The sequence below is a fragment of the Sipha flava genome, unplaced genomic scaffold, assembly GCF_003268045.1.
Source record: "Sipha flava isolate LNK unplaced genomic scaffold, YSA_version1 69_pilon_pilon, whole genome shotgun sequence".
NCBI lineage: Eukaryota > Metazoa > Arthropoda > Insecta > Hemiptera > Aphididae > Sipha > Sipha flava.
In genome coordinates, this window is record NW_020273609.1 from 2,108,820 (window position 1) to 2,180,908 (window position 72,089).

Consider the following 72,089-nt stretch of genomic DNA (forward strand, 5'->3'; position numbering starts at 1 on the left):
TACTTCATTGATTCATGTCGTTATCGCTATCGAGAGCAATCGCTCTTTTTATACGTTAAAATCGATTGTTTTACGAATAAATTCAGTTTTCTATGATAAACGCTAATCGGCTTATCGATAGTGAAAAACAGGAAATTAGGTTAGCGTGGTTGAACGTCATACAAACTATTGATGATCGACATGCATGCATCAAGTATGTAAATATGATTTTATTAATGATGGTCATTAGCATGTGTCTGGTAGGAATATTTAATGTGTATTTAATAATAATATTACAATTAGCACTATATACGAGAAATAACAGAAGATTTTCAAATCTTTATCAAAACTGTTAAAAAGTTAGAACATTATTCATACATATCCCACACTTAAGCTTTAAAGAAATAGTAAATATGTATATAATATATTTCTAGTATATACAGCTAAATCAGAGCAGAACAAAACAGGTTTTCCTGTCTACGTATATTCTTCTGTCCGATAGTCGAGACATTCTGGTTAGTTGAAATATTTGGTTACTACGGAAAATAATACCAAAATTAACACAAATAACTGCTTTATCTTCTTCTTTCATTCAGAGTTTTTTCACTTTTCTTACCAAACATTACACGATTATCCTCCGAAATGATAAACGAACATTGTACGCGGAAAACTCGTATTTATAAACATTTGTACATATAGTACAACATAGTATGCATTAGACATATAGTACAGACATTTGTACATATTATTTAATTTACTAACAAAAAAAAATATCCGAAAGAAAATAAATTATTCTATTTGATCTTAATTATTTTTTAGAAAAGGGTTTATGAATTTAAATTCACGCAGCGCTTACTGGCCTAAAAAATTTAACCAGATATCTATAAGGGATAACAAAAGTTAAGGAAAATCTAAAAGGCGCGAGGATCGAAAGTTACCTCCAGTTCGAAATAGTAACGTTTTATTAATTTTTATTTTATTATTAAATTTGATTTCAGGTCACGTATTTTTTCTACACTGGCCATTTACAATATTGATTATGTAACTAACATTAATGTTACCAGGGAAGTATATTGCAATTTAATCATAACTGTGGAACAAATGAACTCGATGTCACTTCGCATTGCATGCTCTTAACAGTACTGTGTACTATTGTCCTGGTTCGTGTCAACTTATCAATCAGACAGTGTACGGATCGAAACGAAATGGGATGAATGACAAGGTAAACGGATCCCCAAACGATTATATCAATTACACGTAGTCTGATAATATGCCGCGAACGATGTGGAATAAACTACTAGAATAACATGATACATCGACAATACTTGGGAACAAAGATTTTGTTACAATTATATTGTTAATAATACGGATAAATAGAAGAATAACTAGAGTTCATTTTTTTACTAAGTTATTTGTCCAATTTTTGGTTTAAACTTGTTATGAATCAATTAACGATAAAAATTCCGATTTCGCTTCCACTTCAAATATTTTTTCGGCGTAATAAACACTTTTACTTGCGGGTCGAGTATGTGATAGAATATCTTACAAAAGTTTTATGATAAAATAAAAGCTACCAAATATTTGATAAATTTTAACACTTAATTTTGTTGGAATGCAAACCCTTATACTAATTTCAGATCCAACAAAATACTTGCGATTATTGTTTTTACTTCAAGCCAATCGAGATCATCGAAATTATAATCGATTTTTGATAGTCTTAATTTAGTTAAATTCATCATTTTCATTTTTTCTAATAGGGATTTTAGAGCTATAGTTAACGCTTGGTTATTTTATCATTCTTATATTTTTTTGTGATTAAGTAAAATACGACTTTGTTACGGCCATTAATAATCACACCAACGTTTCCTATTTTTAAATTTTGGTGAATAAGCTGCCCAATATGACCGAAATAACGCATAGAAAGCAAATTAAAATAATTATTGTCATAATCATTATAATATTTATAAGGTATTTGTACTTGAATTCGTTAGCAATTCCTGATTCCATCCACAAATCCTCGGAAAGACATAGAGAATGAAAAACCTAGAAGAATGTCCTTGGACAGGTTGAATAGATTCTCGTCGATTCCAGTTAGTAAAAATGAAAATATTAAACATGTTTTAATTAATAAATTAAAAATAACTTTATTAATATGTATTTATTATTAACATTATATGTATATTTAAGACACCATACAGCCATCGGGTGAACATGATCCCAAAAGGTATGTTTTTGGAGAAGATCATTATACACATTTAGTTTAACTTTTATAGTTAAACTATCACAAACATCATATCCTCTTAAACTTTTCCTAAATGGCAAAAAATGGCTTACATTTTTATAAAATTGGGTCTGATATCTGTTCTGTCATTTATGTTATATCACTAAAAATTTGAGTTACTTATAACAAAATTATGTATAAATCATTAGTATTAATTATTTATTAAATAATTTATGAATATTAATATTAATTATACACACCAAGTTCTTTCTGCTAAAGTCGGTTTATGTTTAAAGTCTAGGTTTGTTATGTTTCTTTACAAGCGCTTGCGTAACTCTTATGTTTTTCATTGCTGTATTCATTTTTATAATCATTGGCTGCATTTTGATTTGAAGTCTTGGTTTCATCACAACTAATATCATATTGAATTAAAAAGTATAACTAACATTATTTTTAATTTATACTAGTTGTATAAATATTTTTGATAACAAATATTACGATTTAAATGTATCCTTTTTATAATTACAACACCGCTTATACTAATATTTAAATAACTGAAAAATAATTTTAAAAATCTTAACGGTTTTCGATTTTTCGTAAATATCAAAACTTTTTTTTAATAATTTTGTAAGTTTTGGATCCTATGTAAAAAAGTTTAAGCTTTTTCTTAAATATCAAAAAAAAGTATCAATATGACCATGAAATATGAGTGTTGATTTAATTTATTCATGTATATAATTAAATAAATTACTATGAATTTTATAAACTATTGTAGCAAGTATTAAAAATACATATTTCAGAGAAAAATAGTAAAAAACAAAATAATATAATGCTTTAGTGTAAAAAAGAGCAGTTAAGTGCAAATCTTTATACTCAACTATGAAAATAATTAAATCTAAACATCGATCAACATTAACGGATGGTCATTTTAACGGAATTGTTAAGGACTGCGTCAACAACATGTAGTCCTGATGTTAAAAAACTTACAAGCAAAATAAACGCGCAACAAATAAGAAAATAATCAATAATGAAAAATTATATCAAGAACACTTTATTTTTACTTATTTTTTTCTAAACACCGTAATTTAATAAACTTTTATACTTTTTCAAATACTTAAATTCATATTAAAAATTTTTTTTTGTAAAAATGTTACGATAAGATGTGAACCGCATCTTAGTCTATGACGCAGTCAAACCGCGTTAGGTTAGTTTAGGTTAACCTAACCTAACGTGGTTTGGCCATCCCTGAACTATAAGATAACTATAGATGACAGTAAAAAACAATAAGAATATGACATTTTGTTATTCACTATGAACATATATTAAACATATATAACATTAACATATATTAAAGGTGTAATACTAGTAACACGTGTACGCGTCTAGCATTTAACCTTTTAAAATTTTAAATCCTTGTATATTATAATATATAATGAACTTCATAAATTTAACTCATATGCGAAAAATTCATGTTGCTACTACAAGTGATTGAATAAAAAAAAAAATTACTTATAAACCTTTTTTTTTGGGCTTCATTACTCTTTTCCAACGATACAGTCTTAAAAAAAAGTATATATACATTTCTTAGTATAACTATTAAGAACACCGTCCTGCGACTACTTTGCTGTTTTAACTTTTTGCACTTATATTTATAGATTTTAAAGCGCTGAATTCAAATCTGTAATCAATTTTTCTCTAACACGTCTAGTTTTTCTACAATTCGAATAATAAATATTGTCTATTCTGTATAGTCATTAGTCATACAATAATGTGCGATATATCCGTCGAATTATTATTATTATAAACTGAATGTCGTCTACTTTACTGAAATTTTAATCTTATCTTTATTAAATTTTTTATCTTATAGTAGTTCAATTAAATATATTTTTAAACTCACACAATTTATGTTTATTCTCTATAGTTACGTTCATTTTAGTCTTCATAAAATATCCGAGTTGTACCTATATCACCTTTCTTAGAGTTTATTTGTGCGATTTTTGATTTTCAATTTTTTTTTTAGTATGACGTCTAAACCAATTAAAAGAAGATGTTGTAAAAACAACTCAAATTTATTTTGTTATATATGTAGTGAATATGTTATAATGAAACAACGAAATAACATTACAAATTTTGTTAAAAATGTATACCAAGAATATTTTGGTATTCATTTAGGCGATCAAAATAAATCTTGGGCACCCCATATTGCTTGCCGATCCTGTGTTGAAAGTTTGCGAAATTGGAAACAAGGTAAGCGTTTATCAATGCCTTTTGCAGTACCAATGGTTTGGCGAGAACCAAAAAATCATATTGATGATTGCTATTTTTGTATGGTTAATATTTCCGGTTATAATAAAAAATAAATAAATCGAATATAATTTACCCAAATTTACTTTCTGCTATACGACCAATACCACATGACCCTGAATTACCAGTGCCTGTACCATCCAAAGCTTTCGAAACTATTTTAAACCACGATACTTCTATAGATTCCGCTGGCAATTCTAGTAATAATGACGAAGACTTTCAACTTGACACCACAGATGCTCCACAACTTTTCAATCAATTTGAATTAAATGATTTAGTACGTGACTTAGCTCTTACTAAAGAGGCAGCTGAAATTTTGGGTTCAAGACTCAAAGAAAAAAATTTACTTGCAAAAGCTACTACTTTTTCTTGGTACAGGAATCGTGAAATGGAATTCAAACAATTTTTTTCAAAGGAAGGACCACTTGTATTTTGTAATAATATTTCTGGATTAATTAAACATTTTGGCAAATATTATGATGTGAATGAATGGAGGTTGTTTATAGATTCATCTAAAAGAATTCTAAAAGGTGTTTTACTTCATAACGGAAACCAGTTAGCGTCTATTCCCATTGCACATTCTGTACATTTAAAAGAAACGTACGAAAACTTACATTTAATGTTAGAAAAAGTTCAATATCCACTACATAAGTGGATTGTTTGTGGTGAGTTAAAAGTTTTGGGAATGTTATTAGGTCAACAAGGTGGCTTATATAACCTATAAGGTTATAGTATAGGTTAGTATAGGTTATAGTATAGGTTAGTATAGGTTATAGTATAGGTAAATGTTATACTATCTTGTAAAAAAACTAGACGTGATAGAGACAAACTAATTTCAGATTTGAATTTTGCGCATTAAGATCTATAAGGATCAGGTATTATTATAGAAACAACAAAAATAACAAAATATTTTGCAGGACGGTGGAATTAAAACATTATAGTATAAAAATTGTAATTTTGTAATTATTATAAATTACTTATTACGATACATTTTCATTTTAAGGTTTAAATTAGTTAAATTTACTTTTATTTTTAGTCTTATTTAATTAGAAAATCAAGATGAACTGATAAACAATTAAACAATGTATTACTTTTTTATATTTTTACTTTCCTTCATCTTATTCATTATAGTAATTGTTCTTTACAAGTTCAAAATCTGAAAAAAAAAGTTCTTCTGAAACTGAAAAAAATATTTCATACAACACACAATTGGTCTTTTTTTGACTGTAGTTATTTATGATACTGTGTCTGTGCTGATGTGCTTTAAATTAATTAATTCAAACGTTACAATTTAATATATATTTTTTAATGACTTTTAACTATAATATTAATATTAATTAATATTTGTTTTGTGTTAACACGGCATACTCCGTACTTTCACCTACGAAAAGGCCCATCATTTTTATTAACCTCGGGTTTCAAATTTCTTAGATCTAGCACCGAATATATGATAAGGAGCTTCAACACCTAAGCACATTTAAGCCGAGCATCGAAAGTCAATAACTCACGCTCAATATAAATCAGAATCACGTTTTATCGGTTTAAATTAATCCTCTTTACAGTCCACATGTGCATTAAACGTCAACGATTTGAAGTAAGCTCGGCCGCATATGTTCAGATGTGTATGTGGTCGTTTTTTGACTGAGTTTAATATGTATTAATAATTATATAAATTTTCGGTAAACTTTATCTTTAAGACATAATTTTATAATATGTATTTATAACAGATAACCAAGTTGAGAACTTTAAATATTTAGGATCATTTGTACAAAAGGGTCGGGTTTGGCATGGATGTAAAACATCGGATAAGTGCGGTTGGATAAAATGGTTAAAAGCGTTGGGCGTTTTATGCGATAAAAAAATTCCAATGTGCCTGAAAAGTAAATTTTACAGGAGTATAATGAGGCCAACTATACTATATGGTTCAGAGTGTTGGGTAATTGACAAGAGAATAGAACAGAGTATGAGTGTTGCGGAAATGAGAATGCTTAGATGAACGAGTGGAGTGACAAAAGAAGTTAAAATAAGGAACGAATATGTAAGGGGTGGTAATAGTGTAGCATCGATATTAGATAAGATGAGAGAATATAGAGTTGGTTTGGGCATGCGATAAGGCGAGACGAAACAGAAATAGTAAGAGTGGTTATGAAAATGAACGCTAAAGAAAAAAACAGAAAAGGAAGAACAAAAATGAGATGGTTGGATACGATTGAGAATGATTTGAGGACTATTGGTGTGTGCGTAGAATATGTAAAAAATCGAGACGAGTGGAGGATTAGGACAATGGTGGCCTACCCAAATAGTTGTGAGAAAGTGAAGATCGTAGTGGCTAAATTTCCACTTAAGAATGTTCAAAAAATTGTAGTATGTTCACTTACTTATAATACTATATGTTTGCTTCCGGCTAGGTAAATATCAAAAATATTATTCAATAGTTGTATGGAGTTTTCAACGACTTGCAAGATTTAACACTAAGTCAACGTTCAAAATCAATAACGTTGGCATGATGAAATTTGTATATTGTATTCAAAGTGCTATTCAAGGCATATTAGTTTAGAATGAATTTTGGCCAACATACTCGCAATAGCTTTGCAAATGATTTATATTTACTAATTATAAATTATATCAATAACTCTACTTTAATTTATTTATACAGTTATACCTTGTTCTTTTGCTATAAAATCTAACATAATATTAACATAGCAAATTTTATCTTTTTCAATACTAGTATTAAAGACAATATATATATATATATATATAATAGTATAAACGATATATTAAACACATATGTTTTTGCATAAAAGATTCAGTTTTTACGTTCCTATTTATCATTAACCTAAGACTGATATTTAAAATTGAAAGTGAACTATTCAAAATTATATTTATTTTAATTTTGAATTATTTGCATCTTTTTTTATTTATTTTTTTAATATCACTACAGGAAATTGTGCATGTATTAACAAAACAGATACGAATAATGATATTTATTTGTTAACGCTTTTATTTATTGATATAGCATATATTTTATAGTGAATGTAATTTTTCTTTTCCCGAAATAAATGATTAATTATAATAATTAATATTTTATAGACATAAATTAAATAATTATTCTAATAAGCAATGTTCAATATTAATAATTTTAAAATATTATTTCGCTAAGTTATATTATATTATATGATTCGTATATTACATACACTGAGAAAAAAGTATCTCATTTTTAAAGAAAAATAGCTATAATTTTGATAGAAAATGGATATGATCTTGATCCTTAATGTTTTCATAAAAATGTAAACATTTTTTTAATTAAAAGAAAAAAAAGAAATCTTAATTAATAGTATTCCAAATATAATATAACTTTTTATGCTTTTATTTAAATTTATGATATTTCTCCTACAATTTAAATAAAACGAATAATAAATATAATTAAAATATAAATAAAGGTATGATAAATGATTAAACATAAAATACAAACAATTTTACACTCTTAACATTTAAAAGTATTGTAATCTTATAACGTTTGAATGATGAATACAATTAGGAAAATCGTATAAATAAATTGGAGGTCCTTTAAATTAATTTACAGTTTTTAAAACATATTATTCTCTTTTAACTTTGTTATATATAAAAATATTACTAAAGACCATGACTTTATTAAAAAAGCATGTATTATAATTAAATTTTTATTACGATATAAATCACTGATTTATTCAACATATTTAGATGAACTAATTGAAGATGCAATTCATCAATAATTGGTTTAAAAACAGTATATGTGTTTCTACAATACTTATTATTCTGATTATTTTGTTTTTCACAAATAATAACTATTTTTATTATTATCTTATTAGCTTATCAAATAAAATTGCAATATTGAACTCATTAAAATGAGTGCGATAATTTTATTTAATTTTAGTTAAATATATATATATATACTACTTTGTACATCGTTTGACCTGTCGCTACGACCGCCTTGCAGTGTGTATAAATGACCAAGGCTCAAGCCAAACCGTTACCATTCACTGCCTTCTCGGTGTCGTAGCAAGACCTTACAGGACTGACTTGCATGACACAAAAAGTTGTTTCTTTATTCCAGGCTTAGCGTGATGTATACATCGAACAGTGGTATAATAGTTTGAGTATTCCGGGATCGCATTGCTTGCTTGCGCCATACGTCTATGTCCTGTCTTTCCCATAACCACGTCAACGGCTATGCATTAATTTATATATTGTTATTTCTAGCATTTAAAAAATATATATATATTTATATATATCTCGATAAATCACTCTTTGTACCATTTCATTTTGAACCTCATGACAATATGTGTTGATATCAAAGTTGAAGATGAGTTCAGAGAAATGAACGAAAAATGACAAGGTAGAAATAGTTGTATAACCTTGTCATTTTTCGTGTAAAATATACGTGTACGATTGAAAATAATTTGACGTTACACATCGTGTAACATTAAATATATTTAACTGGTTTGAATGCGTGCACTTTTAAAACGATTATTGTAATCGTATTCGGTTTTCGGCATGCATATGATACCTTCGGCGTACACATAACGCGTGAACGCGAGACGCCATTTCTTTGGATTCGTCCCTGTTTGTCGGGGCCGACTGCACATGACCTTACGTTCTATTTTTCTGCATTTCCGATGACCAGTCAGACGGTAGCGCAGCACGTAGACATGTGTAACGCGTTCGTACACGTATCGGTTCTACTAGCCCTACAAGCGATTGATCTTTCTATAAAATTTACCATCACTGGATAAAACAAGTTCGTTGTGGACACGATGAATTTCTCGCTTAAGTACTAACACATTTCGAACTTTGTTCTGATAAACTCGTGATTTTGTGTATCCACATAAGAAAAAATCACACGACGTGGAGTCGCAAGATCGAGCTTTGGCCACGCAACGAAATTAGTCTGCCCGGGAACTTCTCACGCAGCGGAGGGATTGTTTTTCTTGAAGTGTAACAAGTCTTATTGTAACCATACAAAATTACCTACTGAGCTCAGTAATTTTTTTCGGCCTTATTTGGACCAAATGAACATCAAAAATGTTTAATATCAATTTGTCGCACTTCAAAAGCTTGTATAAGGCAACACCTCTGAGTATGAATATTATTACCATTATTATATTGTACACATTGTACTGTTATTTATTATCATGAAATATGATTCCTACATAAAGACGTACACACAATATTCAAAAGGTAGCACACATTTATAAGTATTACGGTACATCTGTACGGCTGTAAATATATATGTTAAAAATATTAATCCTTCGTCTGTACACTTATTTTTTGGGACGTTGTTTGAACACTGGGTCATAAATAGTACAAAAAACACTTAGGAAAAATCTGAAAATATTTACATTTACTGAGGGTTGTTCTTTAAGATCCTGAAGTTTGTTTTACGATTAATTGCATTAGTCATATTGTAAAAGTGACGAAATTGTGAAAAAAAAAAATTCATTCTCGAAATTTCGGTCGTGTCATAAAAAACTTAGTGTACAGACGAAGGGTTGGATAAATCCGTGATAAAATTGAGGGGGCGGGGTGGTCATCACGTGGTCCCCTACCCGTAAATCCGTCCCTGCGACGTCGCGTCGTGCGCGCGCGTACGAAACGTTACGTTGCCCGCGCGGTGAACGATACGCGCACGATTCGTCGTCGGAGCTGCCCCGCGCGGACATCCGCCGTATCCAGGTCGCGGTTCTCCCACCGGAGAGCCAAAGACGTCCGCCGCCGATCGGACCGCGCGCGGGCAGTGCGTTTGCGAACGCGATCAACAGCAGTCGACGGTCCGCGCGGACGACGTGATGTCGTTGATGGTCAGACACACGATAACCGTTGCAGGCACTTGGTACAAATAGTCCGGTAGTTCGATCACGTTTACGCGGTAAATTTTTTTCGTTTTCTATTCTCTCTCTCTCTTTCCGCCAATCGTTTCGATTCCGTACCGTTCGTGTACGTCGAATTCGGATATATTTTCACTAGTAACTGCACGCGCGCGTGTTTTATAGACGTCTCCGAGTTCGTGCGTTCGATTGTCGTCATTATTATTACTATTATTATTATTATTATTATCGTCGTCGTCGAATTACTATCCTCCTTGTGATTTCCCCGAGTTCTGCATTGGGTCTCCAGGACATCCGCCGCTGTTGTTTTCGAGATACCCGGTTTTCGGTTTTCCGTCGAGGATCGTACGTCCGGTCGAGATAAATCTTTTCGAGCGCTCGTACACACGTTTGCATTCGTCCACCGAGCGATCGGTGTCGATACACGCCAAGTCCGTGCAATTATGTTGATATACCCGACGGCGGGCAGCGGGGCGATCAGTAGCCGAATGAACGCGTCGGGTGGCGGACAGAAAGGCGGCAGGGCCGCGGCAAAGGGCGCCGTGCAGCGCAAGGCTGAAGCCAACAAGACCAAGAGCAAGCAGACGGTGCTGTGGAAGCACACGGACATTGAACAGGGAGTGGTTGTGGTCGACGAGAAACAGCTCATGCGGCTGGTCAAGACAGAGCCCATCGAAAATTACTACCGTCTGGACAACGAACCGTTCGCCAAGTGAGTTTTTCACAACGATAATATTTAAATAGATACTTTTATTGAAATACGATCCGTAAATGTAACCATTAGATGTTACCGTTTACTGCAAAACATCAATAGACGTATTATGATGTGTCCTACAACAATGTTGTACGGTTTTGTAATTTAAAAGTTTCCCATTGACGCATGCAATCTAAGTTTCCTGATTGTGACGAAGAAACATTCAATTAGTTTATTTGAACTTACATTTATAATTCATTAAACTCCTATTAACAGAATAATCCCAATAATTATCATCACCTTGTAGATAATTATCATCCCTTTACTAGATTTTATTTAGTTTCTACAATATTTCAAGATTTTAATTATGGTTAAAAGTCGACTAATTTTAACTAGTCACGACTAATTTTAAGTAATTTTTTGTTTAAAATTTTAATATTATACATCTTTTACATATATATATATTATATAAATGGGGTACACTATTCATTTTAATTTATTGTAATAAAAAATAGCTGAAGTATTGCTTGAAATTTGTACAATATTATTATAAATTTAATTTACTTTTATTGCACAGGGTTTTATGATAAATAGTTTGAAAGTAACACAACGACATATCTGCATAATACATATGATTGAATACTTTCAGTTTTCCTTGATTTTTTAACCATTATTATTATTATTTTTTTTTTTTAATTGCGATCATAATTGAATAGGATAATTAAACATTCAAATACCTATGATAATTATAGCGTATTAACAAGACGTTTTAATAATTTTATGTTTTGAAATGTTAAAGTTGTTTTGTATTCAAAATATGAGTACATGAGTACATAATTTAAACATTTATATTTATAATATATATTTACGATAACGATTACTGATGTCTTGTTAAGATATATTAAAATGGTAATTGGACATTATTATTCCATTTTTAATACTTGATGTTAATTTTTAATCGCAAACAAATTTGCATGAGCATTATGGGTATTAATTTTTTTTAGTTTCTGAAAAAGATCAGTGAAGTTATTGCAGTAGGTTTAACAATGTATTTTTTTTCAACTTCACGTTCTGGCCGTAGTGTAAATTTCACAATTATATTCGTTACTATCCGTGTTTACCACCTGAAAAAAATATGTACTTGTATTCTTGTTTTTATCAAAGAACTCAAATGTTTATAATTTTTTTCTTTTTGTTATTTTTTATCGACATTTTATTATTATATACTCCGCTGGACTAATTGTTTGTTATGGGATTCGAACGCTGCTTTTTTTCTGTTTTTTTCTCTTTCTTGCCTTCCGTCCGTGTCGGACACACGACTGACATGCCGAGGACGAAACCCTCAATACTTTATTGCGAACACGTAGCAGGCCAGTATAGTTATGTATGCACGGCTCGATCTCGGCGGCAGATCCATCCATCGTCGCTACCTCTTTGGTAATTAACGAAAAACAAGTATACCGGATTATTATGTGCAAGGATGAAATATATATCGTAGTGTAATGTTTATATATATAATGAGTACACGCACGCGCGTACTTGAATACACAACGACCTTGGCTTTTCCTGCCTCGTGCCACGCGAAACCAGGGATTCACCCCGGTGACCATCATGCGTCGAATTAATTTTACGTTATATAAGTGATTTTTAATTAATATAGCTAAATATTAAACCGTTAACCTTTTTTTTTATTATATGATATTTATGAAGAAAAAAATTCTTTTCACGATACAATTTAGTTTTACTCACCTTTTTGTAATAATATGAACATACATTTTCTTAAAAATACAATAATTGATTTTAATTTTTAAATATATCCTTTTTACTTACATTATTGTTACGGGTACAATTATGAGTAATTAAAATTAGTTATTTTATTGGGTTTAAAACCGAATTAAATGAGCGAAACTTTTTGTTTTTGTTTCATATTTCGTTAAAAGTTAAGCATTAAGTTAAACTGAATTTTCACTAATCATAGGTATCTAACGTTGATTTGTGGATCCATATAAGTCTAAAAACCATTTATTGAGAAAGGTTGCATTGTATTATTCGCACAGCATGTAATTCCAATGATTTTACGGATGTCGGTCCAAATTCGGTTGTTATCCCCAGTGGCTTGCGGTGGCGCGCATACATGTCAATGTCCTTACCGACGTCTATAGAAGTCTATGGAACGGTCGGGCTAATCGATCTTGACGGAAAACACCTCGCTCAGAACTACACGTAATGATAGTATACGTCACTTGGTCGCCGTCGAATTTGGATTACAGAGGAATCGTCATTAATTTAATTAGAGCATCCGATTTTATTGTTTCGGACCTCACCTCAACGCATGCTTATGAATCAGCATACGTATATATGCTGTATATTTACCTCGGGGTGCAACGGTGTAATAGGAAGTGAAGTCTATATGTGGCGAGGAGAAAAAGAAATTAAATTAAAAAAAAAAAAAAACTCCCCGGAGCAATGTCGTCGAGTGTAATCATAATATATTTATAATAATCGTATTATGATAATTGTAATCATTACTACTATTATATTATTATGTACCAGTTCCTGGAAAACGCTACTACGGTTCGTCCTTGCAATGAAAACCCGATTCACCTCGTTATGACCGCAAGACAGTTTATCGCAAAAACAAAACGAGAGCATCGAATAGTATAATATAATGACCGCACGATGAATATTATCGCTAGGACATTACTACGCACAAGAATATAATGTATACGTATCGAATAGCATAACATATTATGTATATATCAGTTATCTATTCTAGTATGGACGCGCAATACCCTCGAGCGCACGTGTGCGGAAGCTGTACCGTGGCAATGCGTGGTGTATTGATAGAACATGGGTCTGAAAGTCTAAAAGTAGGGAACCAAGATTTATTGGAGGGGCGTGTACTTACATATACAAATATTGTCATGGCGTACACGACGATTATTTGTCCTTATTAGCCTTCAATGGCACATACTTGAGCATCATTACTGCAACAGAAGGATCTGATACAAAATGAAAAAATAACTAATCGGGATAACTCGATGTATAATTGATTCAAACGATTCCATGAGCGAACTTTAACCGTCATTATTATTGTTATTATTATTACTATTAATTTTATTTGTTCGTATCATTGAGCATTTCATACTGGATTCCGATAAATGTGCACTTCTTCCAGTGTTCCAAGAACAATATTCCATTTGATCCGAGCAACGACCACTATAATATTAATATATTAATAATATACCCACCCGTCGTCTCTACCACAAACTACGAACGCATTAGATATACGTATAATATACCTACACGGATGGAAATAAAATAACGTCTTGTATACTACTTGTAAATGTATAATATTTACGCCCTCGGCCGTTTATGTGAATAATAACAATATTGTTAAAACACGGCTAGGACGAGCAAATCAATCCTGACAGTTGTAATGTAGTGGCTAATGTCGTCGCACACACACGCATGTATATATATATATATATATATATGTATATATATATATATATATATATATATGTAAAATAATATACGTGGCACAGTGATCGTCCTACACGTTGTACCAATATAATCCAAACGGTTATATCTGTCCGTCGTACGTATTTTAAAGAGAAAACTTTTTTTTCCTTCGATGTTTAACATATTATCTTTCCGGGACGACGCTAACGGGTTTTTTCGTTCGTTTATTACATACGCAATTCGAGAGTTTCACGCGAGTTCGCGGTATATGTGCATGTGATGTGTATGCATGTGTTTTTGATCATCTCCTTGTGTGTTGGTAGTTTTAAGTTGAGGTATAAGACCAAAATCAATTTGTTAAGACCCGAGGCTCAATAGTGTTTATGGTTATCGCGTAAGGTTGGATTTATTTGTATACATTTGAAAGCAATCTGGTCAGCATTCCAATAATGATTTGGAAATGAATCGCACAAACATTTTATGAAAATATTAAAACGAATAATACGTAAAATATTTAAATATAACCAACAACGATGCACCGAGCATGGAAAAATTCCAATATACCACCAAATTAAACGCTTACATTATGTTTGGTTGAAATATTACTGTTAACTAAAATATCAAAAACAAATAAAAATAATCGTCAACGTTTGTGAAATGACAATCGATTATAAATTTATAGAAATTTAAAAAAAGTGTACTACAAGTCTTTATGAGGAAAAAAATATCGCTGTCAAAGCTTTCAATTTTACCGAAGGATAAAAAATCTTTTACGTTCATAACTTTACATAAAACATAAGATTACTATAGTTAATATCGTTCTACACAAAATTGAATAAAACGACGAGACTCGGTTGGACCAAATTAAAATTTATATTTTCGTTAATACAAGAAAAATTTCTAGTAAAATCTCAGTCTGATTTTCGTCATCTTCACATACACGACCTTCTGTTACACGTAAATTAGGTTTTCCACGAGGAATGCAGCGTAGCGTCGAGATATCGCAGATATGATTATATTATAATATATTCATCGATTGGCGCTCGTGTGGATTGTTTTATTTTATTTTTGTTCGCGCGTGCCGCGAATCGCGTACAAACAGGCGCGCGTGATCGTTAACGCTAATGGGGACGTCGACCAATGACTCTCGTGTTTTTCTTGCTGTTCCCGTACACATTGTCCTGTACACGGTTGACAATTTACTATAAAACAACAGTACACCATGTGTCGCGTACAACTAAGGAATACGAAGAAATTATCGAAATTCGTGTTGGGCGACAAATCTTAATGGAAAAATCGATTCACCGGTGGTAATGTTGAATCGGGCTGACGCTAGAACAAAAACAAACGTGTATACGTGGAAATCATCGAGGAAATCGTATAAATCATAAAATCTGCAGTGCATCGACGGCGTAATCCAATATATCGTTGTGTATCACGATTTATGACGTTTGTAAAATAATACATAGGTACGCCGAACGCGTTCCCACATTCGTTTTCCGACAAACTACCCGACACTACTGATGCATTATATACCCGGATTCGTGTGCATGTGTATTCGTGACTGACACATTATTCTAACGTTTCAAATTTTTTGTCGAGCGAATTTTCGTGGGGGCTGTTACAAGGGTACGTTATGCGCTCCACGGCTATACTATGTCAAATATGTAATCGTATCCCTCATTTCCCCGACGATACATTTTTTTATCGCCTCGAATTCGTTTCAGTACACCCGTTCGGTGGTTTCAGTTGTTCGATTTCGAACTCAAGTCGCTCTTCGTATATAGGCACAAACACTTATTGAACCTCGACGAATTTTTTCGATTCTACGTTGGAGACTTTAATTTACTAGTATTATTCACAACTGTCGAGGAATTAAAATCCATGAGTTCCTGCTTATCCGCATTTATGATGTATGTTCTATGACGGAATAAAGAACCTTTTTTAGGACAAGTGTCAAATTTGTCCAATCAAGGTTTTGAAAATCGTTCACGTACTCAAAGGTAATTAGATTTTCCATGAATAAAAATTACAGATTAATTACATTGTTTTTATTAAGTAGGTAAATTTTTTGGTAATTTTATAAATTATGTTTTATTAAATATCCCTAAATTTGGGGTTATATTCAATTATTTTATGCTATTTTGTAGAGGATAAAGTTTTGATGTCAGGAGTGTACTTTGTTATTTTTAGTGAAACACAAGCATCAATTTCGTTATTAATTTAATTAATTTGGTCGGTTAAAGCATTTTTTCCCTTCAATTTAATTAAATTCTTTATGAAGAATACATTTTCACAGGCATAAGTAGAAAGAAAAATTGAAAGTATAAAGAATATTATAATTTTTGAAATGTATACATTTGTTTCTTTGAATTTCTTATAAATAAAATGTTGTGAATAGCAAACAAAATGTTTGGATGAAATTTTTCAATTTTTTCGCGTGCCATTAAAATTTGGTCAATGTGCAATAATTTCGCCATCCCCTAGTTTATAATCTAGCCTCCAGAAAGGTAAATGAGATATTGGAGATTTTTTCGTGTTTTTCGGAATCTTTTAATTTTAGAGATAACTAAACATTTTCACGATAAATTTCTTCTTGACAAGCGAACGGACTTATCAGTCAGTATAGTTGGATGTATAATAATAATATTTGAATTTTATCAAATGCATATAGATGTAAACTCCTGCAAATTTTTTTTTACAGTAGGTGCTTAAATAATTATAAAATATTTATGATTCTGATCGGTTCTGAAAATATATTAAAATAGCACTTGACAATGGCTGTTATTTGTTTAGATTGGAAATGGATAATCATTAAACAAATATATTGTAACTCATCGTTCATTATTTCTCAGTGCATTAATCGAGTGACAATGGTGACTAAACATTTTGACAGCGCATCAATTAGACTTCAAATTTTCTAAAAATTCTGTTTTTGACAATCAATATTTAGAAATCGAAATCGTTGTTATATTATACTTACTCGTTTTTTGTGGCAAAGAAATGTCAAAAATTATCATAATTTCATTGATTTCTACATCAGTTTTGTTCGACTCGATGTTGTCATTTTTTTTTTCTTACATTTTGGACGTGTACGTTTACTGGAGCGTGACGAATAATCCAGAATGATCGAATTTTACATGCCGACTCTGTGTGGTGGGCGATTTCTTAGCAACGCGCTGCAATACTATTTCGACGCCACCAAATACGTAAAAATTCAATTATTATTTTATAATACCATGCCGACTTCGGTAGTTGGAATGCCGTTGCGTAGTTGTTGATGTCGTTGACGAGCATAGTATTTATTTGCTTACTTCGTCGGCATTGAAAATACTGTAGATGAATGTCTTGACTGTGTGTGTGTATATTATCAGCAGTAACTCGTTAATAATGAGACCGACTGTCCTGAATTCTTGCGTAAGATTGGATGGAGAGTCCTTTATTTGTCCCTACCTTAGTTGGTATAAAAAACTAATTATCGACTTACAGTGGCCTTATGGTGCGTCATAATATAATCGAATTGTAACAATTAAACTGCTACATACGAACTCCACGGAATACAATGTTATAAACAATAAAAAAAATTAGTAGAGTTATGCATAATTGAACTATTATGAAATCGAATCATAGAGTAGCTCACAAAAATGTAGTTAGTTCGGTAGATTACAGAAAATATATTTAATTATATAAGCGATAGCAAAACATTTTTGCTTTTTTTCCAAACTCAATACATTGTTTTAAATCTTAATTCATCAACTTCTGAATTACCAAGTCGGACGCATGTACACAGCGCCTATAGAATTATTTATTGTGATAAGTACTTAAGTTTATGCGCGGCAAGTTTATTGTTATGATTCATGTCCTACGGCACTCTAACCGTCGTCCAATACAAGGGAAACTTTGATGATGCCAATTACGAATTACGAAGTTTTGAACATGACGATGTGAACAATATTACATAACAATAATATTATTGTACTGTTCATCAAAAAGACATGACAAATAATACTAGGAAACTATACGATGGAGTTTTCGTAGAGAAAAGGGGGGACCGTTCCGTCCGCGAATATTTCGAATTCAAAATGCGTGCATAATTTTACGCGCAAAAACAGAGAGTATATTTTATTTATCATATTATTTATTTATGATATTACCATAAATTTCAGTTCGCAAACTAGATATCATTGTACATTACGGTTATAAATCACGTGTGCATGTACACAGTTCTCACGCCCATTTTTTTGTTTTGGCCGCTGGTGAAAAAAACCTCTGCCACGGGAGTGTCTCCGTTGTCGTCGGTGCGGGTCGGCGGCACATGTGTCATTATATGGTCATAATAATAGAAATTATTTGAATCTTCCTTTGTTTATGAGTTGTATTTGACTGATTATCTTATTTTAGTTCGTAAATTTACAATTCTTCAATTAAAAAAAACTGTTAACATTAAAACCGTAACATTTTTTCCCCTCCAATTCATTGATAATAATAATAATAATTTATGATCATGTTTGCGGCAGAAGAAAACGTAGTAAATATATCTACAATGACTGCAACTGGTGTGTACCTAAAAATCAATGGATATCTGACTAAATAATTAACGTTTGCGCGAAAAAAATATAATATATCGTTTCGTTTTTTAAAGTTAGTTTAACAGTCCTAATAACACTTATGTGTATGGTATTGTTATAAAATGAGAGAAATATTCAGTATGTAAAAGTGTCTTTTGGTCAGTTTAGATACGGGAAAAATAAACATTTATATGAAATATAAATGTATTATGTGCTATCTTTCTTTTTTTTTATTTTTTTTTTTTTATTATTGAAGAAAAATATATTTACAATCTATTGCTAGTGAATAATAAGTAAGTGCGATACTATTTTTCTTATTTAATATTTTGTATTGGAAATTTTTAAACATTGTATGTATGGCATGTGTATGCAAATATAATCGAAATTTACATTAGAGGTATTGTCATGGGTATATTGATCCAGTATGGTATGAATAATAAAAATTGCACAAAGTTATTACTATTTGGTAGATCATATTGAACTGGCCATTATCAGAATTTTTCATAAATCATAATTCTATAGAAAGTTAAATTTATTTAAGGATAAAAAAAAAAAAATTCCGATATTTTAAAATATTAGGAAATAAAAATTTAAAAACATAAAAATGCTTGCTAAAAGTTTCTTTTTGTTAAAAAAAAAAATTAAAATATCTATATTTACAATGTGTACATTACAACGATAGCAGTTTTTTTCCATTACAATTTTAACGCTTGATAAATATTTTCTAATTAGGTAGAATAATGATTGATGTAAAAAAAAAAAAAGGTTTTTAAAGGAAAATTGAGTTTTCGCTCTTACTAGATTTTTCCCCGTCCACGACGATATACCGCGTACGTGGTAACAGTCACCACATAAGTGGGTAAATCTACTGTCCGCGAAACGTTTACGCGACACGCGTTCATGATGTTATTATGATATTACGGTTTTTAATAGTTTTGTTTGTTCCTACGTCGTCGTCGTCGTCATGGGCGCCCACGTTCATCGAGTTGGATTTTCGACAACATAAATTACACGCCGCGGCTATCCGTCGGGTGGCGAATGTGCGCAACCAATACGATCCCGTGTACGTTTAACATTTTTGCGGTGACAACCGCCGAAACGGTTAAGTGTTAGGTTGGCTTTTAGTACCTAAAACGAGTACCAACCGCTGGACCGCGTCGACTTTCGAAACCACACTGGGTTCAGGATTATCCGCCGCCGACTACCGGAACAACGAACAATATTATCGTTATTTACTACATTAATATTTAATAACGTGTGTGTGTGTGTGTGTGTGTGTGTGTGTGTGGATTATTGTCGTTATTATTGTAAGGAAAAACGCTGGACCGTGTGGAAACCGCAACGGGCCTAACCCCGCCATATAATATCACTAATAATGATTCATTATCATAGCAATAAATAGTAATAACGTTAGACGAATGCCCACAATAATATACGTATGCGCCCACGCGTGATCTACAAATTGTTTAATAATATTATTTCATTTCTCTTTTTTCAATCATAAATTATCATTACTATTATTGTTGGTCGTTGGTCGGCGCTACTGTCAGAAAAAAAAAAAAAGAAAAAAACCATCGTCCACTGCCAATTCGTGTCGAAACATTTATTTTTACACAGTTCAATTAATTTTTCCGGCGTTATTTATTGTTGTTCACTGCCGTTTACGTGCAACGAATATAATTACTTTTTACCCTTTATATACTAAGCATTTGCTATTGGATTTTCGTTCCACTGATCCTGCGTGAGTCCGGGTTCGTGGTAATAACTTGGACAAATGTGAAACCAAATGGAATATAGTGGAAATAAAGTTTATTTATTTATACGATTTCTCGTTATTCATACGAGCAGACGAATCACGAGATATGTATTTTATTAGCAGGTATATTCCTTTGAGACGAATATTAGCATATCGCCGCTGTATCCTTGTATACGTATTTTATTTTCACATGTCGAAAACGTACAAAATCTTACTGAATAATCAAAACATATTCCGCGGGATACGATTGCAAAACATCAAAGACGGAGACGTTTTTTTCTTGATTTATTGTTGAACGCTGCAGCACGATGATACGTTGACAGTTAGATAACAAGATATGATGGTGGTGCAATGCTTCGTTTTCGATGCATTAAAATTAAATGCTGTAAACCGATCGTCGAAAACGGTCGCTTAAATATTTACATAAGAAAATAACGTCATATTTTAAACGTACTCGTTAACCTATTGATCATAAGATAATAAAAACAACAGCCCCCGTCACATGCGTCGTCCACGGTCAACCGGTCCTATGATATATCGATTACGGAGGCATGGCAAAGTGTGAACGAGAAAATGCGGAGTTCTTCGCCGAAGCTAATAATTATACCGCCACCACTACCATCACGGGACCAAAATATCCGTTGACGTGTGCGGCAAAGTAGTAAAACGAAATTATTATACCCATAAATAGTTTGATGACATTTCTTTTGAGAACGTATCTACCGCCACCGCCGCCGTCGCTAAAGGATCAAAACGATTGATATGGCTGCGCGCATACTTGAAATAAGGATATTGATCGGTAAATGGAATAAAATACGATATATAATAGACAAATGATATCCATCAGCGTTGGTTTTTTCAATGATCGTTACGGACTTAAGGTGGAAAATAATCTCGTCCAACGGACGAGCTTTATACGTTGGCTTATTATAATCTACCCTTACTGGAATATATAAAACGTGAATGCGTAAATCAGGGAATGTAACCGGACCGAAAATAACCGGTTATAGTATCGGGGACCTTGTGTTAATTGTTAACCGGAACCTCAACCGAGACCATTTTTTTCAAATGTTAAAAAAACCTAACCAAAACTGGAACATAATTTTTAAAGCTTGATATATTTCGGTTTATTTAGGTTATAATTTTTTATTTGTAAGTAAATTTATTAAAGAAATTATAATATTTGTTTGACGTTTACAGTATTATTTATTATTTAATTTATATTTTCCAAGAATATTTTATAGTATGCATAATGGAAAATATTATAATTAATTTATTAATTTCCTGCAATCCAGTCTATACGGACTATTTTTCAAAGAATTAAAAGAAGTGAAGTACCTATATAATTAATAATATATTAATAATTGATTATAGTTTATAAACTGTAATATAGCTGAGCATTCCCGAGTATTATTCAAAAATATTCAAACGAAATTATTGACTAAAGAGGATGTCGAAACTCGAAAATGTATTAAAATAGATCTAATTTTCTCCGTCATAGTTATAATGAAAACAAGTTAACTAATAACAAAGTATAAATAAATAGTGTGTAGTGTTACGATTTCATAATAATACAATTATTATGATCATAATAGAATACTAAAATAGACAGAAACGCCAACATTCGACGATATTCCAGTTCACTGTTCATTCCTGGAAATATGAAATAAAAAATATTTAATCAATCGTTTTAGAACATAATAACTAGGGAACGGATTTATATGTAATAAAAATACAGAAATATATACATATCTATGTAAGTATAATTTATAAAATATGTGCTAAAAACATCCAAATATGTAGGAAAAAATTGAATTAAAAAAAAAAAATTATAATAATTAAATTGTCAAAATGATTTGTTGCATTGAATTATTACAATATCTTTTAAATTATCAAATATTAAATGTCGCCTATTGGATCTGAAAATATTTTTAAAACGGCTAAATGATCGTTCCACATCAACCTACATGGGTTGATTAAAGCATATTTGAAGCGCATAATATCAGAAGGTGATAATTCCAAATTTTTAGAAGGTTATCTGCCACTCATTATGTCATTGATTGATTGAAAATCAATATAACTTGGAATTTTTTTCTGTAACAACATGAGTTTTCTTTTTTACAACATTTCCTATTGGTCCGTTTACAAGTTTTCATTTTGTTATCCTTGATTCGACAATTTACATATTTTCATTTAAGGACATATTTTTACTTCTAATTTTGTAAATGTATGTGCAATAAAACTAAAATTCACCGAGATGAAAATTAAATTAGTTTTTATGTTTCATTTTGCATAATATTTTGAGCTTTTCTAATAGCGATAGAAGTTACTGGATCCAAATTTGAAATAATTTCTTGTACTTTTGTACGAAGAAGACGTATGAATGATGGAATTATGAAATATGTAAAAATATGTAATTATATCAAAATATGTAAAATAAAAGTAGCATTATATTGATAGAAATGATTTAAATCATGAACATTTCTTATCGAATCTTAAATATCTCTTTTTAATAAAAATATGTATTTACATATAAATCCTTTCCCTAATAATAACTATAGGCTATAGTCGTTAGTGAATACGAAAGGTGTGACAAAATAGTTGATTTGGGTATCGTTTCTTAGTTTACATAGTAGGTATCTACTAGGTATTAGTGATTGTGTATTTGCGTCTTGTTGATAATAACTTATTACTAATAAGCAATAGGCCACATTACTGGATAAACATTATTAAATGTTATTATTATATTATTCAGATAATAATACCACCTAACTCTTATTGAATTTTCCGTATTTTACTGGCAACTGCAGGTGATAACGGTCATCGTTTATGCCACGTATTGTCACGTTTATTAAATATAATATATTTTAAATTTTTGTATTAATTATTAAATTATTGTATTATTTAATATTAAAATAATTATGGCTCGCCATACGCAGAATTCTGTGTATGGTTATTTCACGTATGACGAAATATTGAAAAAATCAAAGTGCTAAAGTTGTGGATCAACATTGACTGTAAGTATCCATTAAATTATAAATTATAGCATTTGTATTCTATACACAATACCTAGAATAGTGATGTAAATTGGCCTATTGGATTTATAGCACTACATCACCAGTACCCAAATTCTGATAATTTTTGAAGTTTGAAATGTTTACCTGTAGGTACTTACCTATAATTTTTAATTCCAAAACTTTAAAAGTAAACATTTTAATATTAAGTACATAAATGTAATTTTTGTTACGTACTATATAAAAATGAAGTTGTTTGATGTATAAATACCTATCACTGTGGGCCAAGGAAAGGCAAGCCATACTACAGATTTTCAACATCTTCAAAACGGAAAAAATAAATTAAATATAGTTATGTTATATAAGTCTCAGTCTAAATCATAACACTCTTATGATTGGAAATTATAATACATGTACAATGGTACAATGTATTCAATACTTAATACATATAGTAGGTATTAATGAAAGAAAAATAGAAATTAGTTTTAGAATTATGTTACAAAGAAAAACATTAATACGTACATAAAGTAGATAGCTATACGGTTAAAATCACTTAAAATTCTAATTTAAAAATATTTTTTGGTAACAGGTTATAACCGGTATTAACCGCAACCGTAGCCGTAACCTTAATTTTATATTTTTAAGATTTATGATTTAAACCGAAACCTCAAGATTTTTTTCTGAAAAACCTAACCGAAACTGAAACTAGAAAAAACATAAAGGTTACAATCCCTGGCGTAAATACATCGAAAGTATTCAAATGAAATGTATCCTGTAAAACGATATGGTTTTTAAAAGCAATAATTATTCGATAGACGCCTCAACTCCGATGAATTCAGTAGCCAGTTTGCTTATATTTTACATGGGCGCGTATTAACAATCGTATTACATTGCCTTTCGGGGACAAGTTCACGCGCGTCGTCGTTCGTAATAACGTGGTAAGCATTGAATATTATCATACGTCAACCCGCGTTAGGAAATCGCTGTCGGCGACGGTTTTCGCTTTATTATTTTCATTTGTGCCGCCGATGTTTTCCTTCCGTCGGAACGCCATTTATAATATAATCCGGTGCGAACACAATATATTGTGTTACATGTGAGCGGGCACATGTGAACCTAACCCGCTGCAGTGCGTGGGACCCGGACGCTCGTGGATTTGCAGAGGAGAAACCGAAAAAGAGAGAAAAAAAATAACGAAAAAATAATAATGAGCTCGCCGAAGACCACGTGCGACGACGGGTGTGTCACGGACTCGGTGTGGGTGCACAAGCCCCTCGGTGGTATCCGTTTGGCCGCGGCGGGCGTATACGCGCATAATACGTGTAAATATATTACAATAATATTATCGTACTCGTGTAGTGTCTCGGATCGTGTGCATTGCGCGGCCGTCGCAGCCTTGTAGGCCTGTCGCGCTTTCTGCGATAATAATTCGTTTGATACACGTGACGGGTCCGTGGCAACCCGATGTATCGTCATCGGAATCGTCGAAGATTTTATCATATTTTCATCGCGTTTCTACGAATACGTTTGTCCATATCAAGAGCGTAACCAAGGGGGGAGTTCGAGTACGGACCCCCCCCCCCCATTGAAATTTCTACATACTCAACGGTTTAATAGTAAATAATATAATAATAGTATATGATTAATTTTAATTTCACATTATCTTCAATATACAAAGTTTATAGATTATATAATATACCTATAACGTATGTATAAACCATACTTTAGTATATTGGGTACTGGTTTGTTATAGCCCCGCCACGGCTAGTGAAAACTTTAGAGCCCCGCCACCCATATAACAATAAATATCAATATAAAAATGAGATTATTTATTATATGTAAAAATGATGGTTTCTATGATTCCCAAAATTCAGCTATATCTTTTAAGATGGTGACAAACGGATCGCTATTTTTCAATTTTGATCGCCACATAAATTCCACCATGTAAGAGTAAAAAATTTCCGTCGAATCGGGTATATCGATTTATTATATTATTTATTATTAGATACCTACCTAAAAGTAATGGTACGTATTTTCCTACGAATTATAAACATTATTTTATATTTACATTAATAAATAATTAATTAATAATTATTAATTTTATTTTTAATATAAATTTTATATTAATATATCTTTCATCGAATTGTTAAATTACTATTTTATATTTATATTTATTGTTATATGGGTGGTGGGGCTGTAACAAACCAGTACCGTCTATTGTAATAAGTAATTTGTTGGTATTGAGTTAAATTGTAATTATAATTAGAGAACAGAAAAAATAATAATTTTTGACCCCCTCCTATAAAAAATTTCGGGGTACGCTTCTGGTCCAAATCGTCTATATAAACGAGCGCAACCGACGGACAACATGTGGATAACACGGATACCGTACTTCTGACGTGCATTGTTGAAAGCTGCGAAATAACACGAGTAAATATTTGCGACGCGGTTACGCGGGGGTAAGGCCGAACAGCATTTTGGTCAAAAAGCTTCAATGGTTCAAGAAGAAGAATTGTTTAGAAATGTAAATATAAATTTTTCCACCTGACTGGTGTCGACCGTTTAAGTTCGAGTAAGAAGTGCAATTCGACTGATCCCGTCACACGAAAAATTCATCAAAACAACGAATACGAGGATTATGTACAAGTATATTTACGTGCACGTACACTTTTGTCACACGTGTGGAGAAAGTGGTCGCATAAAACATAACGATTTATTGCAGTATTAAATTATTTGGACGATCGGTGAAAATCTCACTGGCCATAAGCGTATAAAAACGATTAGCAATTGTGACATTCAACGCGAACGGCGTGGTTAAGGAGTATCGGCAAATTTTCATCAGGCGACCGTGTTGCGGACAAAATTCACCCTGAAGCGTGAACGAATATTATTAATATTACTATCCATAGATATTGATAATAATAATTATTGTAACGGTACGAACATTTTAAAACTTGTTAGACATTGAATAAAACACTCATAAATTTGTTCCATATGAACAAAACGCACATGTTCCGTCCATCGAAAACAATTGTAGATCGCGGCGCATCTTCGACAAAATAAATTTTTTTTTTTTATTGTAAACTTATTTATTACTTAGATGTTACTTACATAAATTTGCAATCATCTACATCACCGGCGCGGTAATTGAATGCAACCTTGGGAATAAAGACAACTGATCCCTACTTTTAACTGCAATTATTCATAGTTTCTTATCAATTAAAAAATTGATGTCATCCAATAATTAAAAATAATATCATACATAATATACGTTCCAAAGGCGACGAGAATATTTTAATGCGCGACAACAACTTTGGCGCCCATTTGAATACACTCGAAACATATACCCGCTGTTAGTGATGCGTCGATACGTATATATTCATAAACGTATGTGTCCCACCGAGTCTGTTGAAACGTCTACTAAAATGCATTTTGTCATTGATTGAACGCTATTACCGTACACGCAGTATTATTTTTTATGTACACATATACGTGCACGTGTGTACCCAACAAACGGTCGTAGTTAAATCGTCGGATAATACGTGCACCGTATTTGGTTTATATTGTTGCGCACTTGTTGCATTTTAGTGTGACAATCCGCTATATTGATTGACAGACTCGACTAGCCGAGCGTATTTCGTATAGGCAGTAAACGACGGGGCAATTAAAATACTAGTCGTATAAAGTGTAAAATCGTTGCGAAAGGTTTTTCACACACACACAAACTATGTGTAAAAGATGTTTTCCTGATCATTGTTTGGCCAAGAACGTTAAATTATAATATTTATACCGATGAGCTGCAGCTGCGATGGTGTCGCGACACTTGTTCACACCCTATTTTATACGCAGCTGTACATAGCGTTTATTATATATTACATACTCCATTTCGATCATGATGACGATAGTGTAGGATATAATATATTATATTGTACGTGTACGTATGGTGTAAACGTCCGTTTTTGCGGATTTGGAAAAATAAAAATAGGTACCATTATTCACGGTGAACGCTTGAGCGTGGTCTGTCGCGTACTGTCAATCATTTTTATCACTCGAAATGTAATATATTGCATATAGTGTATCGTCGACACAATAACGATAATTCATACATAGATATTATACGCGCGTTTATATGCGCCTATATAGCGTTGATATATCGTTTCCTTTTACGATATTATAATCATGACGACGACGATTAATAATAATAATTGTGTTTAACTTTGCCCTACTCCGAGTAAATGCATTTCCGCCTGTAACGTCATTATGTTCACTAAAGCAGAGCCATACGCTTTTAGAACGCGACGGCCATTCGAAATGTATCTATCTCATACAAGTATATCGACTAAAATGCGTACTTGACCTTTTTTTCGCCCCCGACCGTTTTAGGCTTACGCTGCGCTACCGGTGCAATAAAATATTTTCCTGCGCGAAAACCGATCGGATATCAAACGAACCGTATGTAATATATTGTAATCGTATTACGTATCGTATATGAAAACAAAATAACAGTACGGAAGTCGCGATCCGAAAGGCTAAACTTGGCGTAGGCCATATTATAATATTATTGCAATAAACGGACGGTCGCGCGATGTATCGGGTGTCAGACAAACTACGTGTATCATATTTTGTCATCCGGTACACCGTTGTTGCAGTCGAACAATAAATAGTTTTTTATTATTTATTATTATTATTAAGTATTATATAGTATTAGTAGTTTAGTATTATTAAATATTACCATTATTACTCTGTCGTTGCAGTAATAATGATAATGTATGCACGTGGCGCCCGTCAAACGTTATAATTACAATAATCGCATATACGTCATGGCGATACTTACATCATAAATTTAATAATTATTGTTGTTACGAATCAAACGACCACCATAGGTACACAACGATATTATACTAATAATAATATTGTAATATTCGCGGTGTGGGTACATCGCGCAACTCTTTACGTTCTATTCGAATACATATATGTATACATTACACACATTTGTGCGTATTAATATATGTATACTTGTAAACAATAAACAATTGCACATACACACGTGAAGTTTACGACGTGTAGTATGCTGCCTTCTCAAACCAAAAGTAAGTAAGCATCGAGATTAAAGGACATAAATTTATTACATCGTAATTTTAAGACGATTTTTATGATTCCTTGCCGTATACGCAATAAATTTTATAATAAATATGATTAAACATGTGGGTATCACAAAAATGCATGAATGACCAAAAAAAGGCAGTACAACATTATACGGTAAATTTGCTTTGTACTGGCTTACAATCCTCATACGACATTTTCACTTATTATTGATATGATCATTTTACACCCATACACGATAAGTTTTTATATTGATGCTGTTGTGTTGCACGATTTTTTTTTCGTTAAACAACTGTACACCGATTCCTAACACTTTCGTAATGTAATGACGTTTGAAGTAGTTTTACGCGGTACTTATAGTTTATCTACGAGCTTTCTTGTATTATACGTGATAAGTGATTTGAAATTAATTAATTTTGATAATTTGATTATAATAGCAATATGATCTAGAGAAATGATTTTTCTCAAAACTACCATCATTGACTGGCTTTTGCCACGGAAGAGCTGTTCGTATACGGTTTATACGTGTGAACTTACGGGATGATAGGCGAATAGTTATCCCCTACCATCAATTAAAAAAAAGTATAAATCAACGGTAAAACATCAAGCCTTAAACGTGCGCATACAATATCTAAACACATTTGAACGATGTGCACTGCGAGTGATGCGACATCTGTATGATAATTTTCGTGCGCGCGATGTCGAAACGGCTTTATCCCGTATCCGCGCGTTGAAAACGGTTTCGCGTCTGTCAACGCAACAACAATATTATTATAATAGTAGGTACACAATAACAATACTAATCGTATGTAAACGTACACGAATAGCGATAATTTTCCGAATTAAGATTTTGATCACGTCACCTGTCGCTAAGAAACCACCGGTCGTATTGCGCGTGTGCCGTTGGTGAAAATCCTGTGAAATATTGTGGGAAAGGTTTTTAATTCGGTGAAAAAAGGAGAAATATTTCAACTCATAATATGTTCTATCCTTTATTTTATTAACGTAATAGAAACAATAATGTAAACACAACAAAATAAAACATTGTTTCATATTGTAATATATTTTTTTCTTAACAATTTTTAATGTTCATATATGAACATTAAAAGATAATATTAATTTTTTTGTGCACGGAATACACTATTGGATGAAGTATTCTGTATTGATGTACAATATTATTTGAAATTATTTCGGTACATCACCTTCTCAAATGAATTATTTAAAAGGGACTATCCTTCGGCTCCCATTTAAATCTCTGTTTATGGTTGTTGTGTACGTATTGCGCTCTTGTTTAAATCGATTATTTCTTCTTTCGTCGATAAACCGCTGCAAACGACCTGCGAACGCATCGATCTCGGGAACGTTTGCCGATCAGAGTACTAGACGCATCGGATTTCGCGGCGATAAAATACGTTTATTTATCGCGCGCACAACTATAACACAATATATTGTAGGTAAGTGCTCAGTAATGTAACAGAGTCCGACGGGCATTCCGTCTTCGAGATGCGATTTATTATGTCGCGGTATTCCGCGGATGCCCGCCACCGATGGACGTTGCTCGGTCGCGGACGAACGAAAACCGCGGCGGTGCACCGGAGATCCCGAAAGGAATGTTGAAACCGGAGGAACGCATCGGGACGAAATAATTCCGGAAGCTCACATAAATCCACGCGCGGTGCACATAAACAATGTCCGTCCGCATCCAATGACGGGCCGTTAAATCGACAGAGCTGCGTTCGTAAACGTCTTGGAAATCGCTGTGAAATGCCGTGCACGGTGCGTAATATCGTAAATAAAATACTTACGCGCTCAGAGTGACTTACGACGACGACGTGTCCGTCAGCTGTAGATGATGATGATATGTTAACACGGGTCGCGTATTTAACGACGACGACGCCGGTTGAATAACGCGCATGCGTCACCATATACTAATACGATGTATTGCCGTCGCGATGTGTTCGCTGGATTTCCTATTCATCGGAAAAGGATTGCACAGGATTACAATTATTACATTTACGATGACGTTTACCGCGGGACACTGTTGCGTGTATTACAGATGCGCGTAAACAGACGTTATTGTAATCGATATACGAGTCGTGTAACACGCGTATTCTTGCACTCGACGACCTTACCAGGGTCTGGCCAGGGACGAAAATATACATATAAATCGGACGGCAATAATGCGTATACCGATATCTGCAGCATTGACATGATTATTGTACGTTAATCGTGTAATATATGTACGAGTGTACAAATGTTTACGAACATAATCAATTAGACCGCCGAAACATGACAATACGCAGCGAATTTTACTGTGCACGTGTACGAACGCACAACAAGTATTACGTCGTTATCTCGTCGTCGTCATCGTCGTCGCCACCGCCTCTATTCCGTGCAGACGTCCTTCGCCCGTCCTTACCCCGGCTCGAAGGTGTATACTTATTTTATGTGTACGGACATTTAACGTGCACTTAATTAACGTGGAAATACGTACGGTGCGCGGGTTTACCTATTATCGGTGCCTCACGCTGCCGCTGCCGAGACCGTGACAATATTGCTGTGCGCCAAACATGTAAACACAGGCAGTATACCAGTTTGTCTGTACAACATTGCCTATACCGAATTGTATAGGTACGCAAACACACACACACACACACACACACACATGTGTGTGGACAAAAAATAAATCATTGAGTATATAGTATACACGATAAAAGGAAAAATACTACAAAAAAAAAAAAACCCGAAACATTACCATTTACAATGCGATATCAATACGATTTAAACGACAATGTACGTGCGCATGTGCGCGCGTAGATCACGATTGCCTTCGAAAAGATATCACGAAACAATAGCAAAGAAAATCCTTTGAAAAATATCCATGCCGTGACTGCCACTACGGCTCGAAGCACGACCCCCGAAGAGGTCAGGACGACGTATACATTACTATAGGCTAAGGAGTTTAGTACTAAGTTAGTGCAATTCTAACCTACGATTACGTGTATAAATTATATTGTTATTGTTCCTCCGCTGATGCAGTTCTTTATTTTAAGATTATGAAGAGAACAATTTTTTGTCGATCATTACGTGATTTATAGTTTTACATTACAGTTATGTACACATGTGCAAGCTTTCGAAATTCAAAATCGCTATACATTTCTCCGGTTCGTCGTGTCACGAGTATAAAACTGTGAAATTAAATTTTGCTATAAAAATGGTGTGCACCGTCGTGTCGCGTTGTTCAACAAAGCATTGCCATTTGTTTTTATGTTCCGATGAATGAATAAAATCATTATTTAACTCGATTGCCCAATTTTCTTATATGGTTCTATATTTTCCGCATAAAAAATGCCTGTTAAAATTATTTATTACGCAGCTTATCCATAGTTTTCGATAATACGCGTTGCAGTATTCGTTTGAGTTTATTTAACGTACGCTTTCAGCTAATTGTTCATTCTACATTTAATAATTATACGTTGCAAAGAGCATTGTGCTGTATGCACAAATGACGACGTTCAAAATTGATAAGTTTAAAACGCTTTGATGACGCAAGATAAAGACCATCAATTATTTCAATAATAATCGTTTTACGCTATTGACGCAGTGGTTTTTTCCTCCATTTTTGATGGCCTCTTATATCTTACTATACATATGCACACGAAAATCTAATATAGTTCTCATTGATTTATCAATTTGAGACTTCTGATAAAATAATAAAAATAACAAATGGTAGCGTCCAATAGGGTCTAATATTGTGTACATAAAAGTTATTAATAATAATAATATTAGAGTTAAACATAAAATAATGATATTACAGTAATAATGTTTAATTTTCGCTCATAATTATACTCGTATAAATTATTGTATCGGCATATATATAACAAATAATCGTAATACGCGATTTTTTTTCACGTATTCAGCAATGTAATCGTACTTCGTTTTTAAAATAACACACCTCCTATATTTATAAGGGTTTCCAATGACTTCTGGTTCCGATACATTGTGTCCAATGGGAAATCTTTTTTGATGTCATCTAGTTTTTTTTACTAGTACGCCTTGGATGTGCAAAACTGGTTTATAACTGATCCGCCCTAAATCCAAATAAAACACATCGTTATTGTTAATTGCAGTGCACATCTATGATCAAAAAACCAATGGGTAATTGATATTTGATCGTAACTTTACACGTACGTAGAAGACCGTAAAACAAAAGCGCACGTACGTGAGTAGACACTGGTCAGGTATATAAATTATCCAGTCTGCGTTTTATCGTTGTATATTTATTATACTCTCTATATCCATACACACACACACACGCGCGCTAGACTCAAAAATATTATTGATTTGTCCAACGTCACGCCCGTGTGAAACGAGTGAAATATTAAATCCTGACGTATACGACGGCAGTTTCTGTGTAAGGTTTTGATATTTGTCTTTTAAATACACATAATACAGGTTATACTAATTTATAAAATATTTGTTGTGTATACAATAATTTACCACTTACATTATTTGATAAGTTATTTTTGTTTATAGTTGTACACTAGTAGGAAAAACGCAACATGATTCGAAACTACGACAGCAATGGTGTACAAAGTTACCCTAACGACTCTGGCAAACTTAAAAATATCTGCCTTTTTTTACCGGGAAAAATATATTTTTTGTGATTTTTTGATGAATGTCGAGCACCCTGGTATAGACATGGTTCATTATACTCTTGTTACGCCACTGTCATCATTAAATTATAGACATTTTATATTGGCGTACGAATTTGTTCTCGTTTATTTTACTCGTAGTAGACAATAGTTTTTTCTCGAGGAAAACGCATACGGCATATTAATATACCAGTTAGTATGACAACGATTGTTATAGCTAATTCAACTACCGCCTAATGGTTTGTCGATTTTTGCAATAACTTACCCGCAGTGCAGACCACGAAAATAATATAATTGCAAACTATAATAACAATTGTTGACGACCGATAAATCGAAAACTGTTCGAACGGTATAAAATGGCCGGAGCGGTTGAAGAACAGTTATAAAATAATGCGTTCAATACCGATATAAAAACATACGAGTATGGTTATTGAAAACAACAATGTGTCGGTGACAATATAATTATAAAGCGTTTTCCTCTGCAGTGATGGAGAATACGAGAAGTGTTCAATGTTTTCCCACAAAACGCGTACAATCACAAAACCGTATTTGTATTTGTATAATCACGTGCAATATGCTGTTTGATACACTGTTAGTTTTTTTTTCTTTCTTATGCGCACACACACTCGTGAAATATTTATTCGCATTTTTTCGTTTGCCAAGGAAGTCCGCGCGCCGTAACAACGATGCAATAATGAATTCAGGTTTTTTTTCCTTGATCGCGCAATCACACGCACTGCGAATATCACATACCGTATTCATCACTAAGTTTTGATAACACTTCTTTGTCGCGTAATACTACGACGATACATATTGCTATCAGCTGTTGCCGAAATGTCGTAATAACGTTTTTTTTTGTCGTTAATGTTTTTGTGTCCTTAAAACGTGTACAATACGTATAACGCGCTATTTTATACAACCATTTTCAACACGTCACGTGTAGTAATACATGTTGTTGCAGAATATTAAATTAGAGTAGCTAATCATATTTATGATAAACAACAAAACTGCACGTGATTATGATTAAATCGAAACGTTTTTGTGCTCGATTATTTTAAATCCGAGCTTTTTTTTACAGCGGATGATGGATGATTAAGCACATAAGAGTAATACACTTAAAATATCGCAAAAAAATCGCGCTTAAGTTTGGAACCGATTGGCTGCACTCGTAATATATTCTTTGAAGTTTACCTACATGTTGAGATAGAAAATTGAGTTGGAAATCCACGTATTTGAAAAAATCAACCTTTTAAATCGTTGTTGTTGGGGCTACATGGTACTATGATGAAAAATATCTTTGTCGGTTCTGAAATGTTTACAAGTGTTGAGTTACCAAAACACGCGAATCGACGAATGTGTTCAATACAATTTAATTTTGTTCAGTTCTTCCGGTGCAACAGTACATAGTCAATAATGCGAGTCGTGTTGATGAAGCAAACGACACGAAAACATTTACCCGTCGCACGGTTCTCGTACGTCATTTCGTCACCCTAGGCGAAAATCCGTCTGCTCGGTAAACGAAGACGAGTATGTAAATCGACAGTAACGCGGCACCGGAATCGTGAATCGTGAAAACCCATGTTAAGTAGCATAAGAGGTATATAGAAGTTCGTTCACTCCACATTTCGAGAGCGCTTGAGAAGCAGCACATAACAACGTTATTATAAACATATATCATTATCGTTTCATCTCCGCAGACCATTGCAGATTATACTTGCAAAACGTGCACGTACATACGTAACGCATTTGAAACATGTTCGCGCTGGAGCAGACCGCATAAACGTACGGAAGTTATTAAACGCGGCAAACGGCTTCTGACAGCTGCACAGCCGAGCTGGGAAACGACTGTGTCGACGATTTTGCGTTGCTGCGCTGTCGAACAGTATTGTCGGGAAATCAAAGAAATGATAAACCGTATTCTGGGTCGTGCCTGCATGCAGCACGACCAAAGATGAGCGATCGGAGAACCGAACGCGAGATCACAAAATCTGCGTTGTACGCGCACGGTAAATGTCAAAAGAAAATACTGTAACCATTCGCTCGGTGACGAGGAACAAACCGTTCTACATACCCGCAGGGCGAATACGGCAGTTTTCGAGTGCGATGCAACGGGATAGAGTACATGAACCAGTGCGCGCGCAACGGCCGACGGAGAATAGCGGATTTTCGATAAGACATCGTCGAATCGTACACAATAACTGAGTATTATATAAAAATATATACATATTTCCCCTTTACGTCTCACCGCCGCGCAATAAATTAAAACGAAGTAGCAGAGTAAATACCGTATAAAACCGGTAAAGTGCATTGTCGTAGTTTTACACACGCGCACTCGATTAAATTTATTGTATTGTATCGAGCGATTACGTGCGAGGAATATAACGTATATAATGTATATATTAAAAACGAATACTACTCGGACTGGTGAGGAAGATGTGTGCAAAAACGATTTGCAAGCAACGCTTGGCTGCACGTGCGTTCGTTCGGCGCGCGCCCGCAACCCGTGGGCATACACGTGTGATAAATGCGCAAAATCTGTCGGCCGACTTCCGAAAAAACGGACGCACCGGTCAATGGATCAATCGCGTGCGAAGAATCGCCAAGAACAATTATATTAATCTTTGATTAGTCATCTGCTCCGGAAGACTTGAACGCTGCGCTACGCACGAACGCACGTGGGTGGCATTAATAGGTGGCTATTTTTTTTCCGGGGGAGGGAAGTCAAGATATAAAAATAACACATTTTACAGTGAACAAAATGACAAAAATCGTTTATATATGTTGGCTTTATTCATTTTTATCGTGTACCAAACTGAATTGAATCGTATACTTACATAAAGTATTCGTTAAAAAGTAAATTACGTACAACATAACATATTATACATTCTATTATTTTTCTCCGATTAAAATAATAAATCCAAAACTTGACTATTTAATAAATTTAATTAAGAGTCTACAAATTTAACTTAAATGTTTTGCTTGATGTACTAATAATCTCATTTATTACATCATCCGCATCAATTTCTATATCCTTATGATTAGCTAGATCATTAAGCCAGTTTTGTCCTACTGTATTCCTTAAATAGGTCTTAGTACATCATAATGTTGAAAATTACGGTTTTCCAGTGGCTGTGGTTACTAGTAAAGTAACAACAATTTGAACAATTTTAAAATTTTAGAGTATTCTTGAGGATTACACTGAAAGTATAGGTTTTTCAGTTTTTATTTGAGTGATTTCAGACAAGTGCTTATCGCTATTTTTCCATAATTTTAATTCAGCATTTTTTGAATATTTATTCATTTTATAAAAATTATTTTCATATATTTTATGTTTTTTATACGCTTACTGAAAGTAATTTAAAACTTTTATCGACACCCTTGCTAATTTTAAAATCAGATTTAAAAAAATAAATAAGTAAAGCTAATATTCTTATTGGATAAAATCGATCATGCAACTGATCTATAAAATTATCTTTAATCTGAATTTTTTGTGGTTATTTTATCAAGCACTATATTATAGATTTTGTGGGTTACGATATCTTAACCTTCATCCCTGTAAGTACCATTGATTGCAATGAGATTTTCGATCGTTAACTGTATGATTTCGAAAAATATCCTTAACGCAGGTTAGGTTAGGTTAGGGCAATGTAACCCCAGCGGACTTGCCCTCCTTATAGCAGCCACCCGCACAGACCTGTGTAATAAACGCAATGTGTGCTGAGTAAGATCGATAAAACGTTCATTACCGGGGTTTGAAATAGAGAAATTATCATTATAGAAACTCGGCCTCAGACCGGCGTCCGACTACAACGTTCAAGACCGAAACGATTCAATTAAAATGTTAAAAACGCGTTACGCGTTTTCGCTAGCACAGCCAATTATACGCGTGGCCCACGTGGAAAACGCGAAAGAAATATAATAACAAGCAAGGACGCGTATGGAACAAACGTTTGTGAACGTTCGCTTGTTTGTATGACGACGTGTGCACGGTTACTCTGATAACGTAGCTGATAAAACCATCATGGTCGATTACAAATAAAGCCAACACGTCACAAAATTATTCGCGTCTAAACGATTATAATATTATGTAAACAGTGCACACAGAATTATCTATGTGTGCAATGATACGTATCTATTTTATGTATATAGAGTACACACGTGCACTTTAAGAATGTCACGGGATGTTTGATCAATATCGGACGGCGACTGTCAACGAATTGATATACCTCGCCAGCGACTGATGATGAATGATTTTTTTTTCTTTTAACGACTGAAATCAAAAAAACAATTAATTCTTGAACATTGGACGCGTCGACAGCTTAAACGATCGGAACAATCCATATAATATGCGCTGCACGGGCGACCGAATAATTTATCATTTTTCTGCTCGCAAAAATGTTGCAATTCTATGACAGAGCCCGCGAGGTATTAGCTTATTGATCGCACATCAATGGTAATATATGTGTTGGTAGGAAATGGGCAAAAGCCAAACATCTTGACGAACATCATAATCGTGGTGCGTCCTTTCAGGCGTACATGTAATGTACGTTTTCTCTCGTCGGATGGGCTGACAAAATGATAATTAGGTACGGCGTTCGATTAGAACATATAAAATACATGCGCTGTTCTACTGTCCTGCTCTTCGCCTCTACGTGGATCGATGTACGTCTATAGTCCTACAACAGGGATAAGTTCCCATCAATGCACCAAATTTCCCGGACGTTTCTTGCAACAGTAAAGTAATATGTCTTTAAACGCAGTAATAAATACGCTACGAAAGCGCGTTTCGTCGCACTATTAGTCGTTTCTAACGCGCACACGATATCCGATAATTTTATTTATTCATGTATCACGTGAAACAGACGTGTAGCTGCAGTTTTCTTGTGTACATCACGCCGTCGCACATCAAACGACTCCTGGTAAACCTAATACCGTGCGAAATTGTATTACACGTTGTAGACGGTGTCGTTCTGAGGTGTACACGCGTGATATACCGCTGTGCGTTTACGTAACGCGACCGTGACGACGGGTTGGGTGGCACTCAAGAGACGATAGAAATTAATGAGAAGGGAGTCACTCGCATTGTTATAAAAACAATTAAACAGTCGAATAAAAACGATGAGACAATTTTTCGGTCTCCTTCGATAAATCATATAATAAATATGGATTCCGTTAGGTTTTCACTCGTGTTCTTGAAATCGATTAATTATCTGCCTGTACCGATGCACCATATTTTGATATAGTATATATTACACACACTAAATGTTTTTTTTTACATTTTTTTATGACCTACACGTCGAAGAGTTCAATCAATTAACTGATCTCTCGTTCAGGTCCTATAACCGTCTATCTGCGACAAATTTTCACTTTCGTTTGTCGTAATGAAAAACAAACCAACAGATGGTGAAATTAGTAATAATAAACAAAAATATTTAAACATTTTTCTGATAAATAAATTGGAAAATTTAAATTGACTTGGAAAAAAAACCATACGATAAAAATAGTAAAATTAAAAATATTTTTCGAAAGTATCGCGACGTAATAATTTGTAAAATGTATTTAAAAATATTTTTCCAAACACACATTTATAGTACGCAATAATCGTATTGTTGAATTATTTATGTTGGTCGAAAAAACGAATTACATTTTTGTGAAAAAATCGCTCTTGATAGTAATATAAAACTTTTGTGTATTATTGGATAACCATTGTATAGGTATAATGATATATACGCACACGTGAGTAATAATATTTTATTTTCTCGGAGCTCTAAACGGTGTCTTAGTCGAAGGCACATGTCTATAATGGATTTTATGAAGAATATATGCTTATATAATTAAGTGACTAATAATGCGGGGTGTACGTTGAACCTCGAAATAGTCTCGATCTCAGCCGGGCGCGGCGACGTCTTGTAGCTGCGCCTCGGTAGAACAAATAAAAAAAAAAACCACATAGTCACCGCTTTCATAACTAGTTCCCACATGAAAATAATTGAACATGAAATTTTGAGCATTTCCCCCGACACGTAGACGACCCTCGTACAAAGTCCGTAAAAACATCAGTCGAAATTTATTATGCGTTATTGTACAACTGGGTATTTTAATCCACGAGATCCGTAGAGGAGTATGACTCATCATGACTCGTTAACTGAAAGTAATCTGTTGTCGTTATCACTTTATGCAAATGATTTCTACTTCATCGTTGCGACTGTAAACCTTTAAACACGGACATGGTATGTCTAGCTATTTTTCACATTTATATAGTGTAGAGATGAGTGGTTTGTAAAAAAAAAAAAAACGAAACGCTTTGATGACGGATAAATAAGAAATCATCAGAAAATTGCATGTTACTAGAACGTTCCAAATTTTCGTTCAATTAATACATAATTTAATTTTTATTGAAATTTGAAGACTTAAAACCCGGAACGGTTTTATTACGAGTGGGTTTTGACGGGAATGCTGAGGCGATGATGTTAAACTCGATCGTGGTGTTGTTTTTGGTGTTGCGATCTACTGCAAGATACGTGTTTTCTCATGGGGTCGGTGTTGTCGTGTAAAACGATTAAATAAGACGATGAAAAAATTCACTGAAAAGGTGTCATCTGTCGTCCGCCAGGGTTTACGTAAAAGCCGTACGTTTTTCATTAACAAACGGTAAAAACTTTTTCTTTTCACTGTTGACATTTTTTACTTTAAAACATTGTCGGCCGGTTTCACTTTGACTCGTTCACAACCGCTACCAGTAATGCTTCAGCACACGTACATACGATTATAGTGTAGTATACGTAGGCACGTCCTCTGCGTGTATGTGTATGTGTGATTAGGAACAATGATAATAATAATAATAATAATGATTACGCGCTACATGCCTGTCTGAAGCCGCGTGTACATATATGTTCTATTGAGCAACCCGAAGGAGTAGAAATAATTAAAACGCAATGGACGTCCGTCCGCGGCACGTGCGCTCTCTCGTCGACTCGTACACCACGTAGCGTTGCCCGGGTACGGGAAAGAAGAACGATTGTAATAAGTACGGTAGGAAACATCGCGTTTCCGTGCCCGCTGCGGTGTGAAACGATTGCGTTGTTGAAGTTGTCGGACCGATGCGCAAACGCGAAAAATCGACCGAACGAATAGGAAAACCTAACGCGCAAACGTGTCGTTTGAAAGACCGTTGTTTTCAGCGTCGGCCTGGCCCACACGGCTCTCCGCCGGTCGGATATGACATTCTGTACCGGCCGAAAGGGAACAATAATGAAAAATGAAAATCGTTTAGATTAATCCAATGTACATCTAAACGATTTTGGACGATATTACGCGTAGAATTCTGACGGTGAAAAGATTGCGAGAAGTCGATTGTCTTGTTCTGCTGAACGGTTATTATTGTCCGTTTTTATACGGGAAAATCAGGTTTGCGAGGGGGGGAGGGAGTCCGTTGAAAACCGTCTGCGTCGGGGGCTCAACTACGCTGATTGCGGTCGTATCGGTACACCGTCTATAGGGTGCAACAGAAACATCAGATTAAAATAAGCAAACCAGATATAGTACGTCGTACATCCGGCGTGTACGAATTACACCCTGTATGACATTATGAACAGTCGGCGATTTCTCTCGGGTCGCGCGTCTTCGCAGAGGTACAAAGGCAGCCGGCGCCGAACTTGGCTTATGAATATGGGTCACCGCGGACACCAACAAAACCTGCGTACCCGACGCCTGACGATATAATAATAATAATAATAATAATAAAAATATTAAATAAATATTGTAAAAAAAGAGTTGCTAACGAGCGACCGGTTCGCTTGTGCACCAAAACCGTTCATCATACTCAGTCATTACTTGTGTGCGCACACCGCCATAGTCGCGTACAATAGATAGGCGTATACCACGATCGCGGTCGTGGTCGAACGCGTGCCGAGCGACACTACCAGTGATTTATTTGACGATGAGTATAATAATAATAATAAGACGTATGAATTAACGCGAGTGGAATCGACCGATGGTAAATGTCCAAAGCAATGGCAAATCGAAACATAATGAATACGTGTATTTGCGCGCGATATTGTAATACATTTGGATTGGATAAAATTACTAATATATGCACATACTCAATACATCGTTAGTGTGATTGTACCGTTATTATGATTTCGTTCAACTGTGATTTACATGTTTTTAATTGTATTGTGAGAAACTCGAGGTACCACGTACGTTTCTGTATCTATTAGTTGTTCAATCTTATACATGTCAGTATAGGTTTTTCATTAAGATACGAAACATTTCCCTGAGTGCAGTATATACTCATGACGCACTAAAAGTCTCGACCATTTAGTTTTTATCGTTCGTATTTCGACTTACATACGGTATTGCAAATAATTATTCAATGTGTTCTGTGTAAATATCTCCTGAAATAATGAAGACAATTCAAATTCTGTCTTTTTATGTCTCATTGGTATGAGGACTTGAAATGTTCATGTTACAATGCAGTTGTTATGTTTTGATGGGAAATTTTTAGTTGAGTATTTTTCAAATTGTTTAAAAATAATGAAATTAAAAATTGTACGCATAATAAAATAAAATAACAAAAACATAATTTGATGATCTTCATTATTTTGGGGTGTATCGTAATGGGTATATTTTCGTGGGACACTTAGTATACGGTGAAACGTCTTTGACGGACCTTGGACCGTGGAAATCGGTTCATTTTTCGTGCAATTCTGATGTAAACTGTTTTCGAACAAACCTAACCAGGCGGACTATTTGTTTAAGATCTCTCTTCGACAACGGTAATCTCGGTCGCGTGTTTAACGAGCGTACCTCCAGCTAACCTCGTACCTGATGCGCAGGACAGAATCCATGACGCGCGTGACAAAACGCAGTATTTTATGTGACGTACATATCTGTACACCCACAGATCGGTAAATTTTTGATTTCAGCAAACGGCTACGTCCAAAAAAAACTCGTGTTCTCGACGATACCGTAAATGGGTTTATGTCAAGCCTAAAATGAAATACGCGTTTTGATCGCACCGAATGTTGCTAAACGGGTGACCGAGATCCGGTGGAAGTAGTCGCGACCTTATACGTCGCAGTGCCTACCGAGCATGAGTGTGCTTTGATTTTTTTTTAGAAATGATCGCGAAATAATTATATTTATTACATTTTTTTTTTTTTTTAATCATATCAGCGTAAATATATTACAATCAGTAATCGTTAGTTGGTGGTGATCAATAAGAATATACGATATACATACGTGCGAGCGATAAAATCGAATCGCTGGACACCGGTATGTTATGTAGATACTTGTTAAACGATCGTGATCGACATTTCGATATTACTATTATTATTTTGTTCTCGATGCGTTAATTGTCCGTATATGTAGTATTATACTGACAACTGTAAACGAAATCCGCTTATTAACCGGTTGCGTATCGCTTTTTGCGTCATATTATACTTGACACCAATTAGGTCCTCCCACTGTAATTGCCGTATCGTCGGTAAATTATAACACTGAACCACGCGTTGAACATAAATTTATGTAAATACTGTCACAAATATTATCATTATTATTATTAATATTATTAAATCGGACGAAACAGAAGTATGAGCCGTACCTCACTTTTTACTACTGACCATCATAAGTATTTTGACAATATTAACTGCGCTATCGCCGTGCTACACTATTCCATCGTATCCAAACTATCAGTAGTATTATATTTGTATTTAATATCTATTTACGTATTAGATTTTGAATTCATAATTAAGCATTGTCCACTTCAGTCTATTTGGGTGGATTTTCAGATAATTATTTCATACTAGGAAGACTAAATTAGTATATTCAATTTAACGACTGTAATAATGAAATTTAATATACATATTTAAAATTATTTTTGGATAAAATAGCTATACAACGATTGCAATAATTGTATATTTTTTATCAACATACTATTTTATAGGTTTCAAAACACTAATTTTTATTTGTTATACCAAATCTTGTTCAATCTCTAACCTCTTAGCAAAAAGTAAAAATTTAATTTAATAATAATAAATTATTATTATAATATTAAGTCTTCCGTAGGACGAACATACACTATGGTTGTATTTATACATTCGAGTCGATCAATTTTTTAATCATTTACTTTAGTTAATAATCTAATTACTTTATTAAATTAATTATAAAATCATCGATGATTAAAATCATAATCCATTGTAAAAAATACGAGTTTAGTGTGCCGTTTGTGTTACATCGTTTTATAAAAACCTATAGTTACTTCTCTTTATTATTTTTAATCACCGATATATATTCGATAGTAAATTTATAGAGTTCGTACCACGCCTAATGTCTCTATAGTAATACAATTAAAAAAATTATAAATTAAAAATTAAAAATAATAAACCATTGAATTGATGCATAAAAAATAGTAGACGTGTAAGTACACCTACTCCTATCTCCTATCATTAGATTTACGATCGACTAATTTTTAAGTTAAATATTATAAGTATACTATATGATTATAAACTATTTTTATGTTTTATATTAATGGCATCTTAAAATAAAAGAATAATGATTTATTAGATATTGTCGAAAGAAATAATTATAACATTTATAAATATATTATAGCAGATCTAGATCATTTCCATACCAGTATTTAGATCACATAACTAACCTCGAAGGCTTGTAGACAAAAACAACTGCTATAGTCCTTGCTATATCATGTAATCGCCGACAAATAAAATAATATATAATAATATGTTATATTAATAACCGTAAAATTAATCTAGATTAATGTGATTTGCGTAGTAAGACATAAACGTACTGATTCGAATCCAGTAACAATGTTGTGTAATACGCTTGCCATGTGCGATATAATAGTAATAATGTAATCTCTAGACAATTTTCTGTACGTTACTCGATGATCTCGAATAGATCCATGTAAATGTTTAGGTCTTACAGATCAATCACCATAAAATCTGTGATCGTGCGTATCACACACTCCATATTCAACTGTGTATTTAATATTTTTTCAACCCATTTACATATAGAAAAGTATTGGTAATTTATTAGTGAATTATGTTTAAAACTGTTTATTAGATGTAATAGCGTGCGATATTTTCTCTGAACCCAAACAGTGGTGTTATTCTTTCTAGTTCTTTCTTTTTTTTTTTTTTTTTGCAAATGTGCAATACGGTAATATATTCGAAACGTTATGGTTTAGTAAGTAGTGTCTGACAGATCGTCTAAAAACCAACCGCAACAGCTATTTTATATGAGTCGCCGATTCTGATGGTTTAAATGGGCTCATCAATAAACACAGTAAATTCGATTCGTTTGTGCATACACCATCTAACAGTGTTCCTATGGATAACGAAACGTACGGTAACCGTGCATAATTCAATTCTCCATTCTCATGTCGACGGTGTCGCCGTGACTAGACTCGCAGTGCAGTGCGCCGGATGTCATAGTTTCGAGTTTCGCGGTCGGAAATACTTTACCTACAGCACGTGCGACTCGTAAGAAAACGCGTGTTGTATACGTATGGTGAAGGCTCGCGATCTGTTCGTATTGTAATATCTATCTCGATGGCTAGACGTTGCAACACGATTAGCGCCGAAAACGGAATTTAAAATCCGTAGCACATACAAATAAGACGACGACGCGTAGGTACGAAATCGCGATCTTTCTAATCGTGAAATCGTGAGCGATCTACGTATGTCGAGACGGTGGTGTGGCAAAGGTATCAATTTTGACCTTCAAAATTTGGTGGTGGATCGGTGAGTACTGCTATACTGGGCGCAATAATACTCCATTTGATATTGTAGTTCGTAATCACTACATAATCACTGAAGTGTAGTTAGTTAACGAGTCGAGTACATAAGAATTACGAATACCTGTACAAATATAAGCGTATTTTGTAGATATTAAAATATGTATCCTTTGGCGGGTAACATAATGCCATTGGTTGCTATTGGGGGATGGAAGAGTATGTAGTATGTAGATAATTGCTCTTTATCAAAAATGAGTTCAACACGTCACTGCGTCGAGACCTGAAACAGTATCTCGCAACGTACCATTCTCGCTAATGGTATCATCATTTTATAAGATTATAATCTTTAATTCGTAGAAACGCCGAGAGCGTAGGCGCTTTTATTCGTGTAGGGGAGTTCGAGTGCTCCTGCCCACTGCGAATTCGTGTTCACGCGGCTCTTTTGATTTTCATAAAAAATTTGAATTTCGTTAGAAAAACAGTTTTCCCAAACTAAGCGTTACTAACTCGCAATAATAAAGCTTACGCATTATTTCCATTCTTGTTCTTCGTGTGATCATAACAACACAACTGTGAACTACCATTCCGCGAAAAAACAATAATATATGTTCACCACCGGTAACCACATTAGCGACCGTTCAGAACCACCGTCCACAAGTTCCACGTTAACTTTACTCACATAACGTCTGTTTCTGTCAAATTTTTTTACCTCCGCAAAAACGTACGTTGCATGCAGACAAAAACGATTACGATTTCAACAACACCGCAAAGTTTAAACTGTCCGACATAAATCGATTTGTCCTCATTTATCGAATCACGGTTTAGTACACGTGCTATGTTTTCTCGTTTGGTCGTGAAAATATAGTACGATGGTGTTAATGATCGTCAACTGGTTGTTGTTTAACTGTCGTGAGGAGCCGATGCGATCATCCCACCCGGACGTTTTGGACGTTCGAGAAATCCGCGATAATTCACCGTACAGCTCCCGAAGTCCGCAGTGGTACAGCCTACGCAGGTCTTTGTCGCGGCGCCACGTCGTAAATCGCTGACGCACCCACGTAATTCGTCATAAGCACGCCCGCAGGATAAAATGCCCGGATAAATTGCCACCCGGGGCAAAATTAAAATTCTAAGGGCCAAAATAATGTGTATCTAAAAATAGATGGGAACAAAATCAAATACCATAGAAATCAGTACTCTGGAGAATTTATAAATTTAAGCGATACGCGCAGTCATGTATAAACATTGTAAACCAATAAATACGTTCAAGATTATACATTTTAGATTATCTAAAAATATAATACATTTTACTAAACCTCATAGATGAATCTCAATCAAATTATGTTATAATTAATATGCGCGGTATTAAATTAACAATAGTTTTAAAACAAAAATTCTCAGTAGGGGCGATGGACCCTTTGCCTCACACCCCTGCGGGTGCGCATGATTCGTTGTCGTTCATAAAACGAAATCACAACGATCGCGTTACGAAAAAAACGACAAAAAGGACTTGTCCACCGCGTTTTCGCGCATTAAAACGCGTACGTCAGGGACGTCAGGTAGACCATGTACCACGTGTGCTTGCGTTCACGAGTGAACGTCGCTACAAACTTAAAATTCGTGTACGGATATGATGTGGCCACTACGATTTCGCGTCTCGCACGCGTACACGTTTTATTATTTTTTTTTTTACTCACCGCCCGTACAGGATTTACCCCATCACGATTCCGACGAGACTACATTCTGTATGTTGTGCACCACTGTCCCGTCGATTAGAGTGCGAATCTCACACCACGCCGATGACAATATTCTTGTAAACAATATCGCATAAATCGTCGGACTGCCGTAGCGCACGCAATCACACTTGCCGTTCCTTTTAATCGTTAAAAATGTAGAGAAAAAAAAAACAATAACCATGAAAAATCTCTCCAGTACAGGTGTGACCATATTTTATTGAGATAATTGGTCCTTGGTCAATCGCTGAGTTCTCGATAACGCGTACGTGTAGGCCGAACGTTATGAGCCATAAAAACACAGTCACGGATCATCTTCAAACCGTTCCCCGTCATAATCATCACCGATGTTGTTCAATCAATACGTATATTGGCTTTCAACTCCACTGCCCGCGGCCAACTAATAATAGCTCGCGTTGGTATTTTTTCCGCGCCAATATTCGCTTCGCGGACGACCGTTCGAAACAATGCGGAACGGAACTAGTGTTGCTGCTATACCCCGGAGTGGTTCCAGAGCCTTGGTTAGGGAAGGGGGGTCGAGTTTTAAGAAATCTTATAAAAAAAAGAAAACAACAATTTTTACAAAACAAATTCAAGTCGTCTATTTTTAAAATTGGCAGAAATATCAATAATATGATCTATTTGATCTAGACATATCTACTTTATGATATACATTAATTAGACATAATGCTGATAGTTTATCTTCAGTCATCCTTGATCGAAGCAAGGTTTTTAGTCTCCGAAGTATGGAGAAACTCCTTTCAAATGTCATACCTTTATGGCTTTATCTACATACTCGTGCGTATCGTATGATAGTACATATTATAATATGCATTTTTTGTTAACAATATAAATTTTTTTATAAATACGTTGCGAACTTGGGGGCATGGCAACGGCCCATAGGGCTCCCCCTGGGGCCGCCTCTGGCTATACCGTACAATATTGTTGTTGCGCCTATAATATTACTGTCGCACAGTAACGAAAAGCCCGACTGTACGTCGAACGATTCGTTCTCGACACGTTTTCGTGTGGTTATACTCGTGTTGACGGCATTCGTTTCGGTTTTTTTTCTAGGGGTCAGTTCGCCTCGGTTAGACGGTGCACTTCGATCGAGACGGGTGAAGTGTTTGCCGCCAAGTTCTCCAACCGCACGAGATTCGGCGAGGACTGCAGTCCCGACATCCACCACGAAATAGCCCTGTTGTCGCTGTGCTCGCCGTCGCCGCGGATCACCAAGTTGCACGACGTGTTTCAAACGCCCAAACAGTTGATCATCGTCATGGAATAGTACGGACAAGACGTTTATAATTATGCACGCTGCGCTGTTTCTCCCGATGCCCAGGGCTGGATTAAGGGAGGGGGCTGTCGTTGAAAGAGGCCACGATGTGTCTTATAATCATTGTCAACGAGCTGTGACCGTACAACAATATACGAAAATACTATAATTAATTTAATCAACGTTAAACGTTTTTTTGTTTGTTTTTACAAACTACTAGATCTGTTTTGGGTAAAAGGGCCTCACCAAAATCAATGCCCCCCTCCCCTCATATCATGATCATAATCCTGCCCCGCCGACGCTGGACACGTGCACGTGCACGCGTCCACAACGTATTCATACAACATGGATTTACGTAACGATTTGCAATTTTGTGTTGTTTGTTTTTGTTTCCAGCGCTCCTGGAGGCGATCTACAGAAAGTCATCGACGACGATAACGTGCCTTTTGAGGCCGACGCGGTCAAGTTCATACATCACGTGGTCGAAGGCTTGGCGTACATGCACCAGCGAAAAATCGCTCACCTAGACATTAAAGTAAGTGTACGGCGCGCGACGACAACCATACCATATGCATATCAAGGTTTATCTTTTTTCGGAAATCTCATAAAAAATAAAAAAAAAAAATTAAAAAAAATCCCCATTGACATTGGCGACATTCGTGTGTTTCTTGGAACGATTCCGGTCCAAATGCGGTGTATATGTAAATAATATAAACGTGTGTGTGTGTGCGTGCATACACGATATTTAAAATCCATTAGACACACCACCCACGAACAAATAACCGCAAACAGACATCACGATCCAGACCCTATACAGATCCGTATCGATATAGCCCTGGATCAAGGTCCGATCCGGCAGAAAATTCATAATAACAATATATCGTCCGTTTAATATCGAATTAACATTATACGCCGTTTTGTATCCATTGTTAAGGTCGACTATGTATGCTAATGGACGACGTACAATATAATTCGTGACCGACTGCAAGATAACTAAACACATTGTCGACAAGCCGCGCACATCAATATACGATATAATAATTACTAATATATGCGTTGCGTACCGAATAACGTTATAACCGTTTGGTTCGTTGAAACGTGCGTATCATAATCGTCAATATGTTTGCAGCCGCAAAACCTGGTCCTGATGGGCGCGTTCCCTACGTGCGACGTGAAACTCTGTGACTTCGAAATATCAAGAGTGATCCTGGAGGGTACCGAAATCCGAGAAATTCTCGGCACGCCAGATTACGTGGGTGAGTAAATCCGCTTCGAACGGAATAGAATAACCGAAGGGCGTAACACATTTCTACTAAAAGTAGACCTTTTCCTTTTCCACCAATACCCGTTTCCACCAAAAGTGTATCTTTCCCTTTTCCACTAATATTCGTTTCCACTAAATAAGATAAAATACCTATACTTTTCATGAGTTTTTCGGATTAATGAAAATATATATATATATATATACACACACAATATAATCAATGTATATTGTACATTTATTGTATTTAATTGTATGTTAAACCGTTATCGTACTTATGCATGTACTTTTATGTCTATAAACCATTATAATAACTAAATAATCAAATACTTTATGAACAAGTGAAAAGATGGCACAGTTTAAATAGTGAATTACAACCGCGTGTGTGTTAAAATAAAACGTAAATTTTAAAATATTTTTATAATTCTATGATGGCTAAAGTTATTGAAAGTAAACGTGGAAATAAAACACTAGTACTAAACAACTTTAAATTTTTTATTGGATCAGTTCACAAATATCAACTAATTATATATAGATATTGTTACAATTTACATAACTAAGGTATCGTATATCATAATATATTATTTTTTCATCTTTTTATATCTGATTATTTTTTTTAAATAAAATTTAACATTTTCCAACCTATATAGTATATATTATATAATGCCTTTACATTTATTGAATTAATAGTATATGTTAAATAAAGTTATTTCTGTGCTATAGCTTTTAATTTAAGCGTAGTATACAATTGTTTTGGTAAAAACGTGGTCAATATCTCATTTGGTGGAAATGGATATTGGTGGAAAAGGGAATGACACGCTTTTGGTAGAAACGAGCATCACCCTAACCGAATACACCCGGGATTTTCGGTGTTTACTCTGAAAAAAGTAAAAATCAGAAAGCGTGCGTCATTGTACAGATTATTACGCGTAACGGTTTTGCAGTTGTTATGTATCATCTTAAATCCCGGGGCTATATAATACAAATAGGTACTCGTATACGCACGTATCAATTATTATTAAACTCTACTGTTGTGTTTACAGCTCCTGAGATACTTCACTACGAACCGATCACGTTGGCCGCAGACATGTGGTGAGCAAAAGATTTTTTTTAATTAAGATTAAAAATGCATTATGATGAATGTATTATTTTCACGGCCGGGCGATCGGATCTCTTGTTCTGCGGGCATTATGCTCGGAAAATACAATATTGTTCTTTTTACAGAAAATCTATTAATCGCATAATTAATAATTAGAGACAAGATTATTTGATATGGGTAATGTGTCCTTAATTTGTTGGGTTATTACTTGTTATTACTTAGTTATTACTTGAATCATATATTAGCTACAAGATAGTCTAGAACAGTGGTTCTCAACCGGTGTGTCGCGGCACAGTAGTGTGCCGCGAGATCAACTAGGTATGCCGTGAAAAATGTCTGATATTTGAAAATGCCGATTGATGATACTGTGACAGCTAAACGTCAATTAATTGTGCAGATAAGACGATACATATATACAAACTTTACGGTTCTAACCCAACTGGATATCTTAGCGCGTAGCCAAAGTATTTGTTGTTGTCAAGTGCATGAATGTGCTACGGAAACTTGTGATGTATAATGTACCGTGAATAAAAAAAGGTTGAGAACCACTGGTCTAGAAAATGTATAGATTCGTTCCCTAGATCAATGGGGGCTCCCTGCTTGCTTCAAATCCGCCACTAGTGACGCGACGAATGATCCCGATCGATCACCACTGACGTTGATAATGTATAAAACAACTGTTTCGCGCGTGCTCCCGCAGGTCGCTGGGCGTAACCACGTACGCCTTGTTGACGGGGTTCAGCCCGTTCGGCGGAGACACGGACCAGGAGACGTTCTGCAACATATCGAATGCGGACATCGACTTCCCGGACGAGCTGTTCGAAGACGTGTCCGCGGAAGCGGTGGACTTTATCCGCAAACTGTTGGTCAAGGACCCCAGGGAGAGGCTCACGGCCAAGGAGTGTCTGAAACATCCGTGGCTGGCCAACCTGCGCAAGTCGTCGACCGCTGGTAGCGGTGCGGGTACGACGCAACACCAACAACAGCAGCAACAGCAATTTCAGCCGCCGACGGCCACCAAACGGTCCGGGTGCAACACGTGCGCGGCCGGAACCGGCGGACAGTCGGTCACGAAACGTGGTGGTCTGCAGCAGTCGTATCTGTCCAAGTCGCGGGAAGCGCTGTTCGAGCGAATCGTGTCCAAGCACATGCGCCAGAAGAACGACTCGTCGAAACGGTCGTCGCTGATGCTCGAGTCGCAGTACGCGTCCAGCCGCATGTGCGAGAGCCACGCGTCGCTGGTGTCCCGGTCCCGGTGCGGCGCCCGGACGTTCAGCAAGTCCAAGGAGAAGCTGTACGGGCTGAAGAGCCTGTCCCGGTCCCAGGATGTGTTGGACATGTGCAAGAGCATCAAGGACCTGAACGAGGTGGACAAGATGGCCACGGTCGGCAGCCTGCTGATGAGCCTCACCGGCGTGTCCACGTTGCCCAACTCGCTGTGCTCTTCCACCGCCAACATATCCGTGTCCCAAGGCCACATGTCCGACGGGTCCACCGCGTTCGAGGACGACAAAGAGAACGTGGCGAGCAACGGCGACCGGGACGCGACCTGCGCCGCCACTGCAGCCGCCGAAGACAATATTACCGATATGGACGTCACCACCGCCAACAGCGATGCGGACACCGCGAGTACCACGACCGCGGTCTCTCCGACGGACGCATCGCGGTCCGGGTCACCGGCCGGTAGCAGTGCTAGCAGCGTAGAACACTTTTACCATTCCGACGAGGAGCCCAGGTAAACCCGTTGGCCGGCAGGGATATGCTCGGCAGACGTGACGGCAACGTACTCGGATCGGTTGGCGTTTTTGAGAAAAAATAACAAAACAATACGATTTTCCGAAATGCTAGTCTTTTATGATCTCGAAAAAAAAAATATCGAAATTCAAATTCCGACGACGTTAACAAAATACACGCTTGAACTGTAACGATTCTTGAAAATAGAAACAACAACCGTTATCACACGTTTTTAGTGAACACCCCGCGATTGAGAACTTTCGCGCGCACCTCGCTTGCGTACTGTTGTGTGTAGTATCAATACCATACGTTCATTACTCGGGTCTAGCGGTGATGTGATTGTACGCGTTATTTTGCACTGTAGGAACACGCGCGACGAAAAAACAAACTTCATCATTAATCTTCAATCCTTTTTTTAATTTATTCGTTTTCGAAAAAAATAAAAATATTCAAATCACATATTAATAACAATATACGTATTGTAATATTGTGCACGTGGTTAGTTAAAAGCGATACCGTGATGAAAACGCGGTTCGCGAGTGATCATATTCGTTTCGGATGCGGTGCCTCCTACGAGGGCACGCATAAATTAACTATAGGAAATCCACTCCATTAACGTCCCACTGGTCGACTTCATCAACGCGTCGTCGCGACCAATAGCCGTGTGCACACTTGTTTGAGCCGGTTGCCGTTCGCACTGCCGTTCCATTATTATAATAATCGTATATTATAATATTATAAATAACCTCCCGATCTTCGTCACCTGTTAAACGTTTTATTCTCTCTCTCTCTCTCTCTTACTCTTTCTCATTCTCTTTTTCGTCCTGCGCGCGCCCGCCGTGTGGTCCGTTCGGTGTGGGCGTAATAACGCGTTCAAATCCTTCCGACGAGTTACTAGTTTCGCAAATTATTAATATTATAATAATATTTAGATTTTTAATGGTGGTTTTTTTTTTTTTGGCTCACCGAAAACGCGATTTATACATGCCTGAGAGATTACAACTCACGCGTTGATCAAAGAAAAAAAAGTAATAATTACGTATTCCCTCGACGAATATTATGAATACACATAAATGCTTAAGTAAAATTTTTATTTTTTGTTTAAGTAGTAATAACAACCAAAATTACTGTAAATTTTTTAGCTCCGACGATTTGTTTTTCGTTCTCAACCCAAGACTGAACAGATAGCTCTGAAACTTTATAAGTTCGTCGATTTCGTATTTGATTTATGATCATTGGGCGAAACCAATTTATTTTTAAACTATATAACATTATATCATAACGGCGAATAGATCGCCGACCGACACGTTATCTTACTTTCTAAAGCTAACACTGAACTTACTGTGTAAATTGAACTGCGCGTTTTAATTAAAACATTTTTAACGTCCCACGAGAAATGTGTCCATGTGTGTGTGTGGTTTGTTTTTCGATTAGTCGTATGAGTTGTAATTCACTATTCAAACGATACATTTTTTTACACGATCTACGTTAGATGAAAATGTCAAGGTCCTAGAAAAAAAATCAGATTTTACTTCTTATGTTGAAAAGTATACAAACAGTGAAACCACCTGATCGATTTGATATTAGTTTGTTTAAAATCGTTTTTTTTTCGACTAATTTACGATGAAAAGTATTTTACCTCTAATAAACCAATCCTTTATAGATTAAAACGACGGAAAATCCTGAACAAATTATCAATGGGAATACAATGTTAATTTACCATGAATATGCGAGTTACTTTCATTTTAAAAAGTTCGAATAGATTTAACCGTTAACCTAAATATATATATATATTTATATTGGTCAAGTTTTACCGAGTCCAAGTAGTTTAATACCATTTATTATGAATACTTTATTTTGCAATTTAAATTTGACTCATATTAAATTATATACTTAATTGATCAAGTTTCCTAGTTTCCGCGTATTGATCAAAATTTTTTAACATTTATTTAAGTATTTTACAGTTTTAAGACATATGAAAATTATTATGTGATCCGTAGATGGTTTGAAACGTAAAAAAGTCGGTAAATTTACCATCGACGAGAAATCACAATTAATTTTTTATAAAAAAAAAAAAAAGAGCTATTGTAAACCATTTTGGTTTATATTTCGAGGACTGAAAACTATCACAAATCCGCTCCATTTCAGTTTTGTCTAGAATTGGAGAATCAACATTCTTTTATTACATTTTAATAGGTTTTATTTTCTCATTCTTTACGATCTTCAAACGGATGCGCAATGTTATCGTCAGAATACATTTCTGTTTACTTGTCGTAAAACGATAGCGTTCGTTCATGTTAACGCGTTGAAAAGAATTTATATGGAAAAACTTTTACGGGACGCCTTGTCGTGAAAAAAAAAAAGAAACCATATCAAACAAAGCCGTAGGAATAATGCTAGGAACGTCGTTTAACGAAACAAATTCAACCCACTCGAGAACAAAACTAAAGGAAGATTTCGCGCAAACGTCTGTACCGACTCACGTTTGTCCGTGCGCTGCCAGCCCCGCATGTAGTACCGACCCCTCGAAGTCCGATGACGACGCAAATTGCTGTAGAAAATAAAATAAAAATACTTAATCGATCCGTACCCTGCGCAGGTTCAGCGTGGCCCAGCTGGTCAAAGCGTTTGACACGCACCAGGAGGCGGTGACCAAACGGTCGCTGAAGGTGACCATGGACCCGGTGGCCAAGCTGAAGAGCGCGGCGGAAGAGTCGTCGATCAGCGCTGAGTTCCCGACAGGGCCGAACGCCCTGCGGCTATTCATACCCAACATTGACATACGGGGTGGAGCGGTCGCGAAGAGGACGCGCGGCGAAGCAGGAGGCCGGGACGACGAAAGCACTCGCAGTCCGAACTCGGATGATCGTCGCAAACGATCAAACGTAAACGACCGCTGCGACGCGGAAAAAAACTGACGATCACCACTGGTGCAGAATGTGTATTTATTTTAACATTAAAATTTATTTTTTTTTTTTAATTCTTGTGTAAAAAATGATTCTCTATTTTTTCTATACATATAGTTCCGGTTTATTATGTTATATTATCGCCTATATAAGTACATACATATGTATAAGAATGTCTCGTCGTGATTATGTTTTTTATTATATCGTGCGCGCAATATCATTGTATTATTATTATTATTATTATTATTATTATTATTATTATTATTATTATCATAATTTATATTGTTGTTGTTGCGTACGCGCGTTCGAACGTTTTTGACCGTATGCACGAACCATGTGCGCCGCATTTTAGCCGCTTCACTTGTTAATATTAATCGTTACGTTAGTATCAATGTCGAGACGCGTTTCTACTCGTATTACATCACACGCGTGACGAACGCGTAAAATAAATGTACATCATTCCGTCGTCCATCCAAGACGTTTTTGTTTTTTGATCCCCCCCCCTCGTCTTTCTCCTAAAACATAATAAACATAAGAATGAATCCAAGAGGCAGCCGTTACATTAAGTCCCATTAAACGTATGCTTAAACGAACGTATAGATCAACGCAGCAGCTGGAACCTTAGTGTTAAGTTTAGAAGAAATCATTTTCATAATTTCTACTCCGTACCCTGTCAAACGATACGAAAGTAACAGCTATTTTCGTTGGCCTTTAACCAATTAGATCTGCACCACTTGTGGTAACGGAATGCATTTTTGATAGTTGAAATTTTCACATGGTATACGGTTGACTTATTTCGCTGCAACAGCGCAGACTCTTCATGGCATCTAGCCGTCCAGACGGTCGTTAAATAGTCCCGGATAGTTTGGCTAAAATATCTGCCGACCGTAGTCCACTGTTACGACAGCTCATAATGCGCATTGTCGATTTATGTATTTAATGATCTACGATCAAACACAGGTTTAGCAGATGGCCAGTGGCACTCACAGCAGGAGGGATCGACTGGCGCCAACTGGCGGCCCGAAGATTCCGTACGATGTGCAATAGCGTTTCAGGATGTTTTCATAAGGAATATTGTGGCTCAGTCGCTAACTGTTATATGGTTAGCCTTAAACAATTCATTCCGATTTGTCGATTCGATTAAGGGCTTAACGAAAAAACTTCATTTCAAAAATAGCACAGCGAGTATTGAAAAAATTTGAGAACCACTGTACATATATACATTGTACATTGTATAGGTTTTAATCATTTTTGAAAGCTAAAAAAAGTGCATATTCTAAATCATGCCGACTATATTTTAAGTACTGGACTTACATCACTGTAGTCAATAAATTACCGTGGCGCCGAATGTTGTTGCATCCGTTTAGTTAGTAACTCCTAGGTAATCGAATTGTAAAAAGATAAATGCACGCATGTCCAGTCCGAAGTCAAGTTTTTATTAATAATCGATTTTTCTGTAATATTCTATCATCTTTATGTTTATGGATTATAAAATGAGTACCCATTATGCAATCAGCGCTCCGATCATATATTTGCTGAAGATATTTATAATTATTATTGTATGTTTTCTTTTCATTGTATTCTACAGTCTTCTGTCTATTATTTTTTGAGTATTTGGCTGTAAATATTTAACAATATATAATTATTTTTTTCATCGATTCGTCGAAGTTTAGCACGTCAGTTTTATTGATTTGAATAATTTAATGATTTAACTATAATTAAATAACTTTAAAAAATGTTTTAAAAATCTTTAAAAATGTTCATTGTTGAACTTTATACTAGTATACTTTATTTAACAGAATTTATATTTTTAGTCTGAGCAGCTCTCGTCACTAAAACTTAATTATTTTAGTTAAAAATGTATTATATAAAAAATGGTGAAAAATGTTTTTGCCTTTAATTGCCTATTTATAAATTATACCTTTTTTTAAGTTGTTGATGTTTTGTATATCTGAATTATTATAAAATTTTTCGGAATCTTTTTGATTATAATATATTATTATATAATATATTTATATATTATGTAAACAATTGAAGATGACAGTAGTTCAAAAATTAAAAATGTACAAAATAACTTAAATAAGATATTTGGATGTGAAAATTATTCTGACGATAACTTGGATTCTATTAAACAAGTCATATATCGTATGTATTAGCAGCGAAATATTTAAACGATGGAAAAACTGTAATAGGGCTAAGGCAATTTTTTATAAAAAATAATACTGAATCAGTAGCGTACGCAGAATTTTACAATGGGGGGGGGGGGCTTGAAAATAAATAATAACTCAGTGATAATAGGTGCATTTGTTTAAAAAATAAAATAGTTGCTTTTATCTCTTATTTAAATTAAGCATTAAATAAACAAAAAAAATATGTATGAAAAAAAAAATAATAAAAATATTGGGCAATAAAATACATTTTTATTTAGTCCTGTCTAATAATTGTAGTCGTTTAGGTGATGTTTTTGAAAATTGTTGTACAACTTCCAATTCGGTCAGATTTTCTTTTTATTGATATTTGCTTAAGCTAATCCATTCAGACGTTCCTCTGTCATGATTAATCTTTGGAATATTGGCTAGATTAACGATGTTTGGATTGTTGCTAACAATTGTTTAGTTGTAATCATAGATTATAAATACCTATCTATGAACTATGGGCGTAATCACAGACTAAGATATATTTAATATTCATTAATATCTTAGTTCGTGGTTCTAATATAATGATAAATACACGCTTTGAGATACTATATTAAATCGTTTGTAGATTTAAAAACTAAAATAATAATACGGTTATGGAGGGGGCTTCAGCCCGTTAGCCCCCCTCCCCCCTGCTAACGCCACTGTACTGAATGGCTAAATAAACCAATTTACAAAGTATTAGAATGTACCACTACTAATAATGATGAATTATCTTCTACGTTTAAAGAAGGGGTATTCTCCCAGAAATACCTTTTGAGTTGTGTTGTAAAAGATCAAACCGTAGAAAAACGGAAGTTGTACGAACACAAATTTCTAAATACGAATCGACGTATGTTATTTCTATGACTTTACGATTATCGGGAGAAAGGACGCTGCAAAACTTTTAAAAGAATCTACTAATACTACTCCTACTAGGACATCAAATATTCAGTGAATACACAATTGGAACTGCTAAATTGTTAGTAAAAAAATATACTTGGTATTATATGCCATCTTCTGTACGTGATATATTATTACATGTATCATATGTCATTTCTGCTGCTTATTTCATATTGACCAAATATCCGTTCGAAGAAGCACATGAGGTTCGCATTAAATATCTTAAAAATATACGAAAAAAATATACTAGAAAATGTTCTAGGGTTAAAAAAAATAAGGACGTGTAACATGGACTATTAGTAGTGTCATCTGATCTGCTCACTTCTAGTCTTAGAAAATTACCGCTCAAAAAATTTAATTTTCAACAGAAGTATTACAACTACTGACTGCAGTTGAACCAATAACACACGATTTGGTAGAAAAAAAAATAGTTCAACTGACGAAAATTAATAAAAACTATGGTTATTGTTATATTTTGTATATCTTAATATTAGCTATTAATAATTTTAAATGTGTTATGTCATATTGTAATTTTTATTTTTTTCACTCAAAAACGTTATTCTCTAACAATTTTATAATAGGTGTTTTCACCCTAAAATTAATTAAAGGACATTATCGTTGGTTTTCCGTAAACATGTTTTTACTACATATAATAACCAGTGTAGCGTCCTTTAAATGAAAATTTGCCTTTTTTATTGTAAGAATTAATCAGCATTTAACCTTCAATAAATTATACATTTTCAAAAATCAGGACACATACAGGACACAAACACTGTATAGTAAAAAATATCATTAAAATTAATAAAAGTATGTATAAAGTATAATAGACCACTTTAAATTTCAATTTGTGTATGCTTTTAATTAACAAAAAAAAAAAAATTTAGTAATTAAATAGATACAAAACTGTATGGTTTTGGCTAACTATCATAGACGCAATTTCAACAAAAAAAAACTGAGGGTGCTTAAGCTCTGTATTTATTGGGTATTTAATTTATATTAAAACTATAAGAAATTATGAGCCGATTTTTAAATAAATACAAATAAAGGTTCCGGTGGGGTTCCAGTTTTAAAATTATTTAAATTAGGGTCTCGACCCTCGAGGAACTCGACAAAATGTGAATTGACGTTTGTCGAGTAACATTGTTTTCATTTATATTTTATTACAGTTTTATACTCTAAAAGTTAAATGTCTGATGACAAAAATAAGTTTTTGAAACATAAACACGAACATTTTTGAGGGTGCTAATTGTAAAATAGGGGTTGTTAATACCCTCTAAGCCCCCCATTTGCGCCTATGCCAACTGTTTTCATGTTCTAGCACACTGTGGGTCACCAGCAGATGCACTGCGGAACAATTATTGTCCATGATAAAAAGAATAAATACTCGTACGGACTGGCTCGAATGAATTTCAATCGACTGGAAATCGGTTTGCCACAGTTATACGTGCCTAACAACCTCATCCCATCGTATTGTTTATTATACAATTTTACATTCATTAATAAGAATCGTCACAATATTGACAAAAAAACCAATAACTTATTCTCTTTCGTTAAAAATTGAATTGTAATAAATCTCATGAAAGCAAACGTTAATCCCGAGGCAGGTCTGTGCACATCGGAACCAGATGTCGCTGTTGCCAACGACAGAAACTGCGAGAAGATGAAAGACTCGCAGCCGAACCAAAATCCTCCGGAGGTCGTTAGCAGTAGCAGCAGCAAGACTCTGTACGCTGCAGGTAATGTGTCAAACTGGATATGTTAAGCTCGCGAATGAACTATTAAACGTTACTAACGAACTATTCGCTTCGATGAACAATTCTTAACTGTTTCGGTACATGTAACCTAACAGTTCATGATTCAGAAAATTAATTGCGAGTACTGCGTTCACTGTGAACTCTGTATTACGTCTTTATTATTTACTATTCAGTGTGCACGATGATCCCTCTTCGCGTCACCGCGCTGTTTTGGGTATCTCGATGTTACTGCAACGGTTATACGTTATCCAATTGTTTCTGTTCAGTGACCGAAAATCATAGCATGTCAATCAGTATGGACTCGGCCGCTTCTACGGGTACTGTCGACTGGTCCGCGACTGCCTATGGCTGGTGGAACGTCTTGGTCCAAGGGATTCGCAAACAACTGTCTTCGGCCCAGTACAGTGTGGTGCACAACGGGACGCTATACGATCTGAACAAGATTAAAAGTATTTAACGATGGTGCACGACCCCGAGTATTCTCCAGGGCCTGGTTTTGTGGGGGGAGGGGGTCAGCTATCCGGCAATATTTCGACGGCGTGAACAAAAGTTTAGACATTTTCTAACGCATTTATATCTAAGTGTGCATTATAATTTATAACCATCAGATTACTATATTTGATATTAATAGTTTCAAATAATTTATTCGTACACAACCAAGCAATCAGTACATATATATCAGTGTTTGTTCAGTTTCTTATAAAGGAATTCGTTCCGTTCCTCGTGCTTTTATAAAAAAAAAGGAATTTGTTCCATTCCTTGTTTTTCTTGTTTTCCTTTGAAAAATGAATGAGTTCCTTTTTAGTTCCAAACAGTGGTGCAGGAAGATTCGCTAGCGCCCCTGACTGGCAAACTTAGAAAAAAACGCTTTTTAAACAATTAAAATTTGATATCATGATATTTTTTTTAACCTTTAATTTTATTAATATTTTTAAGTATACAATTTATACATATAAGTTATTACAGAATTAATTTTAAAATTTTAAAATTTTCAATTCTCGCTTTATAACTAGCAAATTCATCGATTATTTCTTTATATGAAATTTTTTATTTAAATGTCCTTGCGCTATTTTCATAATTTCATCATTAAATTCACACTCAGTGTGTACAAATAGATAACATGAACGTATTTCAAAGAGTACAATGAAAACATTTTGATTTGATTGTAGGATAAAAATGCGACTTTCGCACAATGTGGTGTTCCTTTGTAATTCGCGCCACTGGCGTAGGCACAGTTCGCCATACCCTTGCTACGCCACTGGTTTCAAATAAAATAAAAATTCTTATTTAATCGTCAACGTTTTTTATCATATACTAGCTGAACCCGTGCACTTCCAAGCCCGTTAAAAATCCTATCTCTTTTATGTCTCAAACTGTGTGTTAAATTGTTGAATATCACCAGACAATAAAATGAGTGCACCACCGAAGAGCTCTTGATTTACTCGTATATCTCTTAGTTTATGATCAAGTCCTTCCAACGCTTTTTCGTGCGCCATAGTACAATCACCATGTAATAATCTTACATGATTGAAGTACTTTACCAGTTCAGGATAGCTCGTATCGGCATTTTCTTTCGTGCTTGAGGCGTAGAACTACCGATCGATATTTTTTCGGAAGGCATAACTGCTTATAAATGGCGTTATTATAACAATAAAAAACAAAAAACACAAAATATCAATGAAAACTTTCAATACCATAGACGCAAGTGTATTGGAAACAAATAATAAAAAATAATCATAACAAATTCAGGGATAATAATTTCTTTCGCACTAATTAGTATTATTGTTGAAACTAATAGCAATCATCTGAGCATCTCCCGGGGTCGGGTCTATCATTTTTAACTTAGCCTATCTTCTGCTTATAGGTCTAATATATCTCTGTACCAAATTTCGTCGCAATCGGTCCAGCCGTTTAGGAACGCATAAAAAACAAACAGAGAGAAATTTATTTATACATCTATCTATATACACATATATATATTATAATTACTTAATTTTTTAATTATACATTTACGTACAAATATTTATTATAAATAGTTAAATATTAGTTAGGTTACCAAGCCCCAACCAGCATCGTAAATGATTTTATTGATCATTGTTCGTTGTACACGACAACAATTTATATTTGTTTTTATATATTCATTTCTACAATATATATTATAACTAAAAATATATTAATAAAAAGACAAATGACTTTTTTGTAAATGATATACGAATAATATTAAAGTCGATAGCCGAATACTCGATAACGATTACTAAATTAACAATAAACACGATAAGAAAAAATATATTTAAATTTAAATTAGGTATATGTATAAACTTGAACTCGAAAGGACCAAAAAATGTTCCTTTTTCCACGAAAAAAAGAACCTGTTCATATCCTCGTGATTTTTTTTTATAAAAAGGAATTCGTTCAATGTGCCATTCTTTAAAAAGGAATTCGTTCCAGGAATCCCTTCCTTTTGGAACTCGTTCCTTCCAAACACTGATATGTATTTACCATGACCGCACGTAAATATTATTGACTGTGGACAACTGTATAGTATAGTAACTTGTAAACTGTACTCGACATTGCTTTCGTTCATGTTTGTACAGCTAACAAGTTTGTTCCGAAAACCAATTACTGCATATTGGCACAATACTGCCTGGCGTTGAGGGAAACATACGATGGAAAGCCGACGTTTTCACAGGGTTTGTAAACAATCATATTTAATAATATTTTTTAATAATATTTTGAGTACACTATCGACTAAAAATAATCAAAAAATATAAGTAGGTTTTATTATGAACAGACAAGGGTTTAACTGCCAAAGGTTTTTTTTTATCAAATTTGTTCAACAGACCATGAGACCCAAATTTGGATCTCACATAAACTGCCGTAAACATTTTTGAGATCTCATTTATATTTGATTTGAACTGTCAAGATCTCGAATCGGGTCTCGTTTAACATGGTGATAAAAGCGGAATTATATTCTACTGTATTTGTAGTCTTGTTTGTCAGTTTTAGCCAGAAATGACTTCTATTTGTTGATTTATTATGGTTTTTCTTTTAAAATTACCTATAATATCATTTAAATTGATTTAATTATAACTTTTATAACGATAATTAGTGGTACAAAAGTGTACAGAACTTTCTCACGGAATTGATAAAATTCCCTTCATTATTGTTATCATAATGAATGATAAAATATAAATATATATCTGTATTCTGTGAGTTGTAACAATGTTTATTTGCATTTACATGCGTTTGATTTACTTATTTTACATTAGAACTTTATAACTACAACTTCATGGAACCTTGTTATAAAATTATATTACATACGATATAATAAATTATATTTATTTACAATGTATAATGTTATGGTATGTAGATTTTATGATAAATTGAGGGGTCGATTTGGATATAAATGTATATGAATTTTAAACTATTTATAATACTGAGTGTCATCCATGCAAGGAGATCCTATTTTGGATCGCATTCGTAAAATATAAAATAACACTTGGGATATCTTAAAAAGGTCTTTAAAAATATACCTACAAATTATGAAATAAATCAAATAATTTTTTTTTGGATTTTCTTTTTTTAAGTAAACATAAAAAAACCCTTGACTGTCAGGAATCACCAGGGTAATATTCAGCATGGGATTTCATGGCAGTTAACCTGTTAAAACGCAATAATATTATTATGATTATTAATATAATCTGATATAACTTTGATCCTGTTGCACTGCGAAGTAATAGGTATTTCCCGTTTGTTCATATTAGGGATGGGAAGTTTCGTTCAGTTGAGTGAACTAGTTCGTTCGTTCATCGTTCACTTAATTGAACAAGTTCAATGAACTAGTTCACTGAACGATACATGGCTTATGTAATGTATATCTCGTAGTTCTGTTTAATTGGGAATGGGAAATTGGGAACTTGAAGTTTCGTTCAGTTAGGTATAGTAGTTCGTTCGTTCATCGTTCACTGAACGATACACGGATTGACTGAATTAGAGGTGTGTCGTTCGCGAACGAACGGGTCGTCGTTCGTCCGATTCTTTTTTTTGTAAGTTGGTTAACCGTTCGTTTTTCAATTCAAGTATTTTTTATACATTACATTAATATAAACAAATAATATTACAATAATAATAAAAATTGGCATAACAATATATATAAATAATAAATATATTAATATTCAATTCAAAATCCGCGCGAATCACTGAATCAGTACCACGATTTAAGATAGTAATATCTTAAATCGTGATCAGTACTACACTCTTGATAAATAAAAATTAACCATCATAAATATTGTAGTGGTATGGTTGCATGGTTGCACTGTTCATAACGATGATAGTTCAAAATTAATTAATCGTTCTCGATTGAACGATTTAATTATTCTTATCGTTCGTTCGTTCATCGTTCGTCCATCAACCAATCGTTCATTGAACTAGGTCGTTCATGAACGACACATCCCTAGTTCATATATTATAGAAACCGACGTTGGAGGAAAATATGTTTATTATTTATTCAGGAACAGAAGAACGTGATACTTGGCTTCGGGAAACATAACTCACGTAAGCCATATAACGTTATTTCAGCCCTTCTCGTATTAAATATATTTTTCTCGGTGTACGAGTTCCGTATAAATTCTGAAAATTCATACAAATAACGTACTAATTATAAATATGTAAAAAAATAGTAAATTTTTGGATGAAGGGGGAAGGATAATGTACGTGAAGAATTGACGTTTATACAGAACATATTCAAACTAAACGTAGAGCACAAACGATTTACGGTATAACGTTACACGGAAGTAGACTTAGAAGAGTAGAAACGCCCTTAGGCTCCCAGTCCATTCTTAGTAGTTATTATAGTATACAGAATATAATGGTTATTGTTTTTCAATTATACCCGACTCTCAAACATTGATATGAAATAATTTAATGTGACGATAGTTTACTCAAATACAAGTATAATTATTGTACAATTTTAAACGAAAAATGGATATAATATATTACAATTCAAAACAGTTAAATACATTAAATTATTTTTTATTCGAACTGTAATATTTATTAGTATCGTAAATTAAAAATGTATATTAGACTGAATGGTAAAATAATAATTTTCAGATGATAAAAGTTATGAAAAACGTGTAGGAAAAAATGTCGAAAGAGTCACCGACGTATGAAATATATCCCGAACAATTAGTTGAAATCTGAACACTGTTTGAATTGTTTATAGTTATAATCCCTCAAAAAACTTTCAAAAAGTAAAAAAAAAAATGCCAAGCTCAAAATTTGAACTTATGTTCTTGCCAAGGCTGGGCAAGTTAACGGTTTTTTTAACTCGTTAAGTTAAATTAAAATACTTTAAAAAAAAGTAAGTTAAGTTAAATTAAAAGTTAACTAATGTATTTTTAATAACTTCGTAAAGTTAAAAATTAATGGATAAAAAAAATTAACCAAGCTAAAATTAACTTAATTAAAAATGTAATTATTTTCGAATCTGTAACCAAAACCAATAAAATTAATGACAAATTAGGAATTTGTGTCAAGCTCATGTGGCCAACCATGTAGTATGCTATTAATATATTAATACTATTTATTTATATTAATTTTAATTTTAAATAACATTTTTTTAAATTTTTTGTGGTGTTACGAACGGAGCCCTAAGCAAACCTAGGCAAACCATTGCGGAGCACCAAAGGCTTCGCGAAGCACAGTTTGGGTACAGCTGTACTAGATTATATAATTCCAAGTGTCATAATAATTTACTCCGTAATAATAAATATTAATATTATGATTTATCCTAAATAGCTAATAAGTATTAAAATATATTAAATTAATTTTTAATGTTATTATCAATGCCTTCTTTTATTAGGAATTGTTATCAATGACTAGGTATTGACATTAATTCCTTAATAAATCAGGCATTATCGTTATTGACTAGTCATTGTCAACACGGACTGATTGTCATCTTTTCCGGTAACATATATATATATATATAATTAACTTGAAGTTAACTATATTTAATATGTTTAAAATGAAGTTAAATATGTTTAAAATTTAACTTATTAAGTTAAAAGTTAGTTTCAAAAAAAAAGTAACGAGTTACTTAACTTAGTTAATATTAACGTAACGTTTTAACTTAATTTTAATTTTTAACTTGTTAATGCCCAGCTTTAGTTCTTGCAACGAAAAAAAACCTGTTCAAAAAATGCACTGATATCAACATTATCCAAGGTTTTAATTTACGAGATACTTCAACCATTTTCCTTCTCATGTTTCTCCTTACTTATAAATATTATCTTTGTACCGGTTTTTGTTTCAATATCCAATACTTGGCGGTTGATATATTCATGTAATTGTTTAAAATGCACATATTAGGCGGACATCAATATTAAAATCAGCCGCCAAGTATTTGATATTGAAACAAAACCGGTACAAAGATAATATTTATAAGTAAGGAGAAACATGAGAAGTTTAGGAAAATAGTTGAAGTACCTCGTAAATTAAAACCTTGGATAATGTTGATATCGGTGCATTTTTTATATGGGTTTTTTTTTTGTTGCAAGAATATAAGATCTAATTTTGAGCTTGGCGTTTTTTTTACTTTTACATAAATGTCGACCAGCTAATATTTTTTGTTGCCTAGAAAATAATAACTGGACAACAACATTGTTTTGGTAAAAATTATAGTAAATTTTTATTTTCATTATGCTTGATTTTGTAACTTGTTAATAATTTCCTTCGATGGTTTGAAGTTGAAACATAATGTTCACGTGTTCACATTTGTATTTTGTAAGCAATATACGTACGTTACTCGCATTTTCACGTTGAACGTGAATATGAATAATGTTTATATTTTTAATGAATTTGAACAATTTTTAGGACGTTCAAATTTATTTCATCATCATACTCATATGGTTTATGACTCTAAGAGTTTTCTCCGCCTCTGTCAAAGCTCTCCAACTTCCACGACCCTTAATCAATTCTTTCCAATTTGTAATATCTAGTCTCTCTAGGTCTTGTTTTATGCCATATATCCAGCGTTTTTTTGGTCTCCCCTTGGTCTCTTCCTTTCTAGTTACCAATCCATAGTCGGTCTAGCTTCACTTGTCGCTTCTTTCCATTTAACACGACCGAACTATTTTAGCTTTTGTCTATTTATGTAACTTGTTATCACAGGTATATTTGTACTTTCCATTATCTTTCTATTATTCATTCTACACTAGCAATTGGCTACATCATTATATACGGGTCCAAATTTTGTTCTTAATACTTAGTTTTCGAAGGTCTTTTGAAAAATTTGAACGCGATCATTACGCTTTAAAAAAATTTACATGAACGTGAACGAGTTCCTTTTTTATGCACTGACCGTGATCGTGACGAGTTCAATTTTTAACTGAACATTCCAAACACTGTTTATATTAAAAGTTTTGATCGTATTATTAGAGTTCCTAAGATTTGAATATTAAACAGACATTTTTTTTTTTTTTATTCTATAAGTTCACTATATTGTTGATGTTGATTTTAACAATTTTGTTTAAATGCGTGAACATTTTTTTTTCTGTCACCTAGTGAACAATTTTTTAAAATATTCACTATTTATACGTTATAAGTACCTATGTACAGTGGCGTATTTAGGGGGGGGGCAAAGGGCCTCCCCTTGGTCCATGTAATACATATAATAGTATAACACAATACTATACAGAAGCAGTTCCCAATCCTTTACGACCACGGAACCCTTTGGAAATATTTTTTTTTTCGCTGAACTACAACGTCTCTAACTCCAACTTAACCCCAATTTTTTATTTATTTATTGTAAAACCTATACTCCAAAAAATGTTTTAAAGATAGTTCATGATTATTATTTACTACAATTACCGTTCTCAATGTTCATGTACACCTTGCGGAACACATTAAGATTGTCCCATGAAATACACTTCGGGAATCGCTGCTATACAGTACTCGTATTATACTATATAATGTATAATTAAATAATGATTTGATATAAAAACCAAAACAAAATTAGTAAATCTTAAATACGGATTGTTTTGTGATACCCATTTTGATATAAATAGCAAAAGATAAAATCGATAAAGCAGTGTCTAGGCTAGACCGTTTCTCTAGAACCGTTCGGACAATACTTCGATACCACATATGTTGCTCAGTTGCTGTTTTATTTCCGATAGGCAATACAACGCCTTAGTACGATCTTAGGTCTAGTAGATGTCAATAACGTATTATTTAACTTGTCAATGTCTTATTTATAACTTAATTATCTACTTGTGCATATATTTTAATATTTGTATAAATCGACAACCGAATTTATAAATATGCAACAAAATAAAAGAACCTCGAAGATAACTAATTTTTTTAACATAACACAAAAAAAATAAATTAAAACAGAAATTAACGACGTCGTGGATAACGGACAGCAGTCGTCACAGTCCGACTCACGGAGTCTAATCTCAACAGAAATCGAAAAGGTATTATATTATGAAATGAATAAGCAAGTAAATATACACAATGATACATAGGCGTGCGCACGGGGTATGCAAGGTATGCCGCTGCATGGTCTGCGGCTTCATGCGAGGGGCCCATATTTATTATTAAGTTAAGAAACTTTAAATTTAATTACCGCCACAGGAAATTTAAATCAATTAAAGCTTGATAGTAATGATATTTCAATGTTGAAGGAAAAATTTAATTTGAATACTACATTTGAGTGTGAAATTAAGCTCATTACAAATATGTTTGATAGAACTTCTATTAGAGGGTCATCAACTAAAACAATTTTAGTATGGCTGAATTGGTTATCAGAAAACGACCGGAAAACAATATTTTCAAACTTCAATAAAGCTTTAACACAATTTGCAACAATATCTGTGACAAGCTGCTCGTGTGAGAGGGACATTTCCAAATTGTCTATTGTAAAGTCTAAATTTAGAAATACTATGTTACAAGAACGTCTTGATTCACTGATGTTAATATTTATCGAGCAAAAGATGGCATCAGAAATCAATATTGAAGATGTAATAGATGAATTCAAAACATGTGTGCCGATAAAAAGAAGACTTGAACTTTAGATTTTAAGTACTCTCCATAAAATAACAACATTATAAATATGTTAAAATTATTCAAAAGCATTCAATATAGTACATACTTGATCTTAAATAAATAATAAATTATTTTTTAATAAATATAAATCAAATTTCAAACTACTTATTTCTACAGTGCATTGTTTAATATTCTACTGTAAAACTATGTGTGATTTTAGATTCTAAGGGAAGTAAAGAAGCTAAGTAGTATATATGCAAAAACTTAGATTGTGACTTGAATCTTATATGCGTTAAAAAAAAATGCAAATAAATTAAGGGCAGATTAGAAAATTTATTTATGAGGGGCCCTATATTTCTTATTGCATAACCTGCGAATAAAGTCTGCGCATGCCTATGCAATGATACAAGTGAGTAGTGGACAGTGGTACTACGTATCAGTCTTTTAGTTGATTTGAATGATGGACATATAGCCATAGACAAATGGTCTGATTATATTCTAATAATGAATTTGTTTGTTATAATATTTAGCTTAGTTGTGGACCATTGTCCATTACCGCAATGGCGGTATTGGGAGTAAGGCAAGTTAGGCGGTGCCTCACTTGTAATTTTCAGAAAAATAAAAAAATAAATAGGTACCTATTAGGTAATATTTTGAATTAATTTTTCGTATAATTTATTTTTTATATATATGTACATAGACGATAGACATTAAATGATTTAGGTTAAAACAAAATCTTGGAATATTTAATATTTTTTGAACAGAACTTGCACGTAACGCGAGAATGACTGCGCGTCGCTGTAATACAATATTACAATTGTTATACAATATTATATATATTATAAGTATATTATAAGTATATATATTATAAGTAGGGTTCAGAAACTATAGGAGTTACATATTGTTCTGTATACTCTCGATTTATAACAGACCATGTCGATTTCAATTTTTTTTTCAGAAAAAGGTAAAAAAATTTTATTTTATTCTAATTTTCACATAAAATAATAGATTTCCGAGAAATTTCTGAATGTTTTTTATGGAGTACCTGAATCTACAATTTTATGCTAAATGCCATATATAATGAATTAAATCAGAATAAGCCTAAAACTACTACCCTATTTATTAATATTCAACCCTCTTAGTTATTAATTATTAAGGGGGTTATTAATCATCACCAAATTTAACCCACATAACTTTCGTATGGTAATAAAGAATTGGGTGGGTGAGGAATCAAAAATATTTAACTTTCCTTACCCCCTATTACAATATAAGGGCCACCCTAATAAGTATGTACTAATTATGGGGCAACCATTTATCGAAAAGTGCGGCATTATTTTATTTCCATGTGGCTGCAAAATACTTAGCTTCGGCCCTGGCTGTATAGTTATAACAAGTCTACAATAAAGTGAACACTGCTATATTGACCTAAAATGTAGACAAATAACATTTTCAAGAAAGATCCGTTGGCTATAAATAATTATTTTCATTTTGTTTGTGGAATAACCATGACTGCCATTACATTATCTCTTTGGGATACACATTTTAAAAGAAAATACTGGATGTCAATGGCAAGTTTAATACCTCATATGAGAAGGGCCTGGATTAATTTGTTACTGGGTCCCTAGACTTCTCTCCACGGCCTTGCATTCTACCAAAATAAAATTGGATACTACCATTGATATACATAAAAATATATTTATAACCAATGAAAATAATAACAAAAACTAATAATAACTAGAATAAGTAAACATGGAACACGCAAAGTATAGTTATTAGGTCTATTATTCAAAAATAAATAATATTTTAATATTTAATGCTTAATAATTATTAATTAAATAAATGGCTTAACATTTTCACAATTTGATTGATATACAAATAAATATTAAGCTACCAATTTTGTTTCAGGTAAAAGTTTATTTAATTTTTTTAAATTTTTATATGACCCAGAAAAAATTACATAGTAAAGAGGAACATTGTAAATAAATTATAAATTTCTAATCATTAAACAACAATAAATTAATTTGTAAATTTAACGAAATTGATTTATCATTATGCATAATAGTAATCGATTAAATAAATCACTAGATAATACTTATTTTCTTTCATATTCAATCTGCTAACAAAAGTTTTAAATACATCAAAGTTGTAAAGGCAGCTACTTCCTGAGCCTCCTCAAATGTTTTCCCTATGCCTACATTTACCACAAGAGGGTTAATAACTAGTTGCACCAAAACTTCTACATCACCTGTTACAAAAAAGTATTGATAAATAAGATTTATTTTTTATAGATAACAATTTCTTACTGGATTTAGTTGAAATCAGAACATATGTAACCTTAAAACCTTCTTCTTGTCCAATATTTTCCAAAAATTCAACAACATTCATCATCGATTTATCTATGTACTGTAATTCCTGTGTAAAAATAAAATATTAGTAGTTTTTATATAAATAAATAGCATTACTTAAGCATTACCTTAAGTATATTTATTGAAATATTTTTGGATGATTTTAACTCTTCAAAGAATACCCTGAGGAACTGAAGAGTATCACAAAAATTTGTAACATTTTGTTCTTTGAGATTATTATTTAAAAGTTCATTGTTATTCATTTTATCATTAAATGTATAGTTGTTAAAAGCAGATATTTCTTTGGATGACAAATTTTTAATTAAATCATACATATGACAAGCTGCTTTCCTTTTAGCCATTTGTTTGGTTTTCCCTTCACCTATTAAAAAAATATTATTTCAATAATTTAATAATTAAATATATATTATAATTTTTATATTATTCAAAATCATGCAATAATTTACTAATTTGGATCATAAGT

At 33.7% G+C, this 72,089-nt stretch overlaps 3 protein-coding genes across 3 annotated transcripts in view; 2 read left to right on the forward strand and 1 right to left on the reverse strand.

Annotated features, from left to right (window-relative positions):
* The first annotated feature begins 10,256 nt into the window (after positions 1-10,256).
* On the forward strand, positions 10,257-55,494 carry LOC112692006 (serine/threonine-protein kinase 33-like). The gene is made up of 7 exons (XM_025566509.1): positions 10,257-11,080; positions 48,186-48,398; positions 48,784-48,922; positions 49,517-49,643; positions 50,692-50,740; positions 51,448-52,482; positions 55,081-55,494. The coding sequence occupies exons 1-7, from the start codon at positions 10,812-10,814 to the stop codon at positions 55,397-55,399; spliced, it is 2,151 nt and encodes a 716-aa protein (XP_025422294.1). The 5' UTR covers positions 10,257-10,811; the 3' UTR covers positions 55,400-55,494.
* Positions 55,495-60,040: 4,546 nt separating this feature from the next.
* Positions 60,041-60,801, forward strand: LOC112692028. The gene is made up of 2 exons (XM_025566528.1): positions 60,041-60,200; positions 60,485-60,801. The coding sequence occupies exons 1-2, from the start codon at positions 60,041-60,043 to the stop codon at positions 60,673-60,675; spliced, it is 351 nt and encodes a 116-aa protein (XP_025422313.1). The 3' UTR covers positions 60,676-60,801.
* A 10,434-nt stretch (positions 60,802-71,235) lies between these two features.
* Positions 71,236-72,089, reverse strand: part of LOC112692033 (interferon-inducible double-stranded RNA-dependent protein kinase activator A-like) — a 4,661-nt gene continuing 3,807 nt past the window's right edge. The window contains exons 5-7 of the mRNA XM_025566533.1: positions 71,734-71,987; positions 71,564-71,672; positions 71,236-71,505 (exon numbers count right to left, since the gene is read on the reverse strand). Coding sequence (XP_025422318.1) covers positions 71,369-71,505; positions 71,564-71,672; positions 71,734-71,987 — 500 coding nt within the window. The 3' untranslated portion in view covers positions 71,236-71,368. The remainder of the gene's footprint in view (positions 71,506-71,563; positions 71,673-71,733; positions 71,988-72,089) is intronic.

Excerpts from the sequence above, each read along its gene's own strand:
- LOC112692028 (XM_025566528.1), top strand. The coding sequence starts at position 60,041 with ATGAAAGCAAACGTTAATCCCGAGGCAGGTCTGTGCACATCGGAACCA. Across the intron at positions 60,201-60,484 it reads CAAGACTCTGTACGCTGCAG|TGACCGAAAATCATAGCATG; the intron begins GTAATGTGTCAA and ends GTTTCTGTTCAG.
- LOC112692006 (XM_025566509.1), top strand. The coding sequence starts at position 10,812 with ATGTTGATATACCCGACGGCGGGCAGCGGGGCGATCAGTAGCCGAATG. Across the intron at positions 11,081-48,185 it reads GACAACGAACCGTTCGCCAA|GGGTCAGTTCGCCTCGGTTA; the intron begins GTGAGTTTTTCA and ends TTTTTTTTCTAG. Across the intron at positions 49,644-50,691 it reads CGGCACGCCAGATTACGTGG|CTCCTGAGATACTTCACTAC; the intron begins GTGAGTAAATCC and ends TTGTGTTTACAG.